Source organism: Quercus robur, chromosome 8, assembly GCF_932294415.1.
Source record: "Quercus robur chromosome 8, dhQueRobu3.1, whole genome shotgun sequence".
Lineage (NCBI taxonomy): Eukaryota > Viridiplantae > Streptophyta > Magnoliopsida > Fagales > Fagaceae > Quercus > Quercus robur.
The window spans coordinates 42,071,626-42,143,714 of record NC_065541.1 but is presented as its reverse complement, the minus strand read 5'-3'; the positions used below and the strand labels follow the sequence as shown (position 1 = coordinate 42,143,714).

The 72,089-nt window shown below is 37.4% G+C and overlaps 3 protein-coding genes and 1 non-coding gene across 7 annotated transcripts; 2 read left to right on the top strand and 2 right to left on the bottom strand.

The window, feature by feature from the left end:
• The first annotated feature begins 32,399 nt into the window (after window positions 1–32,399).
• Window positions 32,400–38,794, top strand: LOC126695554 (dihydroorotase, mitochondrial). 4 transcript variants are annotated; one of them, XM_050392361.1, is made up of 9 exons: window positions 32,400–32,570; window positions 32,949–33,030; window positions 33,754–33,899; window positions 34,092–34,273; window positions 35,552–35,688; window positions 36,115–36,280; window positions 36,396–36,512; window positions 37,025–37,185; window positions 38,411–38,794. In XM_050392361.1, exons 2-9 carry the CDS (start codon window positions 33,001–33,003, stop codon window positions 38,603–38,605), a joined length of 1,134 nt encoding a protein of 377 aa, XP_050248318.1. In that variant the 5' UTR covers window positions 32,400–32,570; window positions 32,949–33,000; the 3' UTR covers window positions 38,606–38,794. The 4 variants fall into 4 exon arrangements, with proteins under 4 accessions (XP_050248318.1, XP_050248316.1, XP_050248317.1 ...); XM_050392359.1 differs by having other exon boundaries at window positions 32,400–32,727; XM_050392360.1 differs by having other exon boundaries at window positions 32,400–32,747.
• Window positions 38,795–40,066: 1,272 nt separating this feature from the next.
• LOC126696304 (fatty acyl-CoA reductase 2, chloroplastic-like) lies at window positions 40,067–49,232 on the bottom strand. The gene is given in 9 exon segments (XM_050393067.1): window positions 40,067–40,526; window positions 41,523–41,920; window positions 42,165–42,252; window positions 42,606–42,767; window positions 42,952–43,162; window positions 43,265–43,365; window positions 43,473–43,672; window positions 44,278–44,381; window positions 48,791–49,232. Coding segments are annotated over 9 exon segments (1,845 nt in total). The 5' UTR covers window positions 49,206–49,232; the 3' UTR covers window positions 40,067–40,360.
• A 4,809-nt stretch (window positions 49,233–54,041) lies between these two features.
• On the bottom strand, window positions 54,042–54,150 carry LOC126698007 (small nucleolar RNA R71). The gene has a single exon (XR_007646369.1). It is a non-coding gene; the product is annotated as a small nucleolar RNA R71 (small nucleolar RNA).
• A 925-nt stretch (window positions 54,151–55,075) lies between these two features.
• On the top strand, window positions 55,076–58,927 carry LOC126696303 (uncharacterized). The gene is made up of 3 exons (XM_050393066.1): window positions 55,076–55,212; window positions 55,243–56,303; window positions 58,821–58,927. The coding sequence occupies exons 1-3, from the start codon at window positions 55,076–55,078 to the stop codon at window positions 58,925–58,927; spliced, it is 1,305 nt and encodes a 434-aa protein (XP_050249023.1).
• Window positions 58,928–72,089: the final 13,162 nt, after the last annotated feature.

Sequence of the window (72,089 nt, the reverse complement as noted above, 5' to 3'; positions counted from 1 at the left end):
CAATCCACTAGAAAATACAGTTGGGATACAAGGACAGCAATAGACCCTCCAAGCCTAATCTACCCAATGCACCTAAGCCCTCCAAGCTTCTTGCTCCAACGAGGTTGCGCCGAACCTTTTTCTTCTCTAGCTTTCCGGATTCCGCTACTACACCGTAGCATCAACCAATGAATATTGGCTCCTTCCTAACTGCTTCCCAGAACTCCAAACGTCTGTCTCACAGAGATGATAATGGTGAGAACCAGGTTTGGTATAATGGCCTCTCAAGGATTTGACAATGGAGAGGAAGAGAGTGAGGGATTTTGATGAGACTCTAAGGTAGAGATTGTGGGTGAAACAATCTGGTTTTTCTTTAGGGTTTCTCTCTCAAAATTCTCTCTGGAAGCTCTCTTTCAATCGTGGGTTAAAAGGGTATTTATACTGGAGAGGAGTGGAATGCGAAACGTCAGGTTTTTCCAAAACAGGGGTGGCTCGCGGCTTGACCTCGCGGCTTGACTAAGTCGCGAGTTCCAGTCGCGAGTTAACCGTATGGCCAGTTGTCCTGTTTTGTCCTGTAGTGCTCCAGCTAGCATGACTGTTCATCTTCCAGCATGCTTGGCACGTGTGCATCTTCTGGCGGGTTGAAGCCGCGAGACCAGTCGCGAGTCCCAGCCGCGACACTCTGTTTTCTTGCACACTCTTGAGCAATCTTCACACTATCTCACTCACTACCCTTACAACAAACCCACCTAAATACAGGGTTACTAAATGCTGAATTACAAGCAAATTTGGCACGGAATAAAGCCAATTAGATGGTTGAATAAATTCAACCTTACAAATATGATTAGAGAGCTTCAACAATCTTATAAGTGAATGTTTGAATTTATTTTATTTATTTATTTATTTATTTTTTGCATCAATTTATAAGCTCAATGTATTAAAGGTCATTGTACCTGTAGCATTACTCGTTTGAATTTTGGGATCATGATATACTCAATTGAATTTTAGGATCAATCATGTCATGGACCTAGCAAAGTTAATTTTACAATAGACTGAAGCGATTTCCTATGAGTGATGAAAAACAAATTGGTGGGTTTATGAAAAAATGGTGGGTAGAAAGCATCTACCACTCATAATCAACTACTTTTTATTCTTTTATTTTGGCATGGTGAGTGCTCTAGTGTGCTAGACTCTTCTTTTTCTTTTTTCTTTTTTAACAAAAAAGAGTATCTAAAACTTTTTGAATATCTGACTATTTTTAGGAGAAATTCCTTGGGGGTGGTCCCAAGATGCTAGCAAGAAGTTTTGAAATCAAGATCTAATAAATATCATAAGTAGGGATGGTAATGGGGCATGGCGGGGCGGGTCCAAAGGATGGGGTCTTCGCCCCCACCCGCATGATAAGGAAAATTTTCTTGTCTCATCCCCACCCCTTGGGGCCCTGTGAAGTCTCGCCCTACCCTATAAAACTCTATTTCTAGTTAATTTGTCCATAATAATTACAATTGTTTTTAATAAAACCTGTTTTGTCAGTAAAAATATATTTGAAATTACAAATAAATTTATCCCATCAAATCAGACTAATTTTTAGCAAAAATTGAATAATATTATTAAAGTGTTTAACAAGACAATATCACAACAAAAACAAAAATCTCATAATACAAAACCAATGATTCAATAGTATATAAAGACAAAAGAAAATGTTAAAGTTGGTACTTTATTTCCAACCTTGCTAGAGACAGAGAGAGAGAGAGAGAGAAGAAAAAGAAGAAGAAGAAGAAGAGGCTAAAAGCCTTATTGGGTAAAATAAAATAAACTAATAATATACTTGTTTAAATAGTAGAGTTTTAGGGTATGAAAAATTTACAATTTAATCTTTATTAATGTGAGGCGGGGCGAAGATGGGGCAAGTTGAGTCTAAGAAGTCTAAACTCATCCCCATCCCACCCCGTGGTGCGGGGCTAAAATCTCGCCACATTCTCATCCCACCACCTTTACGGGGTAGGAAAAACCTGCGTGGGGCTGAAGTAGGGAGGGACGGGTCAAGCAAAGCGGGGTAAAATTGACATCCTTAATCATGAGGTTTTAAGAACCACTAAGCTAACTCCTTGAGGTTCAGTGTACTAGACTTAACACAATAGGAACATGCATCTAAAATTGACTATTTGTTCACATCACTTGCATGGCATAATTAAAAATTATGTGTAAATATATTAATCTATATATTTTTTTTGGAAGAAAATTGAAACTATATTATTATTTATTGAGCTGTGCAAGCACAATATATAGTGCGTACATCTAATAATATTAGAATATTAAATTTTGAATATTAAATTTATTTTAAAAATTACTTGAAACTTTGTTGAGGTCTAAAAAATCACAGTAAAATAAGCCCAAGAAAGAATAAGCTAAGCCCAAGAAAGAGTGAGTTAAGCCCAGAAGAAAAAAGACCAAGTCCAAAGGGATTATACAAAAGGCCCTGAGGATCCCGAAGCCCAGAAAAGGGAAAGCAACCAAAGAAGAAAAAGAGAGAACATCATAGCAAAGTATAAGACGCAAGGATCCTCGGGCACCATCAATGAGCGCGAAGAAAAAAGAAGACCAGGACAGATCGATAGAAAGAAAAACAAGGAAAAAACAAAAGGACGCAAGCGACCCTTCATGGCACAGACAGAAAAGGCGTCGGGGAACCAAAACAAGGAAGAAGAATGTTAACAAAACGATTTCAAAAGAGCAGAACAGGATTCCGCCCAAATAGGAAAGAAACGGAGAAGTAAAAGACACCAGAAGTGAGGATGCCGAGAAGGGCATACCTCAGCACATCCCAAAGAGGATGGCCAACCAGAAACTTTCGAAGGAATCAGAACCAAGAGAAGGAAAGAATGAGAGAAAACGGAAAAAGGGACTTACCGAGATGATGAAGACAGAACATACTCTGTTTGCAAAAGACCAAAACAAGGGAACCAACGGTTCCCCAAGACGCCCAGAAAACTCCACTATAAAAGGAGAGGATGGGTTGTGAAGAAGGCAGCGAGAAAAAAGGGAAAGAAACACAATAGAAAGAAGAGATTCTCCAGAAAAATTATCAGAAAGTTTAGGCAGAAAGAAAATACCAAGGGAAAACAAATACTGCTTCCCGATATCCTGTAAAAGCAACTATGGCACATACTCGGATCCAACGAGAATCAAACTTCGCAAGTTTTGAAGGCTGAAATAGCCATTCAAGGCTGCAATTTTTGAGCTTGATTGGACCTTGTATCACGTCCTAGTAAGCTTACTGTGATCGAATAGATAATGCTTTAATGAAATATTGTTCCCAGGATCCCCACAGTACATCTTTTTTTTATTGCCTTGCTAATCCTGCTTAATCTTTCCTTCTGAACTTGCGTTGTTAATTATGGCACTCCTCGATATCCTTGCTTGTCATCCTTTTGTATGATGTCAGGAACATTCTCTGCATTCACTTGATTCTTAAACAGCCATTTAGCTGCGGTGAGTCAAGGCCCAGTCCACCAAATCCCCCTTTTCTTTTTCACGCAGGCTCGGGATCCTTGGGCCTGAGTATCCTGAAAAAAGACACTCTCACATTTTGGCGACTCCACTGGGGACTGGGCAAAGAAGAAGGAAGAAACAATCCCTTCACAGAGAATGCCTCCAAGACAAAGAAACAGCAAAGGAACCAATGTGCCACCTACGGCCTCTGAGCCTGTAGGAGAAAACGAGGAAGTCTCCAGGCAAGGAGGTGGGATACCCTTGGTGGAACAGGAGGTTGTGTCGGAACAAAGACACGCAAGACAGGAACCAGACCTAATGGCCAGGATGACAGCAATGTTAAAGGATTTGGAGCAAGAAGTTCGTCTTCTCAAAGAAGGCAGGACACAGGAAGTCAGAGACAACATTCCCCCTACCGGCCACCAAGATGGGACCCAGCCAGAAGGAGGGTCAGCAGTAGGAGGAAGAGCCAACCCTCAGTATTTGACACTGGCAGACGTCAATGCCCTCTTGGAGCAAGAAAGGGAAAAACTCTCAGGGATCCCCAAGCAATTCTCTCGGGATCCCCCGTTCCCTCTAGAACTCCTTGGCAAACCATATCCTAAGGGATACGAACCCCCAAAGTTCCATCCTTTCGATGGGAGGAATGGAAGTGTCGTGGAACATGTGAGCAGGTTTGTCCACACTATGGGCCCCTATGCAGGGGACAAAGAATTATGTCTAAGGGAATTTGCCAAATCTTTGGTAGATAGGGCATACACCTGGTACACTACGCTGAGACCCGGGTCCATCAAGATCTGGGATGAGATGATGGAAAAATTCTGCGCCAAATATTACCCTGGTGAAGACAAAATCACTTTCCAGAATCTGCAAATGGTGAGGCAGAGACCTGGAGAAGATCCTGTTCAATTCATTAAAAGATTCGAAGATGTGTCTTTAGACTGCTATGGAGACCACGAAGAAAAGGAGCTCGTGGAAACCTGCATAGCCAACATGCTTTTTGACTACAGGCTCAACCTTGAAAATTTATGTATCACACAGTTTGCTGATCTGCTGCAAAGAACCAGAAGGACGGCGCAAACCATGAGAACCAAAAGGCTGCCCGCATCCCAAGCTATGACAGCATCAACAGGAGAAAAAAGGAAAAGATCAGACGGGAAGGTGTTTGAAGAACCACCAGTGATCCCATGCACAGCTGAGGAGTTAAGCCATGTCCTAGACAAATGGATTGGAGATGGGGTTGTTAGGCCATTCACTGTGTCCAGGCCACCAACCGAAGAAGAAAGGAAGAATCCTTTATTTTGCAGAATCCATAACTATGTGAAGCACTCCACTAAGGACTGCTGGACCCTTCGCAGACTATTCCACAAAAAGTTGAGAGAAGGAACCCTAGAGCTCACCCAGAAGGAACCGGAAGTGCAGAGGAACCCCTTACCTAACCACAAAGGAAAAGGGGTGGTAGCAGTAGTAATACATGGGAACCCAGCAGAGACAGGAGAATCTGAAGGATCCTTCCACCCGAGTACAGTCAAGACCCTCCAAAAGAATCCTAAGTTCAGGTCACTATTCAATCAATTAGGATTCGGACCAGAAGCAAGAAGAGTGGCTACAGAGTCTCTCATGAGCATAGCAGCAGATTCAGGGGTGGAATGTTTTACAGCTGAGTCACATGCTAGTCGCGCTTTCCTGGAGACAACCAATGCAATAACTTTCACTGATGAGGACATGGAGATTGAGCACCCAGACCACCGTAGACCCCTTTATTTAATGGCCACCATAAACGGCGTTCAAGTCAGGAGAGCACTGGTGGATACAGGGGCATCACTCAACCTCATAGCCTTGAGTACCTTGGAAGCTGTTGGCTTAGCTGACAGAAGGATCCTGGGGACCCCCATGGAGATAACAGGATTTGGAGGATCGGTGGAAGCAACAGAAGGATATGTACAGCTAGCCTTAAGGGTAGGGCCAATAGTAGCTTTGACAAGGTTTCATGTGATTAATGCAGAAGTTTCTTATCACGTGCTGCTGGGACGCCCGTGGCTTCACAAACATCGCCTTATTCCATCCACGTTCCATCAATGCATTAAAGGGAGACTGAATGGGAGGCCCATAAGGATCCCTTCCAATCATAATCCTTTCAGCCAGGGAGAAGTGAACTTTGCAGAAACAATGTTTTATGATGAGTTGGAGCCAGATGATGAGAACCCCACCCCAGGGACCGCGGGGGCACCTATCCTAGAAGAAGAAGAAGGAGGAAGGGGCACCCGTGACCTGAGAAACCTTTTAGAAAGAAAAAGACAAAAGAGGGAGCCCAACTCTTCAGGATCCCGAGAATGTGTGGTGGTGCGGGAACCTGGGGGAAGGCTAATTTATCGTTTGTGAAGGTGCGCGGGGCCCGAATGCATTGTGCAGGAAGGTCCCGGACCACCAAGTTGCATGATGGCCCAAGAAGAAATCCCAGAAGAACCAGTTAAGGAGGCCCAGATTCAGCCCGAGGAAGAACTGAAGGAAGTAGACCTGGGAACAGAACCAGGATCCCGGAAACCTGTTTTCATTAGCAGTCAATTGGTGGCTCAAGAAAGAGAACAACTGGTAACCTTACTTCAAAAATACAGAGATGTGTTTGCATGGATTTATGATGAGATGCCTGGTCTAGACCCGGAGTTGGTAGTCCATTCTCTTAATGTGGAACCAGGGGTGAGGCCAGTAGTCCAACCAGCCAGGGTCTTCCACACTGAGGTAGAAGCTCAAATAGTCCAAGAAGTCAAGAAATTACTAACAGCTGGTTTTATCAAACCCATCCAACACCCAAAATGGCTTTCCAACATTGTACCTGTGAAGAAGAAGAATGGTCAAATCCGCTGCTGTGTAGACTTTCGCAACTTGAACAAGGCATGTCCTAAAGACGAGTTCCCCTTGCCCAATATCGATCTCCTTGTAAATTCAGCTGCAGGAAACTCAATGTTCTCGTTTATGGATGGGTACAGTGGATACAATCAAATTCGCATGGCAGCCAAAGATGCAGAGAAGACGGCATTCAGAACTCCGATTGGGAACTTTTACTACACTGTAATGCCCTTTGGCCTCAAAAATGCGGGGGCTACGTATCAACGGACCATGACAGCCATTTTCCATGACATGATGCATGAGGAGATGGAAGATTATGTAGACGATATTGTGGTCAAGTCAAAAACCAGAACATGACATTTCCAAGTACTTGAGCAGGTCTTTGAAAGATGCAGGAAATACAAGTTACGTATGAACCCCATGAAGTGCGCCTTTGGAGTGTCTGCTGGAAAGTTCCTTGGGTTCCTAGTACATCACAAAGGCATAAGCGTGGATCCAGCCAAGGCCACAGCTATTGCCACGATGAGAAGACCAACTACTGTTAGAGAACTCAAAAGCTTCCTGGGAAGAGTCTCATATATCAGGAGGTTTGTGCCTGGTTTAGCCTCAGCCACGGCGGGCTTATCAAAACTACTGAAAAAGGGAAACGAATTCACCTGGGGAACAGAGCAGCAGGAAGCTTTTCAAAGAATTCAGAGCATTATGAACCATCTGCCCACCCTCCAGGCACCAGTACGTGGGCGACCTCTGTTGCTATACTTAGCATCAAACTCTCAGGCAATAGGAGCTTTGCTGGCGCAAGAAGATGACCAAGGAAATGAGCAGCCCATATATTATGTAAGCAGAACACTCAAGGATACCGAGACCAGGTACCCCAGAATAGAGAAAGCCTGCCTAGTAATCGTTTATGCCTCCCAAAGGTTGAAGAGGTACTTCTCAGCTCACCAAATCCTCTTGGTAACCAAGTCCCACCCCATAAAAGCACTCCTGCACCAGCCCCTTCTCACGGGAAGGATGGCACAATGGCTAGTATTGCTCTCACAATATGATATAGGCACAAGAACTCCCAAGGCTGTAAAGAGCCAGGCCATAGCAGATTTGCTAGCTCAATTCCCAGGGAAGGAAGAAGGCACGCTGAGCGAAGAAATCTCTGGTGAGGTAGCAGTGATGGAGATCCCAGGGAAGAAATGGACTATGAGGTTTGACGGGTCAGCTACAGCAACTTCAAATGGGGTAGGAATTGTGCTAAGCTGTGAAAATGGGGATGTCATGCCCCTGTCTTTCAAGCTTGGTTTCTCATGCTCTAATAATGCAGCTAAGTATGAGGCATACTTGACTGGGTTGACTATAGCACTCAGCATAGGAGTGAAACACATGAGAGTGCTGGGAGATTCTAATCTTGTAGTCTCCCAAGTAAAAGGTGACTTTGCATTACGGGAACAAAGCTTAGCAGCCTACAGGACTTGGGCACAAAGACTGGAAATGGAGTTTCAAACCTTCAGCATAGAATACACTCAAAGAAGCGAAAACAGGTTCGCAGATGCTCTCGCCACCCTGGGATCCCAAATACCATTTGATGGGAGAGATACACTGATAAAAATAGGAAGGCAGGAACATTCTATTGTGAGGATCCTCCAAGGAATGTACCCAGGGGAACCCAAACAGAGGGACTGGAGGGACGAAGTCAAAGAAAGGATGAAAGAAGTAAATCCTAGGGGGAACATCAAAGAACTAATGGATTACACTCAGATAGAAGGAGAATTGTACAGAAGACTGCCAGGAGGAATACTGTCCAGATGTATCACCGAGAAGGAAGGAAAGTTGAAATTAGAAGAATTACACGCCCAAACATGTGGAGTTGCAAAAAAAGTCAGCCTATACAGGAGGATGCAACGCATGGGGTACTACTGGCCAGACATGGACAAGGAAGCAGCAGTCATACAGGGGAAATGTAAAGAATGTCGTTTGGCAATCGATAAAGAAGAAAGCTACGCTGTGTTTGTTACAGAAGATTGGTGGGTTCCTTTCATAGGATACCTGGCTCAGGGTATCCTGCCAACCGACAAGGAGCTGGCCCATAAGCTCAAGAAACTGGCGTGCAGGTATTTCTTGCAGAATGATATTTTGTTCAAAAAGGGATACCACGGGGATCCCCTCAGATGCCTGGGACCGAAGGAAGCTAGAGAAGTAGTCAGAGAGGTGCACTCTGGAGATTGCGGAAGTCACCCAGGGAAGAGAAGGCTGTACAAGCAGTTACTGTTGTTGGGGTATTACTGGCCGACGATGAAAAGAGACTCTGAGGAGCTGGTCAAAACATGTCATGCTTGCCAAGTCCTAGGGGATGCGATTCACACTCACTCAAATGTCCTACAGGATATGACAACACCATGGCCTTTTCATACTTGGGGGCTCGATCTCATAGGGCCCATAAATCCTCCATCCAATGGTTATATATGGATCCTGGCAGCCACGGAGTACTTTACAAAATGGGTAGAGGCCATCCTTTTGAAAAAAGCTACTGGAGCAGCTGTAGCAAATTTCATTCGAGACCACATCATTACAAGATTCGGGATCCCCAGAAGATTGATCAGCGACAATGGAACCCCATTCATAAATAAAGATGTGAAGGGATTAACTGAAGCATACCACATCAAGCAGGGAAGATCTACCCCATACTACCCACAAGGAAACGACCAAGCTGAAGCTACTAACAGGGTAATATTAAAAATCCTTAAGAAAATGAAGCATGAGTATGGAGGAAAATGGAGTGACCATCTGGCAGATGTGCTTTGGGCATGTAGGAGCTCTGTAAAGACAGCCACAGGATTCTCCCCATTCTCCCTGGTTTATGGAACAGAGGCCATCAGCCCTGTGGAGTTAATCATTCCTACACCAAGGGTAGTTCTTGAAGAAAATCAGGGAGAAAGTGAAGACGCAAGCAATGAAAAGAGATTAGTAGATCTGGAAGGAGTAGAAGAAGAAAGGGAACTGGCCAAGAAAAGGAGCCAAAGATACCAGCAAAGAATGACCAGAGCATATGCACAAGCAGTACGCCCAAGAGTGTTCACCAAAGGGCAATTAGTGCTAAGGATGGCGGAGCACGTGAGGAGAAACCTGCCAGGGCCTTCCAAGTTCACCCCAAAATGGGAAGGACCCTACATCATCAACACAGCTCATGAAAGTGGATATTATTACCTTGCCAAAGAAGATGGAACAGTCCTGACAGAACCCATAAATGGGAAGTGGCTGAAGCAATATTATACATGAGGACAAGGGGATCCCCAGTACCTCAGGGTCCTTTCACCAACTGCACTATCTGCTAAGTTTCCTTTTTATTTTGTCTTTTTATTTTCAGCCTTTATCAAGAATTCTGGTCTAAGATAATTTTGTTCAGGAACATGTGATAGATTGACACTTTGTGGTCAATGCTGCACCAAAAGACTTTTATTTGTTCCTAAAAAAAAAATGATAATGTTTTAATGGAATTCCTGTTTCTGCAACATTTAAGTTTTTTTTTTACTGCAAAGACCAAATATGGATAAATTCAAGGAAGGATACCTGAGTCAAAAAAAAAAAGGGAGAATGTGTAATACCCTTTTTACATATGGCCCAGGATCCACCTCACAAATAATTTCGGATATCCCACAAACAGTCCCAAGTGCATAGGTCTAGGATCACAGAATAAAAGAAAATATCTAGGATACCTAGCCTAGCACTTGGCAAAACGGGAACCTGTCAAAAGTTCATGAACTGGGACCGTATCTCAAAAAAAAATAATACACAGAGAGGATACTAGTGTACCCAGTTCAGTACTCGCACAATAAGTCACCAAGTACCTGGACCAGAACTTACAGTGAAGCCTGTGGAAACCATGGTCCAGGACTCAGGGAAGAAAAGAGTCACAAGAAAGTAAAAACAATATATATATCTAAGGAAAAAGGCAGATTCACATACTAAGAAATAAGTAGCAGTTTTGAAGCACAAAAAAGAAAGCAAAGAGCAGAGCAATGTTCAAAAAAAAAAACTTATACAACCCCAGATTGTTCATGTAAAAAAAAAGGGGCTAAGGAATGAGGCCGGCCAACAGAGAAGCATCTGGAGAAATAGCAGGAACAGCCAAAGAAGAAAGGATCCTCTGCCGCTTGACTTTCAAATCTTGTAGAACTTTGTGAGCATGAGCCAAAGCTTCCTCAGCAACAGCTATCTCAGTGTCTATACTCTTGAATGATTGCCTTTGAAACAGCATATGAGCCAGCAGACGCAAGTGATCCAGCAGGAAAGACAAATTAAACTTGGCCTCTAGAAGGTCCTGCACCACCCCTCTCCATTCCAGAAGCTTTTCTTCAGACAACGAATCAACAGAGGAATTCCTTAGAGAAATCAACACAGCACACAGCCACTCCATCAAAATGTTGCCTAGAAAAATGCCTCCCCTAAAGCCACTGGTAAAATCCCCGTGACTCTTGAGCAGGCTCTCTAGCAGTGGCAAGCCCTCCACAGGAACAGAGAAGCGCAGGAAGCTGCCATAAGAAGACCCAAAGACATGAAAGTGGCTGGCAGGAAGACTGTTGAATTCCAAAAGATCGAAGCGAGCCAGGAAAGAGGAAAGCTTCGAATCAAGATCTGTTGCAGCCACCTTCGAGGCATCCCCCATCACCGTGTCACCACTTGCAGAAACCTGAGGACTTGCAGCCTTTTGCTCTGGATGAAGGTTAGCAACTCCAACAGGTCTCACAATTCCTTCAGGGATAACAGGCTCAGAACCTGCAAAGCCTGTATCAGTATTCAAAAAAAAAAGGGAGAAAGAAGAAAAAGAAAAAGAAGAATAGATTTAGAAGAACAAACCGGTTCCAGTTTCTTGAGGCAGAACCTCTTCTTCCTGATCTCCTGACTTCCCCGAAGATTCTGGGAAGGAACATAAGGCAAGTTGAAGAAAAGGTGAGGGACCAATGGCAAATTGGCTAAAGGAAGGGATAGATGCAGGGGGCTTCGCCATATATATAAAAAAAAGGGGAAAACATGATGGAACAGCTTGCACTCACCTTCTGAGCTCTCTGATTCTAAAGAAGAGGCAACACTGGGAACGGGTTTCTCACTGGTTTGACCTAAAAGGAAAAGAAGGAACTCAAAAGAAACTGGGAAAGAGAGTGAAACATAACGTTATTTCAAAAGAAACAAGCTTTACCTGTTTGTTTGGATAAAGGAGTGTCTCCCAAAGCACCTTTATCTGACGAGGACTGAGGAAACACAGTCTTGATAGGACTAGGAGTGCGTTCAAGATGGGGACTCTGAGATGATGGGATCCTAGAAGCTTTGGGATCCTGAGAGTCCTGGGAACCTTGCATCGGCTGCCCAATTTCCTCAGCAGGGTCATCAGTAGGGGGCTCCTCCCCCATAACAGGAAAAATGACAGAAAGAGCTGTGATAGTTTCCTCCCCCAGAGCCTTGCCAATCACAGGAGGGGATACCTCCACCTAAAGAAAGGAGAAGCAAAAAAGGCAATACTAAGAAAAAAAAAAAAAAAAAAAAAAAAACAGCAGGAATGCTAGCAACACAGAAAGAACAGAAGAAGGGGGAACACACGTACCACGTCGTCTCCGGAAGATTGACTTTTACCCTTCTTATAATCAGACTTGCGCTTGGACTGCAAAGAAAATCACCACTCGTCAGCAAAGATAGAAAATGAATGCAACAAAAAAAAAAGAGAGAAGAAGGAAAGAAGTCTTGCCCTTCTCTCTCTCTCTACAGATTCTCTGGAAGTCTTTTGCTTACTACGAGTACGCCCAGAGGGTCCTAAAGGAGGCTGGGATACCAAACCAGAGGATCCTAAAGAACCATGGACTGAAGCAGTCACAGGAACCTGGGGAAAAGAAGACTCTACCTTGGTCTTCTTCCGGGTCCTTGAAACTAAAGGTTCCCTGACATCCTTGCCTTCGTGAGATGCCAAGTGTGCTTGAGATTTCCCCGTTTTCCTTCTTTTTGCTTCAGAGCCTATCTCCACACCCCCTGCACTTTTGCCAGCATCAGCAGCTTTCATCTTCTTCAACTTAACATCCTTACCTTTAGCAGTAGTAGCACTAATTGTCTCTGTTGCACCCTTTTTGATGGGTACCCCAGAGGAGGTACCAATGATAAGACTGTCACCCAGCCAGGCCTCAGGGAAATCCTGTCCATAAGTCACCCAACCTCCCCTGGAGGAATGCCACTCTGCAAACCCAGTCTTGCTGCTTGCAGCAGCAGAAACAATCCCAGCAGTAGGAAGGGATAAACGTCTATTAGCTGTCGGAGCAGAAACAATGCTAGAATTCGGGACTTCCCGAATTGTACCAGTGCCAACATAGTCAACAAAAGATTTTTGTACTCTTCTCCAATAACCGGTATAGCCACTGGAAGCAAAGACTCCTCTCTGGGAGTTGGGCACTACGAACTGGGGGCTCCTCCGCGACCAATAAGAAAAGGCCTGCAGCCTCAAGAAAGGATCCAAGGAAGGAAGGGATGGCACCACATCCTTAAAGACTGACGGAATGTCCTGATCAAAACCAAACTGTCGGAGCACCCGGTGTGCTGAGTAATGAGTATATTTTGGGCCACTTGAGGAAGGCACAGGAAGCCAGGAGGGGCTAATGCAGGCAAGATAAGCCAGGCTGCCCTCATCACCACGGCGCAAGTCAAAGGTGTTACCTGTTGAAGATAAAAAAGAAGATAACACAGAATCACATGCAAAGCCAGGACCAAACTCACGAGGGGATCTCCAATATAAGCTCCCTGCTTGGTCAAACAACTCCACAAGATTGAGGCCACCACCCTTCAAGCTAATCCAGCGAAAAATAATGGGAAAGGCATCAGTAGAATTGCCACAAAGACCCTTCACTATGTCGGGGGATCCTTGGAACTTGTCCTTCACAAACTTCAAATTTCTACACTTAGCCAAGGTAGCTGCAGAACGGTCCCACATAAAAATTTGAAGAATGGCACAATGAAGAGATGAAGTAATCACATAGCAAGAGTCACCCTCAACCTCGTCTCCATGAAGCTGGTCCAGTTGAGAATAAACATGACCCAAAAACAGAGGGGCCAAAGGATACTGGGTACCCCGAGCCAACTTGATTGCCAACGGAAAAAATGAAGACTTAACTCCGTACCCAGGGAACTCACTGAACAGAAATTTACTAAGCCAAAAAGCCAGGAAACCGGCCCACCTCACTTCCTTATCCTTTTCACGAGAGAGGGTCATCACCCATCTCCCCATCCTAGCCGGTTTACCACCAGGAGAGGCGGAGCGGCCACCAAAATGACCAAATAATTTCTCTTCTACCACGAGATCCTCACCAGAAAGATCAATATCAAAGGGATTTTCTTCACCAAACACCGGGAGGAGGAAGTTATTAACCACATCCTCCAAGGTGATTGTCAATTCACCAGTAGAAAAGAAAAAAGTATGAAGGGAAGGACACCAACGACGTACCAGATGCCTGAGCCCTTTGGCGTCTCTGAAACCCTCAAGGTTTCTGGAAATAGCCACTGCCTTTAGGATGCCGGCGCGCTCCAAACGACCCACGAACTCAGCGTCAGACAGTTCTTTGTCTACCCATATAGGCCAACCCTGAATCTTTCCCGGAACAAAATCAAAGAAAATAGGAACCGCCTCTCGGATTCCTTGTCTGATCTGGAGATCAAAAATCTCTCTAGGGTCAGGAACCTGAGCGGAACCAGAGAAACCCGCTTGGCCAGAAAATAGCCAAACGTGAGGGGATGGAGGAGCCTCACCATGAGATATATGGGGAAAAAATAAACTGAGAGAATACCAAGGATCCCGTAAAGGGAAGGCCGGACGTTCAGCAACCTCACGGGAATCGCTCGGAGCAGAACCAGAAGAACCTTCCCCCTCAGAAGGACTGGGGGTACGCTCTCTCCTCTTTCGAGAAGAAGAAGAAGCCATGAAAACAGCACACACTCTGAGAAGAAAAGAGATTGAAAGTGCGAAAAAGGGAAGACCAGAGTAACAGAGAAGAAGAAAAACTCAGGGAATGAGAAAAAGTTCAGAGAAGCAAAATGATAAGGTGAAACGGCTACAATAAAGGCGCAAGTAGCAGTTGGGAAAAACAGTTTATGAAAAGACGCGCCAGTTGCAAAAAATTTAATTTGAAGAGGGGGTTAATCAGCAGTTATTAATGAGAAGCAATGGGAAACGAGATAAGTGGGTAGAAGAGTTTTATCTCAAATACTCAACTGCCACGTCCCGTGTAAAGAGGAAGCTGCGAAAAGTAATAATTGCAAAAGAACACAACACGCAAAAAGGAGGCGACCAAAAGCAGCATAAGAGAGCTGGGATCCCACAAAAACCTAAGGAAACCTAAATCACTCACGCGTGGGCTTCAGGCAACCCACGAGCTCGGGGGGCTAAATGTTGAGGTCTAAAAAATCACAGTAAAATAAGCCCAAGAAAGAATAAGCTAAGCCCAAGAAAGAGTGAGTTAAGCCCAGAAGAAAAAAGACAAAGTCCAAAGGGATTATACAAAAGGCCCTAAGGATCCCGAAGCCCAGAAAAGGGAAAGCAACCAAAGAAGAAAAAGAGAGAACATCATAGCAAAGTATAAGACGCAAGGATCCTCGGGCACCATCAATGAGCGCGAAGAAAAAAGAAGACCAGGACAGATCGATAGAAAGAAAAACAAGGAAAAAACAAAAGGACGCAAGCGACCCTTCATGGCACAGACAGAAAAGGCGTCGGGGAACCAAAACAAGGAAGAAGAATGTTAACAAAACGATTTCAAAAGAGCAGAATAGGATTCCGCCCAAATAGGAAAGAAACGGAGAAGTAAAAGACACCAGAAGTGAGGATGCTGAGAAGGGCATACCTCAGCACATCCCAAAGAGGATGGCCAACCAGAAGCTTTCGAAGGAATCAGAACCAAGAGAAGGAAAGAATGAGAGAAAACGGAAAAAGGGACTTACCGAGATGATGAAGACAGAACATACTCTGTTTGCAAAAGACCAAAACAGGGGAACCAACGGTTCCCTAAGACGCCCAGAAAACTCCACTATAAAAGGAGAGGATGGGTTGTGAAGAAGGCAGCGAGAAAAAAGGGATAGAAACACAATAGAAAGAAGAGATTCTCCAGAAAAATTATCAGAAAGTTTAGGCCGAAAGAAAATACCAAGGGAAAACAAATACTGCTTCCCGATATCCTGTAAAAGCAACTATGGCACATACTCGGATCCAACGAGAATCAAACTTCGCAAGTTTTGAAGGCTGAAATAGCCATTCAAGGCTGCAATTTTTGAGCTTGATTGGACCTTGTATCACGTCCTAGTAAGCTTACTGTGATCGAATAGATAATGCTTTAATGAAATATTGTTCCCAGGATCCCCACAGTACATCTTTTTTTTATTGCCTTGCTAATCCTACTTAATCTTTCCTTCTGAACTTGCGTTGTTAATTATGGCACTCCTCGATATCCTTGCTTGTCATCCTTTTGTATGATGTCAGGAACATTTTCTGCATTCACTTGATTCTTAAACAGCCATTTAGCTGCGGTGAGTCAAGGCCCAGTCCACCAAATTCCCCTTTTCTTTTTCACGCAAGCTCGGGATCCTTGGGCCTGAGTATCCTGAAAAAAGACACTCTCACAAACTTTTACTAATATAATTTTAATTAAAATAAAGTTTTTAATCTTAGAATTTTGATAATGGAGTTTGTTTATGTAGAGTAAATTATTAGTAATGGAGTTTGATTTATGATAAACTATCTTAATAATTAATAAAAGTGAAGAAACTTGCCTCAAAATGAAGATAGCCATTTTATATAACTATGACTTTCAGAACTTAATTTTTATTATATAATATGATGTGATTGGGTTAGTGTAGTTTTATTTTGTATCTACCAATAAGTTAAATTTTTGAATTCAATTATTGAAAAAGGACTATAAAAAAATCAAAAATTTGAATTTAACTGAGCTTTCTAATTTTTTATTTAATGGATTTTTTTTAATTGATTGAAGTTAAAGATACTACAAATTCTACTACATGAATTCTTCTATAAGCACAATAAAATCTCACAATATTTTCATAATAAGGTAAGGTGTCAACCCATAAATCAAAATAAAATATGAAAAAAAAAAAAAAAAACTATGAGGAGATTTATCTCAATTCAAAATAAAGGTGTTGGTGGTGTTCTAGGAGATTTAGTTAGCTCAGTTAGTAAAATTTCTTATCGTCGAATAAGAGATTTGATATTCGAGAGCTATCATCACAGAGTAGATGACATAGATGGAAATTCTATTGTATGCATCAAACAAATGTGTTGTAAAAATATTATGAGATTTTGTTGTGTCCTTAAACTCTCTCTCTTACTACATGCATGGTCTTATAGTAAAATGTGTTACTAATTACAAAAAAGTTTCAAATAATCATTTATAATTTATAATTGAAGAGAACCAATCAATGGACAAAGCTTGGCTCCAACCATCAATAAAAAGATAACATTAATCCTTATAACATGTTGTGAGAGTGTCTTTTTCAGGATATTCAGGCTCAAGGATCCCGAGCCCGAATGAAAAAGAAAGAGGAGGATTTGGTGGACTGGGCCTTGACTCACCGCAGCTAAATGGCTGTTTCAGAATCAAGTGGATGCAGAGAATGTTCCTGACAACATACAAAAAGATGACAAACGAGGATATCGAGGAGTGCCAAAATTAACAACGTAAGTTCAGAAAGAAAGATTAAGCAGGATTAGCAAGACAATAAAAAAGAAGTACTGTGGGGATCCTGGGGACAATATTTCATTAAAGCATTATCTGTTTGATTACAGCAAGCTTACTAGGACGTGATACAAGGTCCAATCAAGCTCAAAAATTGCAGCCTTGAATGGCTATTTCAGCCCTCAAAACTTGCGAAGTTTGATTCTCGTTGGATCCGAGTATGTGCCATAGTTGCTTTTACAGGATATTGAGAAGTAGTATTTGTTTTCCCTTAATATCTTCTTTCTGCCTAAACTTTCTGATAATTTTTCCTAGAGAATCTCTTCTTTCTCCTGTGTTCCTTTCTTTTTTTCTCGCTGCCTTCTTCACAACCCATCCTCTCCTTTTATAGTGGAGTTTTCTGGGCGTCTTGGGGAACCGTTGGTTCCCCTGTTTTGGTCTTTTGCAAACAGAGTTCGTTCTGTCTTCATCATCTCGGTAAGTCCCCTTTTCCGTTTTCACTCATTCTTTCCTTCTCTTGGTTCTGGTTCCTTTGAAAGCTTCTGGTTGGCCATCCTCTTTGGGGCGTGCTGAGGTATGCCCTTCTCGGCATCCTCACTTCTGGTGTCTTTTACTTTTCCGTTTCTTTCCTATTTGGGCGGAATCCTGTTCTGCTCTTTTGAAATCGCTTTTGTTAACATTCTTCTTCCTTGTTTCGGTTCCCCGACGCCTTTTCTGTCTGTGCCATGAAGGGTCGCTTGCGTCCTTTTGTTTTTTTCTTGTTTTCTTTCTATCGATCTGTCCTGGTCTTCTTTTTTTCTTCGCGCTTATTGATGGTGCCCGAGGATCCTTGCGCCTTGTATTTTGCTGTGATGTTCTCTCTTTTTCTTCTTTGGTTGCTTTTCCTTTTCTGGGCTTCGGGATCCTCAGGGCCTTTTGTATAATCCCTTTGGACTTGGTCTTTTTTTTTTGGGCTTAACTTACTCGTTCTTGGGCTTAGCTTATTCTTTCTTGGGCTTATTTTGCTGTGATTTTTTTAGACCTCAACATTTAGCCCCCCGAGCTCGTGGGTTGCCTGAAGCCCACGCGTGAGTGATTTAGGTTTCCTTAGGTTTTTGTGGTATCCCCCTTTTTAACTTCTACTGGGTTTCCTTCCTATTTACTTGGGATCCCGGCTCTTTTCTGCTGCTTCTAGTCACCTCTCTTTTTTTTTTTTTTTTTTTGCGTGTTGTATTTCCTTATTCTTTCGCAGCTTCCTCTTTATACGAGACGTGGCAGTTGGGTATTTGAGGTGAAACTCCTCTACCCACTTTCCTCGTTTCCCGTTACTTCTCATTAATAACTGCTGTAATTCCTACTTCAAATTAAATTCTTTGGCAACTGGCGCGTCTTTTCATAAACTGTTTTCCCCAACTGCTATTTGCGCCTTTATTGTAGCCGTTTCATCTTATCACTTTGCTTCTCTGGGTTATTTCGCTCTCTGTGTTTCTCTTTCTTTTCTCTTCTTCTCCGTTACTCTGGTCTTCCCTTTTCGCACCTTCAATCTCTTTCCTTCTCACAGTGTGTGTTTCCATGGCTTCTTCTTCTTCTCGAAAAAGGAGAGAGCGTACTCCCAGTCCTTCTGAGGGTGAAGGTTCTTCTGGTTCTGCTCCGAGCGATTCTCATGAGGTTGTTGAGCGTCCAGCCTTCCCTCTACGGGATCCTTGGTATGCTCCCAGTTTATTTTTTCCTCATATTTCTCATGGTGAGGCTCCTCCATCCCCTCACGTTTGGCTATTTTCTGGCCAAGCGGGTTTCGCCGGTTCCGCCCAGGTTCTTGACCCTAGAGAGATTTTTGATCTCCAGATCAGACAAGGAATCCGAGAGGCGGTTCCTATTTTCTTCGATTTTGTGGCGGGGAAGATTCAGGGTTGGCCCATATGGGTAGACAAGGAACTGTCTGATGCTGAGTTTGTGGGTCGTTTGGAGCGCGCCGGCATCCTAAAGGCAGTGGCTATTTCCAGAAACCTTGAGGGTTTCAGAGACGCCAAAGGGCTCAGGCATCTGGTACGTCGTTGGTGTCCTTCCCTTCATACTTTTTTCTTTTCTACTGGTGAATTGACAATCACCTTGGAGGACGTGGTTAATAACTTCCTCCTCCCGGTGTTTGGTGAAGAGAATCCCTTTGATATTGATCTTTCTAGTGAGGATCTTGTGGTAGAAGAGAAATTATTTGGTCATTTTGGTGGTCGCTCCGCCTCTCCTGGTGGTAAGCCGGCTAGGATGGGGAGATGGGTGATGACCCTCTCTCGTGAAAAGGATAAAGAAGTGAGGTGGGCCGGTTTCCTGGCCTTCTGGCTTAGTAAATTTTTGTTTAGTGAGTTCCCTGGGTACGGAGTCAAGTCTTCACTTTTTCCGTTGGCAATCAAATTGGCTCGAGGTACCCAATATCCTTTGGCCCCTCTGTTTTTGGGTCACGTTTATTCTCAACTGGACCAGCTTCACGGAGATGAGGCTGAGGGTGACTCTTGCTATGTGATTACTTCATCCCTTCACTGTGCCATTCTTCAGATTTTCATGTGGGACCGTTCTGCAGCTACCTTGGCTAAGTGTAGAAATTTGAAGTTTGTGAAGGACAAGTTCCAAGGATCCCCCGACATAGTGAAGGGTCTTTGTGGCAATTCTACTGATGCCTTTCCCATTATTTTCCGTTGGATTAGCTTGAAAGGTGGTGGCCTCAACCTTGTGGAGTTGTTTGACCAAGCAGGGAGCTTATGTTGGAGATCCCCTCGTGAGTTTGGTCCTGGCTTTGCGTGTGATTCTGTGTTGTCTTCTTTTTTATCTTCAACAGGTAATACCTTCGACTTGCGCCGTGGCGATGAGGGCAGTCTGGCTTATCTTGCCTGCATTAGCCCCTCCTGGCTTCCCGTGCCTTCTTCAAGTGGCCCAAAGTACACTCATTATTCAGCACACCGGGTGCTTCGACAGTTTGGTTTTGATCAAGATATTCCGCCAGTTTTCAAGGATGTGGTGCCATCCCTTCCTTCCTTGGATCCTTTCTTGAGGCTGCAGGCCTTTTCTTATTGGTCGCGGAGGAGCCCCCAGTTCGTAGTGCCTAACTCCCAGAGAGGAGTCTTTGCTTCCAGTGGCTACACCGGTTATTGGAGAAGAGTACAAAAATCTTTTGTTGACTATGTTGGCACTGGTACAATTCGGGAAGTTCCAAACTCCAGCATTGTTTCTGCTCCGACAGCTAATAGACGTCTATCCCTTCCTACTGCTGGGATTGTTTCTGCTGCTGCAAGCAGCAAGACTGGGTTTGCAGAGTGGCATTCCTCCAGGGGAGGTTGGGTGACTTATGGACAGGATTTTCCTGAGGCCTGGCTGGGCGATAGCCTTATCATTGGTACCTCCTCTGGGGTGCCCATCAAAAAGGGTGCAACAGAGACAATTAGTGCTGCTACTGCTAAAGGTAAGGATGTTAAGTTGAAGAAAATGAAAGTTGCTGATGTTGGCGAAAGTGCAGGGGGTGTGGAGATAAGCTCTGAAGCAAAAAGAAGGAAAACGGGGAAATCTCAAGTGCACTTGGCATCTCACGAAGGCAAGGATGTCAAGGAACCTTTAGTTTCAAGGACCCGGAAGAAGACCAAGGTAGAGTCTTCTTTTCCCCAGGTTCCTGTGATTGCTTCAGTCCATGGTTCTTTAGGATCCCCTGGTTTGGTATCCCAGCCTCCTTTAGGACCCTCTGGGCGTACTCGTAGTAAGCAAAAGACTCCCAGAGAATCTGTAGAGAGAGAGAGAAGGGCAAGACTTCTTTCCTTCTTCTCTCTTTTTTTTTTGTTGCACTCTTTTTCTATTTGCTAACGAGTGGTGATTTCCTTTGCAGTCCAAGCGTAAGTCTGATTATAAGAAGGGTAAGAGCCAATCTTCTGGAGACGACGTGGTACGTGTGTTCCCCTTTTTTCTATTCTTTCCATTGTGTTGTTAGCATTCCTGTTGTTTTCTCTCTTTTTTTTCATATGGTATTGCCTTCTCTGCTTCTTCTTCTTTTAGGTGGAGGTATCCCCTCCTGTGACTGGCAAGGCTCTGGGGGTGGAAACCATCACAGCTCTTTCTATCATTTTTCCTGTTATGGGGGAGGAGCCCCCTATTGATGACCCTGCTGAGGAAACTGGGCAGCCGATGCAAGGTTCCCAGGATTCTCAGGATCCCAAAGCTTCTAGGATCCCATCATCTCAAAGTCCCCATCTCGAACGCACTCCCAGTCCTATCAAGACTGTGTTTCCTCAGTCCTTGTCAGATAAAGGTGCTTTGGGAGACACTCCTTTATCCAAACAAACAGGTAAACCTTGTTTCTTTTGAAATAACGTTATGTTTCACTCTCTTTCCCAGTTTCTCTTGAGTTCCTTCTTTTCCTTTTAGGTCAAACCAGTGAGAAACCCGCCCCCAGTGTTGCTTCTTCTTTAGAATCAGAGAGCTCAGAAGGTGAGTGCAAGCTGTTCCTTCGTGTTTTCCTTTTTCTTTTCCCCCTCCTTCTTTTCTTCTTTTTTATATATATATATATATGGCGAAGCCCCCTGCATCTATCCCTTCCTTTAGCCAATTTGCCATTGGTCCTTCACCTTTTCTTCAACTTGCCTTATGTTCCTTCCCAGAATCTTCGGGGAAGTCAGGAGATCAGGAAGAAGAGGCTCTGCCTCAAGAAGTTGGAACCGGTTTGTTCTTCTAAATCTGTTCTTCTTTTTCTTTTTTTTTGAATACTGATACAGGCTTTGCAGGTTCTGAGCCTGTTATCCCTGAAGGAATTGTAAGACCTGTTAGAGTTTCTGACCTTCATCCAGAGCAAAAGGCTGCAAGTCCTCAGGTTTCTGCAAGTGGTGACTCGGTGATGGGGGATGCCTCGAAGGTGGCTGCCTCAGATCTTGATTCAAGGCTTTCCTCTTTCCTGGCTCACTTCGATCTTTTGGAATTCAACAGTCTTCCTGCCAGCCACTTTCATGTTTTTGGGTCTTCTTACGGCAGCTTCCTGCGCTTCTCTGTTCCTGTGGAGGGTTTGCCGTTGCTAGAGAGTCTGCTCAAGAGTCACGGGGATTTTACCAGTGGCTTCAGGGGAGGCGTTTTTCTAGGCAATATTTTGATGGAGTTGCTGTGTGCTGTGTTGATTTCTCTGAGGAATTCCTCTGTTGATTCATTGTCTGAAGAAAAGCTTCTGGAATGGAGAGGGGTGGTGCAGGACCTTCTAGAAGCCAAGTTTAATTTATCTTTCCTGCTGGATCACTTGCGTCTACTGGCTCATGTGCTGTTTCAAAGGCAATCGTTCAAGAGTATAGACACTGAGATAGCTGTTGCTGAGGAAGCTTTGGCTCATGCTCACAAAGTTTTACAAGATTTGAAAGTCAAGCGGCAGAGGATCCTTTCTTCTTTGGCTGTTCCTGCTATTTCTCCAGATGCTTCTCTGTTGGCCGGCCTCATTCCTTAGCTTTTTTTTTTCATATAAACAATTTGGGGTGGTTGTATAAGTTTTTTTTTTTGAACATTGCTCTGCTCTTTGTTTTCTCTTTTGTGCTTCAAAACTGCTGCTTATTTCTTGGTATGCGAATCTGCCTTTTTCCTTGGATATATATGTTGTTTTTACTTACTTTTCTTTCCTAAGTCCTGGACCATGGTTTCCACAGGCTTTACTGTAAGTTCTGGTCCAGGTACTTGGTGACTTTATTGTGCGAGTACTGAATTGGGTACACTAGTATCCTTCTCTATGTATTATATTTTTTTAGATACAGTCCCAGTTCATGAACTTTTGACAGGTTCCCTTCTTGCCAAGTGCTAGGCTAGGTATCCTAGATATTTTCTTTTATTCTGTGATCCTAGACCTATGCACTTGGAACTGTTTGCGGGATATCTGAAAATATTTTGTGAGGTGGATCCTGGGCCATATGTAAAAGGGGTATTACATATTCTCCCCTTTTTTTTTTGACTCGGGTATCCTCCCTTAAATTTATCCACATTTGGTCTTTGCAATGAAAAAAAAAACTTAAACTTTGAAGAAAACAAGAATTTCGTTAAAACATAATCATTTTTTTTTTTGGAACAAAGCAAAAAGTCTTTTGGTGCAGCATTGACCACAAAGTGTCAATCTATCACATGTTCCTGAACAAAATTATCTTAGGCCAGAATTCTTGATGAAAGCTGAAAAATAAAAGACAAAATAAAAGGAACTTAGCAGATAGTGAAGTTGGTGAAAGGACTCCGAGGTACTGGGGATCCCCTTGTCCTCATGCATAATATTGCTTCAGCCATTTCCCGTTTATGGGTTCTGTCAGGACTGTCCCATCTTCTTTGGCAAGGTAATAATATCCACTTTCATGAGCTGTATTGATGATGTAGGGTCCTTCCCATTTTGGGGTGAACTTGGAAGGCCCTGGCAGGTTCCTTCTTACGTGCTCCGCCATCCTTAGCACTAGTTGCCCTTTGGTGAACACTCTTGGGCGTACTGCTTGTGCATATGCTCTGGTCATTCTTTGCTGGTATCTTTGACTCATTTTCTTGGCCAGTTCTCTTTCTTCTTCCACTCCTTCCAGATCTACTAATCTCTTTTCAGTGCTTGCGTCTTCACTTTCTCCCTGATTTTCCTCAAGAACTACCCTTGGTGTAGGAATGACTAACTCCACAGGGCTGATGGCCTCTGTTCCATAAACCAGGGAGAATGGGGAGAATCCTGTGGCTGTCTTTACAGAGCTCCTACATGCCCAAAGCACATCTGCCAGATGGTCACTCCATTTTCCTCCATACTCATGCTTCATTTTCTTAAGGATTTTTAATATTACCCTGTTAGTAGCTTCAGCTTGGCCGTTTCCTTGTGGGTAGTATGGGGTAGATCTTCTATGCTTGATGTGGTATGCTTCAGCTAATCCCTTCACATCTTTGTTTATGAATGGGGTTCCATTGTCGCTGATAAGTCTTCTGGGGATCCCGAACCTTGTGATGATGTGGTCTCGAATGAAATTTGCTACAGTTGCTCCAGTGGCTTTTTTCAAAGGGATGGCCTCTACCCATTTTGTAAAGTACTCCGTGGCTGCCAGGATCCATATATAACCATTGGATGGAGGGTTTATGGGCCCTATGAGATCGAGCCCCCAATTATGAAAAGGCCATGGTGTCGTCATATCCTGTAGGACATTTGGGTGAGTGTGAATCGCATCTCCTAGGACTTGGCAAGCATGACATGTTCTGACCAGCTCCTCGGAGTCTCTTTTCATCGTTGGCCAGTAATACCCCAACAACAGTAACTGCTTGTGCAGCCTTCTCTTTCCTGGGTGACTTCCGCAATCTCCAGAGTGCACCTCTCTGACTACTTCTCTGGCTTCCTTTGGTCCCAGGCACCTGAGGGGATCCTCGTGGTATCCTCTTTTGAACAAAATATCATTCTGCAAGAAATACCTGCACGCTAGTTTCTTGAGCTTATGGGCCAGCTCCTTGTCGGTTGGCAGGATACCCTGAGCCAGGTATTCTATGAAAGGAACCCGCCAATCTTCTGTAACAAACACAGCGTAGCTTTCTTCTTTATCGATTGCCAAATGACATTTTTTACATTTCCCCTGTATGACTGCTGCTTCCTTGTCCATGTCTGGCCAGTAGTACCCCATGCGTTGCATCCTCCTGTATAGGCTGACTTTTTCTGCAACTCCACATGTTGGGGCGTGTAATTCTTCTAATTTCAACTTTCCTTCCTTCTCGGTGATACATCTGGACAGTATTCCTCCTGGCAGCCTTCTGTACAATTCTCCTTCTATCTGAGTGTAATCCATTAGCTCTTTGATGTTCCCCCTAGGATTTACTTCTTTCATCCTTTCTTTGACTTCGTCCCTCCAGTCCCACTGTTTGGATTCCCCTGGGTACATTCCTTGGAGGATCCTCACAATAGAATATTCCTGCCTTCCTATTTTTATCAGTGTATCTCTCCCATCAAATGGTATTTGGGATCCCAGGGTGGCGAGAGCATCTGCGAACCTGTTTTTGCTTCTTTGAGTGTATTCTATGCTGAAGGTTTGAAACTCCATTTTCAGTCTTTGTGCCCAAGTTCTGTAGGCTGCTAAGCTTTGTTCCCGTAATGCAAAGTCACCTTTCACTTGGGAGACTACAAGATTAGAATCCCCCAGCACTCTCATGTGTTTTACTCCTATGCTGAGTGCTATAGCCAACCCAGTCAAGTATGCCTCATACTCAGCTGCATTATTAGAACATGAGAAACCAAGCTTAAAAGACAGGGGCATGACATCCCCATTTTCACAGCTTAGCACAATTCCTACCCCATTTGAAGTTGCTGTAGCCGATCCGTCGAACCTCATGGTCCACTTCTTTCCTGGGATCTCCATCACTGCTACCTCACCAGGGATTTCTTCGCTCAGTGGGCCTTCTTCCTTCCCTGGGAATTGAGCTAGCAAATCTGCTATGGCCTGGCTCTTTACAGCCTTGGGAGTTCTTGTGCCTATATCATATTGTGAGAGCAATACTAGCCATTGTGCCATCCTTCCCGTGAGGAGGGGTTGGTGCAGTAGTGCTTTTATGGGGTGTGACTTGGTTACCAAGAGGATTTGGTGAGCTGAGAAGTACCTCTTCAATCTTTGGGATGCATAAACGATTACTAGGCAGGCTTTCTCTATTCTGGGGTACCTGGTTTCGGTATCCTTGAGTGTTCTGCTTACATAGTATATGGGCTGCTCATTTCCTTGGTCATCTTCTTGTGCCAGCAAGGCTCCTATTGCTTGAGAGTTCGATGCTAAGTATAGCAACAGAGGTCGCCCACGTACTGGTGCCTGGAGGGTGGGCAGATGGTTCATAATGCTCTGAATTCTTTGAAAAGCTTCCTGCTGCTCTGTTCCCCAGGTGAATTCATTTCCCTTTTTCAGTAATTTTGATAAACCTGCCGTAGCTGAGGCTAAACCAGGCACAAACCTCCTGATATAGGAGACCCTTCCCAGGAAGCTTTTGAGTTCTCTAACAGTAGTTGGTCTTCTCATCGTGGCAATAGCTGTGGCCTTGGCTGGATCCACGCTTATGCCTTTGTGATGTACCAGGAACCCAAGGAACTTTCCAGCAGACACTCCAAAGGCGCACTTCATAGGGTTCATACGTAACTTGTATTTCCTGCATCTTTCAAAGACTTGCTCAAGTACTTGGAAATGTCCTGTTCTGGTTTTTGACTTGACCACAATATCATCTACATAATCCTCCATCTCCTCATGCATCATGTCATGGAAAATGGCTGTCATGGTCCGCTGATACGTAGCCCCCGCATTTTTGAGGCCGAAGGGCATTACAGTATAGTAAAAGTTTCCAATCGGAGTTCTGAATGCCGTCTTCTCTGCATCTTTGGCTGCCATGCGGATTTGGTTGTATCCGCTGTATCCATCCATAAACGAGAACATTGAGTTTCCTGCAGCTGAATCTACAAGGAGGTCGATATTGGGCAAGGGGAACTCATCTTTAGGACATGCCTTGTTCAAGTTGCGAAAATCTACACAGCAGCGGATTTGACCATTCTTCTTCTTCACAGGTACAATGTTGGACAGCCATTTTGGGTGTTGGATGGGTTTGATAAAACCAGCTGTTAGTAATTTCTTAACTTCTTGGACTATTTGAGCTTCTACCTCAGTGTGGAAGACCCTGGCTGGTTGGACTACTGGCCTCACCCCTGGTTCCACATTAAGAGAATGGACTACTAACTCCGGGTCTAGACCAGGCATCTCATCATAAGTCCATGCAAACACATCTCTGTATTTTTGAAGTAAGGCTACCAGTTGTTCTCTTTCTTGAGCCACCAATTGACTGCTAATGAAAACAGGTTTCCGGGATCCTGGTTCCGTTCCCAGGTCTACTTCCTTCAGTTCTTCCTCGGGCTGAATCTGGGCCTCCTTAACTGGTTCTTCTGGGATTTCTTCTTGGGCCATCATGCAGCTTGGTGGTCCGGGACCTTCCTGCACAATGCATTCGGGTCCCGCGCACCTTCACAAACGATAAATTAGCCTTCCCCCAGGTTCCCGCACCACCACACATTCTCGGGATCCTGAAGAGCTGGGCTCCCTCTTTTGTCTTTTTCTTTCTAAAAGGTTTCTCAGGTCACGGGTGCCCCTTCCTCCTTCTTCTTCTTCTAGGATAGGTGCCCCCGGGGTCCCTGGGGTGGGGTTCTCATCATCTGGCTCCAACTCATCATAAAACATCGTTTCTGCAAAGTTTACTTCTCCCTGGCTGAAAGGATTATGATTGGCAGGGATCCTTATGGGCCTCCCATTCAGTCTCCTTTTAATGCATTGATGGAACGTGGATGGAATAAGGCGATGTTTGTGAAGCCACGGGCGTCCCAGCAGCACGTGATAAGAAACTTCTGCATTAATCACATGAAACCTTGTCAAAGCTACTATTGGCCCTACCCTTAAGGCTAGCTGTACGTATCCTTCTGTTGCTTCCACCGATCCTCCAAATCCTGTTATCTCTATGGGGGTCCCCAGGATCCTTCTATCAGCTAAGCCAACAGCTTCCAAGGTACTCAAGGCTATGAGGTTGAGTGATGCCCCTGTATCCACCAGTGCTCTCCTGACTTGAACGCCGTTTATGGTGGCCATTAAATAAAGGGGTCTACGGTGGTCTGGGTGCTCAATCTCCATGTCCTTATCAGTGAAAGTTATTGCATTGGTTGTCTCCAGGAAAGCTCGACTAGCATGTGACTCAGCTGTAAAACATTCCATCCCTGAATCTGCTGCTATACTCATGAGAGACTCTGTGGCCACTCTTCTTGCTTCTGGTCCGAATCCTAATTGATTGAATAGTGACCTGAACTTAGGATTCTTTTGGAGGGTCTTGACTGTACTCGGGTGGAAGGATCCTTCAGATTCTCCTGCCTCTGCTGGGTTCCCATGTATTACTACTGCTACCACCCCTTTTCCTTTGTGGTTAGGTAAGGGGTTCCTCTGCACTTCCGGTTCCTTCTGGGTGAGCTCCAGGGTTCCTTCTCTCAACTTTTTGTGGAATAATCTGCGAAGGGTCCAGCAGTCCTTAGTGGAGTGCTTCACATAGTTATGGATTCTGCAAAATAAAGGATTCTTTCTTTCTTCTTCGGTTGGTGGCCTAGACACAGTGAATGGCCTAACAACCCCATCTCCAATCCATTTGTCTAGGACATGGCTTAACTCCTCAGCTGTGCATGGGATCACTGGTGGTTCTTCAAACACCTTTCCGTCTGGTCTTTTCCTTTTTTCTCCTGTTGATGCTGTCATAGCTTGGGATGCGGGCAGCCTTTTGGTTCTCATGGTTTGTGCCGTCCTTCTGGTTCTTTGCAGCAGATCAGCAAACTGTGTGATACATAAATTTTCAAGATTGAGCCTGTAGTCAAAAAGCATGTTGGCTATGCAGGTTTCCACGAGCTCCTTTTCTTCGTGATCTCCATAGCAATCTAGGGACACATCTTCGAATCTTTTAATGAATTGAACAGGATCTTCTCCAGGTCTCTGCCTCACCATTTGCAGATTCTGGAAAGTGATTTTGTCTTCACCAGGGTAATATTTGGCGCAGAATTTTTCCATCATTTCATCCCAGGTCTTGATGGACCCGGGTCTCAGCGTGGTGTACCAAGTGTATGCCCTATCCACTAAGGATTTGGCAAATTCCCTCAGACACAATTCTTTGTCTCCTGCATAGGGGCCCATAGTGTGGACAAACCTGCTCACATGTTCCACGGCACTTCCATTCCTCCCATCGAAAGGATGGAACTTTGGGGGTTCGTATCCCTTAGGATATGGTTTGCCAAGGAGTTCTGGAGGGAACGGGGGATCCTGAGAGAATTGCTTGGGGATCCCTGAGAGTTTTTCCCTTTCTTGCTCCAAGAGGGCATTGACGTCTGCCAGTGTCAAATACTGAGAGTTGGCTCTTCCTCCTACTGCTGACCCTCCTTCTGGCTGGGTCCCATCTTGGTGGCCAGTAGGGGGAATGTTGTCTCTGACTTCCTGTGTCCTGCCTTCTTTGAGAAGACGAACTTCTTGCTCCAAATCCTTTAACATTGCTGTCATCCTGGCCATTAGGTCTGGTTCCTGTCTTGCGTGTCTTTGTTCCGACACAACCTCCTGTTCCACCAAGGGTATCCCACCTCCTTGCCTGGAGACTTCCTCGTTTTCTCCTACAGGCTCAGAGGCCGTAGGTGGCACATTGGTTCCTTTGCTGTTTCTTTGTCTTGGAGGCATTCTCTGTGAAGGGATTGTTTCTTCCTTCTTCTTTGCCCAGTCCCCAGTGGAGTCGCCAAAATGTGAGAGTGTCTTTTTCAGGATATTCAGGCTCAAGGATCCCGAGCCCGAATGAAAAAGAAAGAGGAGGATTTGGTGGACTGGGCCTTGACTCACCGCAGCTAAATGGCTGTTTCAGAATCAAGTGGATGCAGAGAATGTTCCTGACAACATACAAAAAGATGACAAACGAGGATATCGAGGAGTGCCAAAATTAACAACATAAGTTCAGAAAGAAAGATTAAGCAGGATTAGCAAGACAATAAAAAAGAAGTACTGTGGGGATCCTGGGGACAATATTTCATTAAAGCATTATCTGTTTGATTACAGCAAGCTTACTAGGACGTGATACAAGGTCCAATCAAGCTCAAAAATTGCAGCCTTGAATGGCTATTTCAGCCCTCAAAACTTGCGAAGTTTGATTCTCGTTGGATCCGAGTATGTGCCATAGTTGCTTTTACAGGATATTGAGAAGTAGTATTTGTTTTCCCTTAATATCTTCTTTCTGCCTAAACTTTCTGATAATTTTTCCTAGAGAATCTCTTCTTTCTCCTGTGTTCCTTTCTTTTTTTCTCGCTGCCTTCTTCACAACCCATCCTCTCCTTTTATAGTGGAGTTTTCTAGGCGTCTTGGGGAACCGTTGGTTCCCCTGTTTTGGTCTTTTGCAAACAGAGTTCGTTCTGTCTTCATCATCTCGGTAAGTCCCCTTTTCCGTTTTCACTCATTCTTTCCTTCTCTTGGTTCTGGTTCCTTTGAAAGCTTCTGGTTGGCCATCCTCTTTGGGGCATGCTGAGGTATGCCCTTCTCGGCATCCTCACTTCTGGTGTCTTTTACTTTTCCGTTTCTTTCCTATTTGGGCGGAATCCTGTTCTGCTCTTTTGAAATCGCTTTTGTTAACATTCTTCTTCCTTGTTTCGGTTCCCCGACGCCTTTTCTGTCTGTGCCATGAAGGGTCGCTTGCGTCCTTTTGTTTTTTTCTTGTTTTCTTTCTATCGATCTGTCCTGGTCTTCTTTTTTTCTTCGCGCTTATTGATGGTGCCCGAGGATCCTTGCGCCTTGTATTTTGCTGTGATGTTCTCTCTTTTTCTTCTTTGGTTGCTTTTCCTTTTCTGGGCTTCGGGATCCTCAGGGCCTTTTGTATAATCCCTTTGGACTTGGTCTTTTTTTTTTGGGCTTAACTTACTCGTTCTTGGGCTTAGCTTATTCTTTCTTGGGCTTATTTTGCTGTGATTTTTTTAGACCTCAACACATGTAACACACATGGCTCGCTTAACCCCAATTAGCAAGGTGAATTGTGTCAATTACACATGACGAGACATATTTCATATTCTTATTAGTGGTTCCTAAGCTTTCAAACATGTTTGAAACTAAACTTTTTTTTTCTAATCATGTTTTTTTTTGTACTAAAATTTTGGAGCATCTCAACTACAATCTTGTAATTTAAAAGACAAAGTTTAGTTATAAAATTGGTTATAGCCTAAAACTACAACCTTACTAAATATTTTTATTGGAGGTAAATTTTAACAAATTCATTATTGGATTATATTTTCTTCTTATATCCTTTATGCTTGCAAAATTTCTAGAAAATTAAAAATTAGTAACTATGTCGTAAATAAATTGTTTAAGTATGAGTTTGGATAGCAAATGCGGCTGACGTTTGTGTTTTTCCCTAGGTCTCGTGCACTGTTCACGGGACCCACTAATTTTTTAATAAAGCAAATGTAACTTTAAAACTGGATCCCACGAGCATTATTCATAATTTAAAAATTATTTTGCTACAGTATTTTCAACAATAAGTTTTCAGTTTTTAACAATAAGCGGTATCCAAACAGACCATGAATTGCAAGTTTTTATAGTTTAAAATTATACATAAAATATAAGCTTATAGATAGGGGTGTGCAAAAAACCCACCGACCCGCAAAACCCGACCCAACCCAATTCACCGGGTTGGGTCAGTTTTTAAGGCTTGGTGGGTTGGGTTGGGTTACAAAAAAAAAAATTTATAGCGGGTCGGGTTGGGTTTGGATCATAAAATTACAAACCCGCCAAACCTGACCCGACCCACCATATTTAAAATATATTTTATATTTAATATATATTTTTTAAAAATCAATTGTTGGGCACTTATATATATATATTTAAATATATATTATATATTTAATAATTTAAAAAAAAAACCAGCTGTAGAGCAACATTTCCTCAATTCCTCCTACTAATACAAATTAAATATATATAAAAAAATATATTATATAATTAATAAATTTTTTTAAATAACCAATTCTTTCTATCCTATATAAAAACCAATTAGTTCACACAAATCCTAATAAATTACTATTATTGTTTAGTTATTAGTGTTGAGCCTTTAAGGAGTTACATTGATACTAATCTTTAGGTTTTTTTAATATATTAATATTAATATTTTTTTCTCCTTAATTTAATAATAATAATAATAATAATAATTTGTCAAACCCATGGATTCAACCCGACCCATGTGGGTTGGGTTGGACTTATGTGATGGGTTGGGTTGAGTTGAATTTTTTTGACCCACCATAGTGGGTTGGGTCAAAAAATCTCTTCAACTCGACCCAACCCGACCTATGCACACCTCTACTTATAGATCATATTAGTAAATAATATCCAATTAATATGAAATTTGACATGTGTATTAAAGGCGTAAAAAACATACAATTCAATGGTTAAATTTTCAAAATATGTAGTAATATTTATTTTATTGAGTAAGGTTGTAGCCTCAGGCTACAACCAATTTTTGTAACTAAATTTTGTCCTGATTTAAATCCATACAATTTAAGTTTGATTATGGGTGTGTTTGGATACTGCTTATTTTACTAAAATTGAAAAATTATTAGTGAAAAGTACTGTAAATAAATGTAAAAGTTAATTAAAATAGTATAGAGAGATCTATGAATAGTAGCAAAAATAAGCTAAATAGTGAAATAATTTTAATTTTTCATTTCAATCTAAACGCATACTTAAAAGTTTAAATTTCAAATTAAAACTATTTTTAGAGAATTTCAATCAATGGCATCATAACAGCTCTTTATCATTGAGGCAAATACACCGATTAGTTTTTCACTTAGCGGGAATTGAAACCATTTTTTTTTTTTTTAATCTTTTTAAGTTGGTCTGAACCCAAAATTAAACTGAACTTCTCTCTCTCTCTCTCTCTAAAAACAAACTGAACTTTTCTCTTTTGCTACTCTGTTAACCTTGACTGTCTCATTGTCTCTTTCCTATATCGCCTTCACCGCCTTCAACCTTCCTTACCCTCCGCAGTTCATCTAGGCCAGGCAGCTCCTCCACTCCGGTGACCCTCCCCATCATTTGTAAAATTATATTCAAATAGTCTGAAGAGAATACACATGCTTGTCAACTGTAATCTCTTCAGATTGTTGCACCCACACGCACACCACCTGTTTGAAGTATTGTCACTTAGAAAATCCGTCCTCAAAATCAATAACTAGGTTGCATTTCAAGAACTTGGGTTTGTTTGGTTACGCATTCACTTCTTGTTTTCCAAAAAAATTACCAGCTTTATCTATGTTTTTTAATGAATGAATTTGGAAAATTTTTAAATACAACTTTGGACAGAATTCAAGAAAGCAAATTTCATAAACAAATTAAAGTCTGGTAAGGAGTTAGAGCTTTTGTTAAACTGATCTTAAAATTCTTCTTCCTTGAGCAGAAGAATTTTCCATATTCAAGAGAGGCTTTAAGGTTGTCTGGTGGCATATAAAATGATAAAGAGTTTGGTCCTTCCTTGCAAAGTATGTATCTTCTTCTTTGTGTATTTTATCTTTTCTGGTAGAGTTTGTATAATCCTCATTATAGACTTTGCTTGATACCGGTTACACAATAACTAAAATTGTCGTTTTGAAATCTGTCTAACTAGTTCAATGAAATTTGAGAGTTGAGACTGTTGGTAATCTTTTATTGTCAATCTGTTTTGACCGTGTACTTATGCAGTGTATTATAATACCCACATCGAGAATAAGACAAAAGGAGCATGAACTTTACAGCTTATTCTGTTCTTTTTGGATTTTTATGTTTAGTGCTCAATCCATGTGGTGTACATGTTACACTCTTTTTTCTTAATTGCTTATAATCAGAATGGGTGCATCTTATTATGCCCCTCTTTAGCTCATCACCATCCTTTCTGACTTGAAAAAACTTTATAATTAGTGCGTGTCTTCATTTCTTATTCACCTGCTCTGTTGTAGAACTGAAACATACACAAAAGCTGCTGCCTAATACACCAGAAATCACGTGAAAGATAAAAAGTGAGAGGGAAGAGGGGAGAAACTGTGGTTTGGATTTATTAAAAAACATTGTGCTTTTTTGTTGTAGGTCATATTAATTCACATATAATCACTATTCAGGATGAGTACAGCTTATTATGCCCATGTTTAGCTCACCACTATTCTTTCTGACTTGACAAAACTTTATTCTTAGAGTGTGTCTTCATTTCTTATATGTTTGTTGTAATATAGGCTTTGAAATTCCCCTTGGAGAAGTTTGAAGGGCATAAGCAATTAAGGTGCAAAGGACCTAAGATGGAGCTCTCTCTAACACAACCTGATGATTGGCATCTTCATCTCCGTGATGGCGACCTTCTTGAAGGGGTTGTCTCTCACAGGTCAATACTTCATTGGCTATTCTTTTGAGGTTGACTTGCAAATTATTGTCTTTTGTGTCTGTGTGCGTGTGGATACGTCTCCTGAGTAACACTAGGGTCTGAATACACTTAATCATATTTTACTGAAAATTTAGAGTAACTTAATTCTCAATGATTATGATGTATTCTCTCTGGTAATTGTTACACCTATAGTGCAAGTCATTTTGGAAGGGCAATAGTGATGCCGAATCTGAAGCCCCCTGTCACCACCACAGCTGCTGCTGTGGCTTATCGAGAATCGATCTTGAAGGTTCTGCCTGTCAATAGCAACTTCACTCCACTTATGACACTTTATTTGACGGATAAAACAAACCCAGAAGAGATCAAGCGTGCTAGTGAGTCTTGCATTTTTAATCAAATTACACTTGGAGAATATGCTTGCAGCCTTACAATCATCATTATTGTTTTACTCGCAATTCGAACTTTTTCAAATACATATGAGACTATAATTGCTGCTTTACTTTTCTGTTCACGAATCCTCTTTGTTGCAAATTCTGATGGGAAATTGCCTCTGCTGTTACTTGTTGTTTGATATACTTGAAGCAATGTAAACATTAAAGATTATAAGAGAGAACGCTACCTGTTGGAAAAATACAATTAATTTAATAAATTTGTTTTGTGCTCAACATGTTTCTGTTGCATGAGATTTAAGTTGATTATTAACATGTATTTGATCATTATGGGGCTAGGGCTTCATTGTTTTTGACTTTTATTTGATCATAGTCAATTTCCTTTGGGCCAAATGGCACACCCGCAACCACTAATATGCGGTGGCGGGCAAGTATGGGGCTTTGCTACCCCTCAAGTTTTTACCTAGAAAATAAAAAGGTATTTGATTGTAGCATTCCTTCAAATCCTACACAGATATATGAACATCTAATTATTAAGAGAATACTGCCTGTAAGATTAGTATTTCATGATGGCTCTGTGATGTAGAATGTATTTGAAAGAGAATAGTAAATAAAAAGGCAGAATAGGAAAACCCAAGGCTTCACCACCCAAGGGGCTTGGAATCACCACCAAGCTGAAGAAGGGGAGAATAGCAAATAGAATTGAGGGAAAAGAAAAGAACAAGACAAATCCTAGGCTTCACCACTGAGTATTTTTGTGGAGATTGGAGACTTGAAACTTTGTTGGCAAAAACATGTTGCTTAAGATTGGTGCTTGTTAATAGCTTTTACTTCGTAAGAGCAGTTTTTAATATCTTTTTATTGTTGTATGAAGATTTAATTGTAGCTGTTAATTTAGTAAGATGTATGTAGGCTGCTTCCTCTTGGCTCTTTCTTTAATTTTGTTGTTGTTGTTGTTGTTTTTGAACTAATTTCCCCCCTCCACCACTTCTTTCATTCAATCCTAAGTTCACGACGATGCTGTTGTTTTTTTGAACTAATTTTCCCCCTCCACCACTTCTTTCATCACTTCTTTCATTCAATCCTAAGTTCACGACGATGCTGTTGTTGTTGTTTTTTTGAACTAATTTTCCCGCTCCACCACTTCTTTCATTCAATCCTAAGTTCACGACGATGCTGTTGTTGTTTTTTTGAACTAATTTTCCCCCTCCACCTCTTCTTTCATTCAATCCTAAGTTCACGACGATGCTGATTCATTGACAGGAAGAAGTAATGTTGTTTTTGCTGTGAAGTTGTACCCTGCTGGTGCTACGACAAATTCTCAAGATGGGGTTACAGATCTTTTTGGCAAATGTCTACCCGTGCTTGAGGAGATGGCTGAACAAAACATGCCTTTGTTGGTAATTTCACCATATTAACTTGTTCTTATCTATACTTTTTAAGTGTTAGGCTGTTAGCCATGTCATTACTTTTCTACGTCCCTTTTTTGGTTGTTCACATTCGAAGTTGATAATACTTAATACAGGACAAAAGCACTCTTATATGATTTCCAAAATTGTAACAGGCATCATCACATTTCACTGGCATAAAATTGAATTCATTGTAAGTTTTGAGCTTCTTCCAATGATGAATGAGTAAGCTTCTTAGAGCATTACATAAACTAAGCAAAATCTTAATGGATTTTGAGTAGAACATTGCAAAAAAAATTTCCTTGTGATGCTTACCCATCTGTAGTAGGCTTATTTTTCCCCAATAAAACATCTGTAGGAGACATTGATTAGCATATAAACCTTCATTTTTGAATGTGAGTGCTTCTTTATTCACAGGTTCATGGGGAGGTTACGGATACCAACGTTGACATATTTGATCGTGAGAAGGTATTTATTGAGACTGTTTTAAAACCTTTAGTCCAGAGGCTTCCTCAGCTGAAGGTAGTGATGGAACATATCACTACCATGGATGCTGTTAGGTTTGTGCAGTCCTGCAAAGAAGGTATCCTTATTCACTTTTGTTAGAAGTTTTGCCTTCTGCCATTCTTTTCCCTTTATTTTCTTTTCCTTTTGTCCCATTTCAAGATGTATGCATTTTATCTTGCTTTAAATTTTAGGATCTGTAGCCGCAACTGTTACTCCACAGCATCTTCTTCTCAACAGAAATTCCCTCTTTCAAGGAGGATTGCAGCCACATAATTACTGCCTTCCAGTACTCAAAAGAGAGATCCACAGTATGTTGCATTTAACATTTCCCACAAAGCTGCAATTGATTATCACCGTCTCCATATGCACTATCAAACTTCTACGTCTAATTTGTTATGCACTTCCAAAATAATGAACAAGTTATGGCCCTGTAAATTATGCTCAGTGTCATTGCAAATGGCAGTCACATTGGTCCTGATGTCTACATACCTTATGGTGCTGACTTTGTTGTAAATATAAGATGAAAATTAAATGTGTTTCAATGTCCAAAATGATGTCTGACATGAGAGTTGACTATGTGATATTTTTTTGGTTGTATTTGTTTAGTTTTACTGGCTAGAAGCGAGTTTGAAGGGCTCTTTTTTAGAAAGGTTCCCTATGCTAAAAAAACATAAAAAATCTCCTTGGTGATTGATTTCTAAGTTATTGGTTTCTAAGTTATAATTTCTTATAACCCATGTTATTTAGGAACTTAGCAATTCATAATGGTAAAAGGAAATTCTCCTTATGACTATGTTACCTTCATTTGTTTCTAATCTAGGAGATGCTATTGTTGCCGCTGTGACTAGTGGAAGCAAAAGATTTTTCCTTGGAACTGATAGTGCTCCTCATGAGAGACGAAGGAAAGAATGTTCTTGTGGATGTGCTGGTATATACAATGCTCCAGTTGCCTTATCACTGTATGCAAAGGTCTTTGAAGATGTAAGATTTTTTTTTTTTTTAATTTTAAATTTTATTATTTGTTATATTTATTATTAATTCCTAGTTTGTTTATTCTTCCTATTTTTCATTTTTGTATATATTTTATATTTTATATTTTATATAAAGAAACCTGAACTTAATGCACCCTCATTCTCTTTTCCCGATTTCCTGACTAGGCACTACCTTGACCATTGACATTGATGCTTTAAGGATGTTTGAACCTCCAGCCTCTCTGAATGGTCTTTTAGTACCTACCCTATATATTCTGATTAACTGGCCAGGTTGGCTTTTGGAAGAGGATAGTTGATGGGTTTACCATCTTTGGAGTCTAAAAAGTTGTCTAACAGGAAAAGACATATACCAGGACATGCTAAACTAACTACTAAAATTTTGAGCCTAAAACTTATTATGACTATAGGGAAATTTAATATGGTGTGCATGCAATAAAATTCTATGTTTGAAATAACATGGAAGGTTATGTCAGAATGAATTCTAACCCAACAAAAGGGGATGTGTTACGAAAAAAAAAACTGCTTTTTGCTAATTTTAAGTGATGTGTAGTTGATGTGGTTTTATGAGTTTGGATTGAATTGGAGAAATCAGTTCAGGCTTCCTGCATTTTTATTGAGCTCCTGTATGGCTCAACTCATTCAGGTCTAGTGAGCTTTTAGGTTATGATAGGATCATCCCAAATTCTAGCTCAAAGTGCACACGGTACAAATCTAAGGTGACAACATACAATTTACAAATTACTATAAGATTTCCTGTGTGTGTGGACACTGCAAGTATAATTCATTGATTAAAGTTAAGGAACTAAGAGAAATATGATTTTTCAAATTGCCCTTTTGGAGACAGGAATGCGGGTCTTTCAAGAGAAAAAGAATTTGTTACTTAGATTTTCCAGAACTTGGTTTTTAATCCTCTGAAAAGTGAAGTAGGTTCATTCATTGACATTATTCAGCATCTTATTGTTGGATCCACACTGACTTGTTCTTGTTTTCCTGTTTCAAACTTTGATGTGTCCAATTTTCGGAGTGCATATGCTGTCTTTGGGATATTAGTGTGTAAATTACTGTATTATGATGAACTTTGTATGAGATTGATCAAATACTTGAGATAATTTTATTATCCTACATTCTAAGCAATTCTTAAAGATGGTGATAATGACTGCAAGAAATTATTAACATCATGCTAGCTTAATTTACTAGTCATTTGCATATTTCAGGCAGGTGCGCTTGACAAGCTAGAGGCGTTTACAAGCTTCAATGGACCAGACTTCTACGGGCTTCCAAGAAACACATCAAAAATTAAAATGACCAGGACTCCATGGAAGGTACCAGAGTCTTTCTCCTTTTCTTTTGGAGATATCATTCCAATGTTTGCGGGCGAAACACTTGAGTGGCAGCCATCCTTCATGTAATTTAAATTTTATTGATTTTGGTATTTTGTTGTCTCTTATTTATCTTTTTTAAATAGACTGGTGTAATGGAATTATGACTTCATGAAACTTTTTCTGGTTAAAATTAGAAGTGGACCAAATTTGGTCCTCTTTGAAGTTATAATGTACTAAAAAGTTAATTTTTAAAAAGAAAGAAACGCTTTGAGTCTACGTTTAGTTATATTTAACTTATTCAATTTTAACACACAAAAGCTTGTGTCCAACAGAATTAAAATGATTATATTTTCTAGGGTTGTTTAAAGATTTAATTAAAGTTCTCATTTAGTCTGCTCATTTCCTAGAAAGTTCAGTATGTGAACTTTACATGTTTGCATCTACTTCTGATGCTCTCTTGATGCAACTATCCTCTCTCCAAACCTCATTTGGTTAAGGATTTTACTCTAGGATTTTAAAGATAATTGACATTTTAGATTTTATTAGTGACTACTTAAACTTACCAAGTTAGTAATATCTAGCAACCTGTATTGTTCAGTGTATATGCCAGTGGTATTTTTCTTATTCACAAAGCTACTGATAATTAATTTGGACATAGCACTGGATCTGTGCGGCATCTCCTTAGAGCAAATAAGTCATCGGTGCAGACAGTAAAAGGTAACTGGAGATAGGGTTTTTTCTGAGATGTGCGAAAATATGACATTGTGTAGTACAGCACATAATGTTTTCGCTAAGAGTGTTCATGACCTATGTTGTTTTTTTTTTTTAATCATTCAACCATGAAATTAATATGCACTAAAAATTAAAATAAAGGAAGGTGCTTTACATTAGGTATCTTAATTAAATTGAATGCTTGAAAAAGATAACAATTTTGGGGCTTGAAAAGGATAACATTATTTCTATTTCATGGGTAATACTACGGTGCCCTTTTTTTTTTTTTTTTTTGGGGGGGGGGGGGGGGGTATTTATAGTACCCACAAGTAAGCAATTTGCTATATCAGGTTACTAAATTATCATTTTTGATGATTCCATTACATTAGATAATACTAACATCACATATGACTGTACTTTTGTTACATTGGCCAGTACTAACATTATTTAACCGTAGTCTTCCTTGTTTTTGGAGATTGTGTGTACTACGTGTGCAAGTGTGAAAATAATTTTCTTTTTTCTTTCATTTTTCTTCTTTTCCTTTCTCTCTCTCTCCCCCTCCTCCCCCCCCCCCCCCATAAGGAATTTAAGGGAAGGGAAAGAGTGATCTCATTGTGTAGCCCATAAAACAGATGGGCCTTTAGTGAATGGGGAAAAAGAAGAAGAAAAGTAGTTAGTCTGATTTAGCTCAACTTTTGACTGATAATATATGAAGAATATCATGTGTTTTATTTATGCTATAATATGGAGTTTATCTCTTGCAAGTGTTGATTATTTGAAGAAACTAGAGTTGGACCATGTATGAGTACCAGTTAATTCAGTTGGTAAAGACTGGCATGGTGTTGACATGGTACAAAACATTAGATTTCAACAGTAAAAGTGACTGCAATTGCAAGCATCTTTACACCCCCAAGTACTCTTCCATCCAAAGACGAGGAATTATTCACCATTATACATTGGGACAGATGGGATGCGTTACATAGTCCTCTATGGATATTATTGAAGTACTATAAGCATAAATGCAACGATATGATAGCCTCCCCTCTTTTTTCTTTTTCCTTCCCAAGTCTTAGATACGGTTCTTTCTTATTTATTGATTACAGCAAGGGGACACCACTAACAAAAGCATAGTTATAAGGATGCAAGTCTTTCCTTCATGACATGCCTTCTTAAACCTGGAATGTGAACGTCCACGATGTAATGCTCCCAATTTATGCCCCGTACATCAAATCCAAAGTCCCTCATTTCTTCTAAGGACATGTCTTCCATCAATTTCTGGGTATTACGATTGTCAAACCTGGCAGCAGATCATAGCTCAACAAATTAGTAAGTAACAGAGGAGCTGCAAAAATGTCAAGGCTTAATTAAAAACATTAGCCAATTAAGCAGAAAGAGAATTTTGAGCAAACACAAAGGTGATGTACGGTTCATCATGTTATGGATTGAAAAACCACGTTGGACTTGTTAAGAGTACTACAAGCTTTAATTAATTTTACCCTGATTCAAGATAAATATTTAACAATCAATTCTACATTTGATTTGCCCTCTCCTTTCTCACCCCTCACTCTTTTCTTTCCTCCATCCGCTTCTCTCCCTCACTCAAACGAGCTGGAGCACCCTACCTACTGTGCTTGAGAGACCACCTTCAAAGCCGTTTCTAGAGCTTCTGTCCATGGCAATATGGTAGCAACTCATCTCCCAGAACCAACCTCCAGCTCGACAATATTTCCTATATATGTTGTCATTAACATTGTTCTTGCTACCAGTGTTACTAGCAGTGGCATTAGGACTAGTATTGTCATTTGCCAATGAGGTCAATTGCTTTGGGAGCACCTCGTCGTTGATCAGAAAAAATCAACTATGGCTGAGAATCAAAATTAAGCTGCGGTGAACATGGACAACAAAACTAAAGATGCGGGCTTCTTTTAGAATCTCTGAGGAGAATTCTGATCATGGGTCTTGGTAACAAAATTTGTGCTTAATATTATAATGAGTTTTCTGGGTTTGTTTCTAGGTTTGATATCAGTGGCAAAGAGAATGAGATGAGTTGAGAGAAAGAATGAAAATTTAATATTTCAATAAAATAGAGTATGAAATAGAGAACAATCGAGGTGTGATGAAAAATGGGTAGTTAAAATATAAAAAGTAAATTCTTATTCTAAAATATAGAGAAAAGTTTGCACAAACTTATCCGAATGCTTTGAAAGAGAGAGTGAGAGACAATTGTGTTGTGTCATGAGAGAGAGAGAGAGAGAGAGAGAGAGAGAGAGGATTTCAAAGTCAGATATACTACCGTCCCCCATAGAATGCATATGGCCAATATAACTGAGCCATGTGAAGAATAAGCTCCGCTTTCTTCTTGGATTTCATTTCCAGCTGACCTCGCAGCTTAGTGTCTAAAACGGTTGCATCCGTTAGTGCACTTCTTTGAGCTAATTCATCAGAAATGTAAGAGGAAAAACTGTCCATTGAGCTAAAATACTTAAATTCAGTGATGTGGATGTTCTTTCCTTTTGAGTCCATCAACGGAGAACTAGTGAAGTGGTCGTAACAAAACTTGACTAAATCCTTAAACGTAATCGGGTTTACAGTAGATGACCCAACATGGTAGACATTTAACCCTGGTTTCGCAGCAATCCCATGTTTTGCTATGGCTGCCATGGACGCGTTGACAACCATGTCAATAGGAACCTACAAGCATTCAACTCTTGGTGAAATAGAAATTAAAATGTTAAAAACATTTCAAATTTTTCTATATGTCATTTACAACTTAATATTGCAGTAAATTTGATTGGAAAATATCAATAATATAATATATTTGATAACACATCAATTTGTAAAAGTTATATGATGAATTTTGTAGTATCCATAACATCATTCAAATAAAAAGTATATCATATGTCAATTGAAATTTGTGAGGAAGTAAAAAAATAGCTATGCACCATTTCTATAATTGTTTTTAGTCTCCAATAAATCCTGTGAGCTGGCCTTTATCATAAGATATGATCACCGAATTTAGCATTCTGATTTGTTCGCATATAAGAAAAGATAATAAGTATATTTACATTAAAATTTTAAATTATCAATTTTATCTGATGTCAATTTATATAAATTTCTTTAAATAAAACAAAAACATGATATAATTGTTGATTTATATGATGTCTTATCATTTCCTTTTCTTTTCATTTTAATTTTTAAAATGTATCTATAGCCTTCATTGTACTTAATTTTTAAAAATCTACACAACTCTAGGAAATGTATCTATAGCATTCACATTCCATCTCCGCTGCTTCCATTTCATTCTCTGCTCTCTTTTCTCCCACAAAACTTAAACACATTGTATATATGTTGTGACTTGTGAAGCTTCAAAGGGCACCTGTTTCCTTGTATCCATCCAAGGCAAGGCTCTTTATAGGTACTCTCAACGATAGTAGGGCGAATGATGACTACTGGAATATTTCCTCTCTGGCTATTTACTAGCATCTCACCCATGGCCTTAGTGAACACGTAAGTGTCTTGCCATCCGAAGGTTTTTGCCCTGTTAAAGTGATACAAGTTATTAGGATTAACCTAGCCAAAACCTAAAGTTTCAACATATGCATGTTAACATATCCAACCTTACAGGAAAAGTAGAAAACTAATCTTTACTTCTGATGAAAGGTTTGAGTCGAATAATTTTCTACTTTCAATTTGCATTTCTAATTTAAAGAACATTTTGATACCTTTGAAGACCCAATTCTTTCATCTTTTGAGCAACATCATTTTCATGCGCAGATAATTTCAAATCTGAAGCCAACTGTATTTTAGCAATAATATCCAGTACTGGGATAGATACTGGTGGGGTTTTTGAGGTGGCACTTCTCTCTGCTATTGTCTGTCCCATGTGGAAAGGTTTTTCCATAATTAATCCTTGTCTCTCCCCATTGACATATGCTGTGTAACAAAAGTAAAACTTAAAAAAATAAAAATAAAAATTAAATTGTTTTGATAATGTATATATTTAGCTTTAATTAGAGTTCCAGTTTATTTGCATACCGGTTGATATATGCAAGAAAAGGTCAAGTTTCTTGCACCTCTTTGCAAAACCTAAGAGCCGAGAAGGTCCTCTTGTGTTTGTGTTGAGAGCAACATCATACCTATATGATAACTATATTTAAGATTCAATTTTACGAGAACACCCAGAATACAAAGGCTAAAACCACGTTATTTTATATATGTATGTTCAAGTGAAATGGAGAAAAACCTTTCATCAAAAGTTGTATTGGCGGCTGAATTTATGATCACATCAACTTTTTTTGCGATCTCATTAGCTGTACAGGGATCCATCCCTAGATTGGATTCACAAACATTCCCAACTACTGGGACCAGCTTCCTTATCATGAAATCCTCAAAGGATTCCCCATGCATTTGTTCCAAGCACTTGAAAAGTTCTGAGTCTAAAATCTAATCATGATAATTGAATCTCTGAGACTATGAACAAAGATCTAAAATGTTATTTTTTTAGACAAATTTCATTTTAAACCATATAGTTTAGGAGTAGTTCAAATTAAATTCTATAGTTTTAAAATTACGTACCGAATTAAACCCTTAGAGGTAACAAATTAAACTCTAAAATCAAATAGGTGTAACACCATTAACGGTAGGGGATAAAAGTGAGATATAGAGGATGAGAGAGAGAGAGAGAGAGAGAGAGAGAGATACAGTGATAATGAAGGATTTTTTTATTTTTTATTTTTGAGAGGAGATCATGAAGATTAGTGATAAACTACAAGAAACCCTGAGATGATCTATGGAAGCAGCTAGGAAACAATATTGTCTTCTTTTTTCTTTTCTTTTTTCTCTCTAATGTTTAGTTAACAATTACACCAATTTTGACTCTAGGTTAATTTGTTATTGAAAGTTCAGGATTTAATTTGGCACTTTTAAAATTATAGATTTAAATTTGGACTACTGCTAAATTAGAGGGTTTAAAATGAAGATCATTTTTTCTTAAAAAAAAAATTCAGAAAATGTACACATACAAAAAGTAACTTATTTAGGTTACATACTTCAATTTTGAGTCTGTCAATTGCAGCTTTCTTATCCTTTGCCTTAATCAAGAGAAAGATTTTCCCCACGTCAGGCACTGTGCGTAATATCTTCTCAATAAAAGCTGCACCATTGAATATATATTCACAAATCATGTTAGATAAATTAAGAAGATCTATTAATCGTTGGCCACAATTTCTGAGTTCAACAATCTAGGTATCCAGACTTATCTGTGGGAGTTAATCAGAAATTTTCTCGAGGGGCTTTAGAATAAAATGATTGAGGCACAAATAGTCTGCATGCAACCGTTATGCCAATCTTATTTAGAATGGATGGCTAATGCATTGAATAGGGTTCTATGATTGGCCAATGACCACTGGATGCTGAAGATATCTTTGGGGTGATCTCGTAGTTCCTATAAGGTGTAAATAATTGGGGACTCCATTAATATTCCATTCAAAAAAGAGAAAGTTCAAAACAATTGAAATTTTTTTGGAGATTGGGATGCAATTACTAGTTCATGATTTGGCATTAAAAAAAATGAAAAATTCACTCTTGATTCTATGAGAAGTTTCATGAAAGCCTTTCATTTGCTTCTTTGAAAGTTTCATTTAATTATCAATAAATTTTATATAAATGAGAGGATTATAAACATTTTGTGAGATGATCCCACTAAAGTGCATATTCACATGGATATCATCCACACATAATGTTTTGATTTATGATTTCAATTATTTTGTATTTCAGCAGTAGTAAGTATATTTTTCCACAAAGCTAAGGTCTAAAATATGGAAGAAATAAGTGTTTTGTAAGGAGAAATTGATCCAATTCAAAGTTGTAAATGCTTATACCAATCTATCATATGTAGAACAAAAATTCTAACTCATTGTGATTAAACTTCCTATTAATCTAGAAGTTCTTTTCATATGCATGGTGACAAAGACAAAACTTGAAATTAATAATGGGCAAAGAAAGATTGAGAACACGGTGAACACCCTTCTACCATATTGGTTCAAATAGAATAGCTATATATACAGCATGGTAAAACAAACCCCTTCTGAGGAACATATCAAAAGAGAATTGGATTTGGATCAGTTTTCATTATTCAAATCAATGAATTAAATTAAATAGTTATATGAGTAAAAGAATATAATGAATTATATATTCCCTGTAAAATTCTTAAGTCTTATCTTCTATGTAAATGAATTATACGTTACATATTAATTGGATGAATCAGCGATTACCAAAATTTTCTAATCAATTTGTCTCCGAATCAATTCGTGCAAGAGGGTCAAAATACTTTGAGTTCTTGCATCTTTTGTAAACATGATCAGTACAATATGTATCATACATTATAATAAGTCAAATGTCCATAATAATAAATATAATATGACTTGATAAATATTATAACCAATAAAATTGATCACTTTATGTTTGTTGGGGACAGAAATTAAGAGCTTTTAGTTTTTTAAATGCTAAAAATGATACCTCTAAGTTTGTTAGAGTAAAAAAAAGATCACTTAACTTCATGGATTAAGAACTCTCATGAGCTAAAGTTTAGGGAACAATAATACATTTTGATCAGGAAAAATATTTCCTTTTAATTAAAACTATCATAAAAAACAAATTAATTTACTAAAATTATTATTAACTGCATTCAATATAAAAAAAGGCTGGCCTAATTTGAACGGGATTTTTTTATGATAGAGAACGGGATATGACTAATAGCTAATAGTCTAACACTTTTGCCTATTATATATTACTTGTTGCAAAATGATAAATTTTTTTGGGTGATCTCATTATATATATATATATATATATATATATATATATATATAATATGTGAGAATTTACATATAACTTTAAGTAAACTATATATATTACACTTCATTAGATGCGTAAAATCATAGATTACTACTCTATGATGATAGTTGCTAATTAATTTTATCTTTTTTTTTTAATGATCTCATTTATAACGCTTCTTACTATTATATATTATTAACCTATGATTTACATAACAAAGACATTAAATGAGAGATAATATCATTTACTAGATTTTCAAAGAGTAACGGTGTATGAAAATTATATATATATATATATATATATATATATATAAAAGGTTAAATGAAATGTCAAAAAAGGATTTTAAGTTTTCTAACTTTATTTCTTATGCAATTTCTATTATTATTGGAGAACATCATTTTTTTAGTTATGATTGGAAATATGATTTCCATGATTAAAGTTTGGTTAGTTTAAAGTTTAAATTTAGTACTATGATTAAAAAAAAAAAAATTAGTACTATGATTGTATTTAATTGTTGATTATTGATTTATTTTATTTTATTATTTTTTTTTTGTAATGGTTTATTTTACTACACTATAAAGTTTTTATATTCTTCATATGGAAATCTCTATTTTACTTTTTACTTCTCCTTATAGTCTCTTTGTTTTCCAATTAGTGTCTGCTAATGATATTTAATTTTTTTTCCTTTCTCTACTCTTTATTATTTTGTATTGTTTTTTCTTCTTTACCATCTCTCTCTCTCTCTCCATTAGCAACCTATCGTTTTCCAAAATTTAATGATGATTCTATGACATTAAATATGCATTATTAGTTTCTTTATGTTATATTTGGTTTAATATCCTCATTAATTTTTATTTTTATTTTTTAAATTAAGTGTTTCTAAATTGACATTTGTTTTGTATTCTATTTTTCCTTTAATGTATTGGGTGTGGGAATGAGTGTTTCTCTAGCATTACTCCACTTTATGAGGACAATTTTATTTATTGAATTTAAGTAAAATATTATATGTTTAATTTTTTAATATAAAAAAGGAGAAAAATTAAATATAAATAATTTAATGATATAGAGGATGTAGCTAAATTTAAATGTTGAATAAAATAATATGAGAAGAAAAAAATAAAAATAAAAGATTAACAATAAACACCAAATTATCAAAAGCATGCTATGTAATATAATAATAATAATTTTTATATACTATCTTTAATTCTCTCTAATGCAATATGATAACATTCAATAATCCAAGTGAAAAAAAAAAAAAAAAAAAAAACCAACAAAAAACAAAAAACACTAAACTAAATTGCACAAACCTAAAATAAAGTTATAAAGAACAAAGAAACTTATCAACTTAAAACAGATATGCAAGAAAAATTAAAAACTCCACCAAAATATTGAGAGAGAAATAACCTTTTTTTTTTTTTGGGGAAAATTGTGCATAAAATGGAAGAGTGAATGGTAAATTTTTGCTAAGAGGATGATAATAAGAAGAGACAAAATAAAAGAAGATAAAGGGAAAGAGGAAGAGTGATATTAAGGTAGAGGGTTTGAGGAGATGAAAACGTAAAGGAAAAGAGAAAGGCTGGAGAAAGTGTTAAACATTAAATTTTTAATTTTTTTAAATAAAAAAGATGAGAAAATATAAATAATTTAATGATCGGGAGGAACTTATCTTATTTCAATGTTGAATAAAATGCAATGTAATAGAATAATATTATTTTTTATATACTAAAACACAAAAATAAATCTCATTAACCCAAATTAGAGTTCTAAAAAACACAAAAATTTATCAACCTAAAGTAGAGATGCAAGAAAATAAAAAAGCCACCAAAAAATTGAGAGAGAGAGAGAGATAACCTTTCCGTGAGGGAAAACTATGCAAAGAGTGGAATAGATGATGACAAATTTATAGTAAGAGGGTGTAAATAATAAGAGACAAAATAAAGGAAGATAAAGAGAAAAATGAATAGTGATATTAAAGTAGAGGATAGTGGGGAGATAAAAAGGTAAGGGAATGAGAAAAGTTAGAGAAAGTGTAAATATTAAAAAAAAAAAGTGAATGTTAAAAAAATTATAGGCAAATTGGAAAAAAAAAAAAGATAATGATGTGGATGCTGATGTGGCTTAACTGGAGCATAGCAATAATAAATACTACTCTTCAGCTTTTAGATATATATATATATATATATATATTATAGTCAATATCCTATATGTAATGCACATTAAAATTTAACAATATATGATTTTTTTTTCTTATTTAAATGTGAAAATTTATACTTATGGTGATTATTAATAGGAATTTTATTCGGATTGTATTTATATATATATATATATATATATATAGAATTACCTCTTCTACAATATAAAGAACATATGATATGGTAGCATTTTTTGATAGAGGGATTGAATATATACATATACATATATACACACATATATATATATATATGTACACATATATATATATATAGAGAGAGAGAGAGGCACCCACATACTAGAATTGATGTGTAAAATTATGAGGTATCCAAAGTTGACATAGCACAATATTAAAAGGTCAACTAAGAATTAATATAACTATTCAACTAAGAATCATATACATATATATATTTCAGTTTAAGAAAAATATAACTATTTGAAAACATCACTTTTCTAAATTTTGTTTTTGTTCTAAAAATATAACCAAAATCAGCCCTATGTTTTTAAGGTACATTAAGACAACGCACAAGAAACCAATACCTTTGGCTAGAAATCCAGTAGCACCTGTGATAAGATAGTTCTTGCCTCGAAGATAACTAACAATGCCAATGCCATCGCATGGCTTCGTGAGAGGCATGTTAGTGGTGCTAGATATGGTTCTTTTGTGGCTCTTAACCACCATATCCATATCCGTGGATATTATTTCTTTAGAATGAATAGAAGAGAGACTTGTATAGTCTCCAACATTTTCTTTTTTTAAGCAACAGACAACGTTAAAAGTTCTTCCAGAAGTTGTGGTACTATTGTAGCGATACCAGTAATGGTGGTTGTTTGTGCTAATGTGGAGAAGGACAGGGGTTGAGCTAAGATTAACTGCATGACTACGGGTAAGAGAATTGGATTTATACGGCATAAATGCTGTGTACATGGAAGTGGAACTTTGGAAAAAAATCATTACTGATTTAAAACAATATTAGGAGCTGAAAAGTATTACAGTGCAAGAAGAAAGAAATAAAGGAAAAACAGAAAAGAACGAGAGAGAGAGAGATTTGATGAAAAAAAGTTTGTTCTCATTGATTAACTGAATCAGATACAAGCACCAATATATATAAAGGTAACCAGATCCGTAAAGAGTGGAATTAATCTAACTAACTCTCAATCAATTGCTCCCAAACTCTGACACGTGTACATCAACAGTAACAGACTACTCCCTTCCTCAACTACACTATGCTACTTGTAGTTTACCTCCTATTTTACCTATACTATAGGTCTTTTACCAGCAGCCTTATCACCAATTGTGTCAGCAACTTTACCATCAGCAGCATGTACTGTGTCAGCAACTTTACCATCAGTAACATGTGCCTAATGTGCCCTCATATCCCTCCTCAAACTGAGGGGAGGGACTCCCATTAGTTTGTGAGCAAGATCTAGAAAATGTGGAGAAGAGAGGGCTTTGGTAAAAATATCAGCTAGCTGATTAAGAGTGGAGATGAAATGAACCTTCAATTCCTTACTTAGAACCTTTTCCCGAATATAATGATAGTCAACTTCAATATGATTGGTCCTAGCATGAAAGATGGGATTGGAAGCCAAAGCCAAGGCAGACACATTATCAAACCAAAGCATAGGAGGCAAGGACAAGAAAATTCTCAAATATTTAAGAATCATTCTAAGCTAACTCAACTCAGCAGCAGTGGTAGCTAAGGCCCTATACTCAGCTTCAGTAGATGATCTGGCCACAGTAAGCTGCTTCTTAGCAGACCAAGTAACAGGAGAATGACCCAAAAAGACCACCATACCAGTAATAGACTTCCTATCAAGGGGATCACCTGCCCAGTCAGCATCACAGTAAGCTGAAAGGGCCAAGGAACCTGCCTGAAAATTAATACTATGATGCAATGTACCCTTGAGATATCTAAGAATCCTCTTGGCTGCCACTAGGTGATGTTGGGTAGGCTGGCTCATAAATTGGCACACTTGCTGGACAGAAAAGGCCAAATCAGGCTTGGTGAAGGTCAAATATTGCAGCCCACCAACCATGCTTCTAAAAACTGTAGGATCAGGGAGCAAAGGGCTAGTTTGAGAGCTAACATGAGTTGTGGGAGAGCAGGGAGTGAGGCAAGGCTTACAATCAAGCATATTGAACTTGGTTAGTAAATCCAAGGCATACTTGGACTGATGCACAAACAAGCCTGAAGAGGTATACTCAATCTGAAGACCAAGGAAATAAGTAAGAGGACCAAGATCTTTTACATCAAACACAGCAACAAGTCTAGAGACCAAATGATCAATGAAAGGAACACTTACTAGTAATAATAATGTCATCCACATAAAGGAGAAGATAAACCACAAATGAACCTTGATGCAGAATAAACAAATTAGAATCTGCAGAAGAAGCTTGGAAACCAATATGATATAGCTGAGAGGTAAAACTATCAAACCTGGCCCTAGGTGCCTGTTTAAGACCATAAATGGCCTTATGCAGTTTACAAACAAGCTTAGGATGGTTAGGATCCACATAACCAGGGGGTTGAGACATAAACACCTCCTCTTGAAGCACACCATGCAAAAAAGCATTAGACACATCCAATTGCTTCAATGACCAATTAAACTGAATAGCCAATGCCAAAATAATCCTGACTGTGGTAGGCTTAACAACAAGACTAAAGGTCTCCTCATAGTCCAAACCATACTACTGCAAAAACCCCTTAGCAACAAGCCTTGCCTTATATCTAGTAATTGAACCATCACTGCCCCTCTTAATTTTATACACCCATTTACAATGAACCACATTCTTACCAAAAGGAAGAGGGACTAAAGACCAAGTTTTCTGCTTCAAAAGAGAATTGTACTCTGAATCCATAGCCTCAATCCAGTGGGGAAACCTAGAAGCAATAGCAAAGGTAGGTGGTTCTTCTTGAAGATAGTTTCTCACAACTGCTTAAGCTTTGGGCTTGAAAATACCATGTTTGGATCTAGTAAGCATGGGATGAGTGTTTGGAAGTGAAGAGGAAGTAGATGGAGGAAGTGGAGATGACAATTGATCAGAAATCTCAGCATGAGAGAGGGAAGCAGTTGGACCCGAGGAAGTAATAGAACTTGAAGAAGGTAAGGGAACATCAGTGGAAGTGATAGAGACATCAAAGGACTGATGAGACACAGGAAAAGAGGAAAGGACAGAAGGCAATGCATCAGAAACACTAGAAAAAGAGGAAGGAGAAGAACTGGACAAAATCTTAGAAATCCAAAGGTCCAAAGGAAGATGAACAGAAGAGGATGAGCAAGAAGAATCAAAATGACCAGTAGGAATAGTAGGGAAGTTAGACTCATTAAAGATAACATGGGGAGTAATATAGACCTTATGACTATGGGGATCAAAACAAATATACCCTTTGGATAAAGGAGGGTATCCTAAGAAGATGCATTGTGTGGACTTAGGCTGAAGTTTGTGATCAGTATAGGGCTTGAGAAGAGGAAAACAAGCACAACCAAAAGTTTTCAAAGAAGATAAAAGGAGGAATAGAATGAAATAACAGTTCCCAAGGACTCTTAAAAGCCAACATTAAAAAGGGAAGCCTATTAATCAGATAAGTGGCAGTATTAAAGGCATAACACCAATAAGAAGAAGGAAGATTTGACTGATAAAGCATGGAAAGACCACTTTCAACAATGTGCTTATGCTTTCTCTCAGCAACACCATTTTGTTGAGGAGTATAAGGGCATGACTGATGTACATGAAATATATACAATAAAGTACTCACATATCTACATATTTAGCCTTACTTTTATGTTATTTTGTGACTGATTATATAATATCTTTGTGTTGTAGGTAACAAGGGCTTTACATGCAAAGTAGGGCTAGGCCAATTGAATCAAGCCAACTTACATTCAGCCAGGCATGAATTCAAGAAAAGACCAACCCAATTAAATTTATGTCCAATTGGAGTAAGGAATCAAAGGAAATTTGCGCCAAATCCAAGTCCAATTAGGATTAGGATTCCAGACTGCACATCAGTTAGTATTTTTGTCATAACTTTTGGCTCAGATGTCCAATCAAGATGATTCAAGTTGGGCTGGAACGATAACTTAAAGGGCTACAACTTTGTTTTTCACCAAAAGTCCAAATTCTGACGTTAAATGGGCCAAAATAATCGGTTAAGTGAAACCTAAAAATCTGGGATTTTCTCCAAACGGAAATTCAACTTGTAATAGGATTCCTTAACCTATTTAAAGGCCCTTTAGGGAAAAATTCAGAGAGGCTAGTGCTAGGGCTGAGGGGACTGAACATATAGAGGCTGCGGCTAGGATTGGTGCGTAGGAGCAGAACGTGTTCTTTTTGTCAATGGCTTTTCTCTAGCACTGTGACTATTTCTTTCTCTATTTTATTTGTTTAGTTTAATGGTTAGTATTTTATTTTTATGTTTTATTTCAATTACTATGAGTAGCTAAATTTATAATTAAGGTTGAGGATGAAACCTTGTTAAGGATTATCAGTAATATTTATGTGATTTGATTTTTCCCACAATAATTATTCTTTAATGATTTAAATTGTTCTTGCTTTATATCAATTGACTAAGATGAGATTCTAGATATGAGTTCAATCATGTTTTTCTCATGATTTAGGATTTGTCTTAATTAATTGAATGCTTGGTTTATTAATTCTTGATTATAAAATTAGATATCTCTTGTGATTTGTCTGTCAATGGATACAATTTATGATTTGATTTTTAGAATTGAATATATCTTGTGATTTGTTTGACTACGGATACAATTGATGATTTGGTTTTATACTTAAGAAGCGAAGAAGAACATGCTTTAGATTTTTAAACATAAGTTTTAATGATGATATTTTCCATGATAGCAAGATTGATTTCTAGATTATCATGTAGTGAGTTGCGAAAAATTAATGATCATAAATATATACTGATATGACTTACAAGGTGGATTCCAAAACCTTAATTCCTTTCCCTTGATTGTTTACATCTTTTTATTGCTTTATATCTTTTACTTAGTTTAACTATTTGCTTAATTTTATTATTTGTTTAGTATATTTAATTGCAAAAAAAAACCAGTTTTTATTAAACTAGATTAGGATTAGTTTGGTTAAGGTTTAATCAATTTTCCTACGTTCATTCAAGTCCCTGTGGGTTCGACCTCGTTCTTGTCTAACTATACTTCGGTACGGTTCATACACTTGCGAGTACTTTAAAATTTCACAACAAGTTTTTGGCGCCATTGCCGGGGACTTGGTTAGGAAAATAAATTAGGTCTTAATTGAATTTTTCCTTCTACTAGTTGTAGTTATTTTTTTTTAAATAGAAAAAAAAAATTTAATTTCTTTGTGCTTGGTGTATGAGAACTTGGATACGTGATAAAGAAAATCGTCTTGTTAGTTTTGATTATTCATCCACAATGGGAGAAATTGGAGATGATTCAAAAACTCTTAGGGAGTTGTTCTCACCCATGACCACCAACCCTCCATCTTGCATAGTATTGCCTGCAACCACTGCTGCACATTTTGAGTTGAAGCCACAGATAATCCACCTTCTTCCTACTTTTCATGGATTGGATAGAGAAGATCCTTATATGCATGTGAAGGATTTTCTTGAGATTTGTGCTACTTGTAAGTTTCAGAATTTCACTGATGACTCTGTTCGCTTGCGTTTATTCCCTTTTTCCTTGAAGGATAAGGCAAAAGCATGGCTTAATTCTTTGTCACCTGGATCTATCACTTCATGGGAATTGTTGGTCACAAAATTCCTCTCTAAATTTTTCCCAATGGCCAAGACCAATGCTTTGAGGAGAGAAATTGTAGATTTTTATCAGGATGAACAAGAGAAATTTTATGAGAGTTGGGAGAGATTTAAGGACTTGATCTTAAAGTGTCCCCATCATGGTTTTGAAACATGGAGACTAGTACAATATTTTTATAATGGTTTGACTCAGACAAATCGTAACATGATTGAGTCCATGAATGGTGGTGGATTTTTGAGTCTTGTAGATGATGAGGCATACAAATTTCTTGAGAATTTTTCTGAAAGTTCATAACAATGGGATTTTTCCAATCGTAAAGAGAGATGTGCCCCTGAAATTAAGAAAGGAGGATTGTATGAAGTCAGTGAAGATTTAGACATAAAAGCTAGGTTGGACAATCTCACTCGTAAGGTTGAAGCTTTAGCTTTAGGTAGAGGGATGAATTCTGTCAATCAAGTTCAAAGTGAAACATGCTCTATTTGTGCTAGTCCTATGCATACAACACAAATGTGTCCTTCTGCAGCTGGGTACCCTGATTTTTATGCTGAGCAAGCAAATGCACTGAATAATTATGGAAAACCATTTGCTAGTCCATTTTCAGAGACATACAATCTAAATTGGAGGAACCATCCTAATTTCTCATGGAGGCAAAATCAGCCTCCCACAAATGTAGGTGGACAACAAGTGCATCAACAAAGTCAATTTCGTCCACCTACTCAAGCATATCCTCCCATTCCTCAATCAACACCTCAGTTTGTAGCACCACCAAGACAACAACCATCTTTGGAGGAGTCTCTCAAAACTTTCATGCAGTCAACTAGCCAAGCCATTTAAGAGATGAAAAGTTCCACCCATTTGAATACTCAAGCTATTTCAAAGTTGGAAAATCAAGTTGGCCAGTTAGCAACCCAAGTTGGAGAAAGGGAAAAAGGAAAGTTTCCTAGTCAACCTATACCTAACCCAAAAGGATAGTATGCCATCAATGGTTCTTCTAGTTCTACTCATGGACAAGAACATGTTCAGTCTATTACTACCCTTAGGTCTGGTAAGCAAGTTGATAATCAAGTGAAAATGCCAGAAGTGGAGGATGATGAAAATATTGTGTTAAAGGAAAAAGGAACTTATAGTTCACATGATGGTCATAGAGAAAAGAAGGACAACCCACCCGCCACTCCAATTCAGGATCTTAATTCCCCCCTTGATAAGAGGTTTGTTCCTAAAGCTCCATTTCCTTAAAGGTTAATCAGTCCTCAGAAAAGTGCACAATTTGGAGACATTTTAGAGGTTTTTAAGCAAGTGCAAATAAACATTCCATTTCTTGATGCAATTCAGCAAGTTCCTGCTTATGCCAAATTTCTAAAAGATCTTGTGACAATAAAGAGAAAGACAAATGTCCCTAAAAAGGCATTTTTGACAGAGCAAGTTAGTTCAATCATTCAGAATAAATATCTAGTGAAATGTAAAAACCCTGGATCTCCTACAATTTCATGTAGGATTGGGGATCATCTCATTGAGCGAGCTTTGCTAGATTTGGGGGCAAGTGTGAACCTAATGCCATATTCAGTATACTTACAGCTAGGTTTGGGGGAGTTGAAACCCACAACTATGACACTTCAATTAGCTGATAGGTCTGTGAAAATCCCTAGAGGTATTGTTGAGGATGTGCTGATTAAGGTGGATGCGTTCTATTTTCCTGTTGATTTTGTTGTGTTAGACACTGAGCCTGCTCTAAATGCTAGTACACAAATCCATGTCATTTTGGGTCGCCCTTTCTTAGCCACATCCAATGCTTTGATCAATTGTCGAAGTGGTGTGATGAAGATTTCTTTTGGGAATATGACTGTTGAGCTTAATATTTTTGACATAAGTAAGCAAGTACTAGACAATGAGGATATATGTGAGGTTAACATGATTGGGAGCCTAGTCCATGATACTTTCCTACAATCAAGTTGTGAGGATCCCCCAAACACTTGCTTAACCCGTTTTGATTGCAATTTGGATACTGAAAAATCAATTGAGGAGGTCAATGCATTGTTGGATTCTGTTTCTCTCTTAAGTATTGATAGCTGGCAGCCAAAAGTGGTCCGTTTCCCACTTTCTTCATCCCCATTCCCATCTATTGTAGAACCACTAAAGTTGGATGACTTTTGGGAACACCAATTGATAAGTATACTTCAAGAGCATAAGGAAGCTATAGGTTGGAGAATTGCTGATATTAAGGGTATTAGTGCTTCTGTGGTTATGCAAAGAATTCAATTGGAAGACACTACAAAAGCTTCTCAACCTGTTTTTGACCCAGGTAAGTTACAATATCATTGGACTAGTCCATTCATAATATGCATTATTTATCTCCATGGTGTTGTTGAGGTTTGGATGGTCCTGTTTATCAGGATTGATCTCCAGTTGTGTTAAATCTTTTTACAAAAAAAAAAAAAAAATTCTTGTATTTTCTGATTTTAGATTAATCTTTGTGTTTATTTTCTTGTTTCATTTTATTTTCTTTTGTTCTAGCAGATATTTGACAGAAATTAAAATTTATAACAATCAGCTTGATTAAAGTACGTCTCCTCCTTCTCCTTACCTTACTTTTCCTACTTGAGTTTCTCATGTTGCATATGCATATTTTGCTCTCTTTTCATTCAAGACATATATTTGAGAGTATCATTTTTAACATTGAGGACAATGTTTGGTTTAGGTTTGGGGGGGATTTATATAGATTTCTATCTTTTGGTTTTGTTTTGCTTAGATGTGTTAAAAAAAAAAAAAAAAAAAAAAAAAAAAAAAAAAAAAAAAAAAAAAAAACTTTTGCCTAGCTTGAGGTTTATGTTTTGAGTTCATTATACTACTCTTGCTTAAAGAATTTCATTGCTTTCATGCTCAATTCATTGCACATGCACATAGCCACTCAGACACAACTTGTTGTTGAAGGATAAAAATGATTAGAAAATCTTGATGATAACAATGTGGAGACTGTAACCCTTGTGAGTTTTGAGCCAATCATTATTTTTGGAGGGTTATTTATTGTTTCTAATCTTAAAGTTCATTTGGAAGTGCGTAACATATTTCCCTTGTTGTAGTCTCATTGTTCTTTCTTTTGGCCAAGAAAAAAAAATGATTTTATGCCACACTTGAATCTTTTGAAGTCATTGATGTTGAATGAACTATACTAGTCTTTGAGAGATGAGATTAGGCCATTTTTGTCTACTTTTAGCCATATATGTATTTTTCTTTTTTGATGCATTATCGCTAGTCACCCCGTTGAGCCTTTTAATTAGCCTTTCTTTCTTAAATCCCTTATCCATAGTGTTTCAAGATGGAATTTGATCAGTTTGTTTCAATGTGGTGGTTTGTGTGAGAATTCAAAGAAGAAAAAGAAAATTCAAAAAAAATTCAAAAAAAAAACAGAAAAGTGTCAAAAAGAAGAAAATAAACAAGGTTCTCATCAAATTTTTAGAAGTGAAATATAAGGAAGGAGTACTGCTTTGAAGAAGAAGAGTTAAAAAAAAAAAAAAAAAAATTTGTTGAATGGAAATTCCAAAAAGAGTTGACATTCTGACAAATCTTGAAAACACTTCTTATTATTTACCTTCACCCATTTTTATTTCATTCCCTTTTCTTTTACCTAACTTTACGTCCTAATAAAGTCCTTATTTGATCTTGAAGATTGTGTAGTTCAGATACTGATATGATTGAGAAGAAAAAGGTGTGGTATGAATATTTTTGGCATCCTTTCATGAGACTACTTATTCTTTCTTGATTAAGCGTTTTTCATGTGTTTTATATGTGAGGTATTTGATTTTGCTTACATTACTCTGCTCACATATATTGTTGAGAGTGTAGACCCTATTTCAGAGTGATTTCATTTGTTGAGTGATAACACCGGAAAGATTTGAGTTGAAGTATACTTTCAAATAGAGATTCGAGTCAAGTTTATTCTAAAACTAAGAGTATGTTTGGGTTGGCTACCACTTTTCACTCACATTGAGTTTTGACGGCATGAGAAATTTCTTTAGCATTTATAGTGTTTTTGAACTTGAACTAATCCTCTTTGCAAAAGGCAATTGAAAAAAAAAATTGATTTTCTTTGTTTTATTTATTTATTTATTTGTTTGTTTGTTTGTTTTTTTTAGTATTCATTCTCAGAATTTTGTGGGTGTATTCCCTGCAAACCCTCACGAGACTACAACTCGTCCACTAGTGTAAGCTAGGGGTTTAAAGGCTTGTTGCATACACTAAATGCAATCGAAAATTCTAGCGACAGTGGATTAGTTAGGATTTCCTTTTTCTTTGTTTTTAACTTCTTTGTTTTGTTTTACTCTTTATCTGAGCAAAAATGACAACTGATGTTGGATGCCATGATCCAAACAAAATGACTTAAATTGATTACTCACATATTCACCCCCACCATCTGTCCTAAGGATTTTGATTTTAGACTCAAACTGATTCTCAACAAAAACTTTAAAGTGCAAGAAAACAGTAAACACTTTAGATTTATGTTTAAGAAGAAACAACCAAGTGAATCTAGTATAGTCATCAACAAAAATGACATAATATTTATAACCAAGAATAGAAGTAACAAGAGCAGGGCCCCAAACATCACCGTGAACAAGTTGTAAAGGAGAAGAACTAGACATGACATGCTGTGGAAAGGAAAGTTTGTGCATTTTAGCACTTATACAAGATTTACATTGAGAACAAATGTCATCATGTACAGAAATTTTAACACTATTATTGAAGGAAGACAAGGCAGAATGAAGAAGCTTGGAACAAGGATGACCAAGTTTTTGATGCCACAACATTGCTTCATTGGAAACAGGAGTAGTAACAGAAGACTTGAAAGCAAGAGATGAAGCAATAGCAGAATCAGTAGATAGTTGTGAAGGAAATGGAATAGGATACACACCATCTTTACTCAGGCCTTGATAAAGAACCTTCCCCGTAGCCAAATCCACAATTAAGAATTGATTGGCATCAAAATAACAAAAGGCATTGTTTTGTAAACAAAGTTTATGGACAGATAAAAGATTGGAAGCTAAATCTGGGACCCTAAGGATATTTATCTAAACGAAAACAATGAGAAGGGGTTTGAAGCTTACCATTACCAACATGAGTCACAGGTAATTCTTGCCCATTGCCAACAGTAACAGTTTCATGACCAGTAGTAGCTTGAGAAGTCAATGAAAGCTGAGAGAGATCAGGTGTAACATGATTAGAACACCCTGTATCAGTAAGCCAACTCGAAGCATTTGCGGAAGCAGAATTGGCAGTTGCTGCCATAGAACTAGCTGCCATAGAGGCTAGTTTGGCTGGAGCATGTCTACCTTGATAGGCAAAATTCATGCGATGATAGCAATCCAATGCAGTATGACCATTCTTGCCACAAATCTGACAAGTAGGTCTTGAAGATTGAGATTGACCTTGAGACTGAAATGAAGGAAAACCAAAACCATTCTTATGCTGAGATTGTGGTTGAAATCCAAGAAACTGAAGAATACCATTTGCATGACAAGAGGAATGACTAGAGGATTGACCATGATTAAACCCAAAATTAGGACCAAAATTATTAAATCCTCTGCCATGACCCCTCTGATTGCCATTTCTACCTCTACCTCAATTATGATTTTGATTAAAACCACTCTGAAGAATCATAGCCATAGTTGTATCTCTAGCTGTATCCCTAATCTCAGATTTCTTCTTAAGAGCTCTTTCTTTAGCATTCAACAAAGTATTCAATTCTTCAATAGTAACCATATCATTACGAGTCCTAATTGCATAACAGAATGCACTATATTCATGTGGTAATGCTTCTAAAACTAAGTGTATGAGTTCTTCTTCATCAACAAACACAGCAACAGCACTCAATCTATCCCTAGCTTGTTTAATTCTTTGAAAGAAATTATCCATGCTTTCAGGACCTTTCTTAATACTCAGCAATTCATTCCTTAAACTTAAAACATGAGAACGAGATACAGAAGCAAACCTCTTTTCAAGCACATTCCAGACTCCCTTCGTAGATTTCTGACCCACGGTGATGGCAAGGATTGATGCTGATAAAGTAGAATTGATGAAAGTAAAAAGGGCTTACTCTCTGCTTCTCCAATTGACAAATTCTGGATTTGACTCTCTAGTGAAATTTCCAGAACTATCTTTCAAGAAAGGATCTGGAGCTACGTATGATTCTTCAAGAAAACCAATCATCGCATAAGCTTCAAGAATCACAACTATTTGATGCTTCCACACAATATAATTGGTGAAATCTAGCTTCATTGTCATCATGATCGACATATTTGATAACAATAGCAACGATGGATTCACCAGAGGAATTGTGGTTGTAGTGGTAGAATGAGTTGTTGAAGAACTAGAGCTTGGAGCAGAAGCCATTAATGGTGGCTCTGATACCATGAAAAGTATTATAGTGCAAGAAGAAAGAAATAAAGGAAAAACAGAAAAGAACGAGAGAGAGAGAGAGAGAGAGATTTGATGAAAAAAAAGTCTGTTCTCATTGATTAACTGAATCAGATACAAGCACCAATATATATAAAGGTAACCAGATCCGTAAAGAGTGGAATCAACCTAACTAACTCTCAATCAATTGCTCCCAAACTCTGACACGTGTACATCAACAGTAACAGACTACTCCCTTCTTCAACTACACTCTGCTACCTGTAGTTTACCTCCTATTTTACCTATACAATAGGTCTTTTACCAGCAACCTTATCACCAATTGTGTCAGCAACTTTACCATCAGCAGCATGTACTGTGTCAGCAACTTTACCATCAATAACATGTGCCTGATGTGCCTTCACAAGAGCTTCCTATACAAAGCATTGTGAAGCAGCTGAGAGCCTCTTTACTATATAGTAATGGCGTAGGACCACGCGTAACATCTTCATACGTAAGCAATAAACATGAAAATTGATTTTCAATGGGATAAATTAGTTAAAAGCCCTTTAACTAAAATCTCTTTTGCTAAGGGACTTTTAACTAAATTGGCACTTTCTCATACCTAAAGTGCTTGGGGTCTAAGGGAGAAAATGATTAAATTTTTGCGGGGTTAGTTGTAATTATTTCTCCAAAAAAAAAAAAAAAACTCTTTCAAAATCAGTTTGGAAATATTGTCTTCTCCCTTAATTGGCATGGTCTTGTGTTTCTTAATTGAATTTTCGGACGTTACAGTTTGGTTTTGATTTTGAGATTTTTGTTTTTGGCGTTGAACTTTAGGGTGTGTTTGTTTGGAGGTGAAACAGAGTGGATGTAAAACTTTGGAGAGAAAATAGGAAGGAAAACATTTTTGGAGTGTGTTTGGTTGGGTGGGGAGGAAGGAAAATAAATTGTGGGGCCTAGGTGTTTTCTCCTTAGGCCCACCAAAAAGTTCTCCCCAAAATGGAGAAAAAACTGAGTGGGAATGAATTTTTTTCTGAATTGACAAAAATGCCCATATGTATGTGCACATGAGCTTCTTCAAGTTGCCTTTATTTCATTTTTTTTCTCCTCCCTAGCAGTAACATTGCCTTGTTGCCCTTTTTCTTTTTCTTTTTTCTTTTTTTTTTCTTTCTCTCTCTCTCTCTCTCTCTCTCTCTCTCTCTCTCTCTCTCTCTCTCTCCTGAGCAGTAACATTGCCCTTTTTTTTTTTCCTTTTGATTTTCTAGGATCTGGGCGTGATACTTGTTTTTTATTTTTAAACTAGAAGTGATTTTTTTTTGGGACATGATTTTTATTTTTTTAATAAATTTGGGTGATTGCTCTTTTTTGTGGTTATTTGTCACTTTTTTTTGTTTTAATTGGGCAAGTGATGCAAGTGTGTGAACCGATTAATTAGCCATCACTGTAAACAACATTGTAGAATGTAGCAGAGCCGCCCCCTAACTCCAAGTCTTGGCTCCATCACTGACAACAAGAAGAAGAAAATTTCACCTTAAAAATAGAGAGATTTAGCTATATCTGTAGACTATATGTATTTGTGTTTAGTGTCATCAAGGGTGGCAGCACACACACACTTCAGGGGACTCAAATGAACCCCCTGACTTGATATATATATATATATATATATATATATATAATATTTCTTTACTAATTTATTAATTTACTCTTAAAAATATTTTTGCACACCCTGATCACATATTAGCTTCTCCCACAATCAAACAACTTAATGTATTATTTATGTATGAATAAGTGTGGTTGTGTGAGTTAATACTTATTCAATGCAAGTGGATTCGTGGAGTTGAGTTTTATCATTTAGTTTAAAATATTTTTATAAAAAATGACAAATATATAACCACAATAGCTTAAAACAAAAATATTATACAAACTTAACAAAATAAAATAGTCATACTTACATTGACAATATATAATGACAACTAATAATAAACTATCATGAGATGATTTCAAAATATGAACACTCTTAGAAGGAAATTGTAAAACTTCATTTATTTGTGTGTGTGTGTGTGTGTGTGTGTGTGTTTTTTTTTTTTTTGATAACTCAACGTACTTAAATTCTTTTTTTAAATTAAATTTTGTTTAATATAAGTTTCTTAATGACCCCTTAGAAAAAATTTCTAGAGCTAGTATCATATATCTATATATATTTAAAAGTTGAAGTGTAGCATTTATTGTTGCTATGCTCCTATTAAGCCACCTCATCCTTCATGTCATTGCCACATCATTATTTTTTTTCATATTTATTTTCTACCTTTAATTTTTTTGACAATGTTAAAAATATAAATACATTGGGTTTAGAAATTCATCTTAAGCAGTTTTAATTTTATATATTCATCTACTTTAATTTTAATGTTATAACAAAGTATTGTCTATTCATATTCCTCTTAGACGGTTTTAACTTTACATATAATTTTGCCTATTTATCTTCCTTTATTTTGGCTCTTCTTATTCTCATTATCTCACTATAAATTTGTCACACTCTCCCCATTTTATGCATATTTTTTCCACACAAAAAGGTTATTTATCTCTCTCTCTCAATATTTTTTATATTTTTGTTCAAATTTTTATGAGGTTTGTACCCTCCTTATTCTATTATTAACTAATTTATATGTGTTCCTTGATGCAAGTTTTTATTTTTATTTTTTATTTTTTTTATCATTTGATTTACAACACTAAATACTTTTAATGTTGTTGACTTGATTTGGGGAAAAATCATATTATAATATGTTCATATTTTGTGTTGTTGTCATGTTTTAGTTTATTTGGAAAACAACAGGATGATCTAGACAATATGATGAAGAATAATTAGTGCAATTGAAAAAGATGATATTTGTGCAATTTCCTTTCATTGTTTGTAAATATTTTGCTTAACATTTTAGCAACAAACTGTTATGTCTTTATTGTAAGGACTTGATTTGTAACGACCCAAAATGATATTGGGTTCGCACGTAAACGGGCCCAAACAATATAATTTGTAGAGCGTGGGTATTAAGAACTAGATTAACTTTTGTAGAATGAAAAGTTTCACCCTCACGTATATTGAAGGCTCAGAGCTGGCACAACGATTGGTTTTTCTCTTCTTGTAATCGATACAGTTCTTTTGCTTTTCACGTTCTTTTTTCTTCAGTCTTTGCTTCTTTTTTTTTTTTTTTTTTTTTTTTTTTTTTTTTTTTTTTTTTTTTTTATCTTCCGATCCCCCTTCCTGCATGTTCTTCTTTCAGTTTATATACCACCCTCTGTGTTCCATCCTCACCACACATGTGTAGGTTGGGTTCGTGGGATTTCTTTCTGTCCCATCTAGCGCCTCCTGGAACTTCCTATGGGCAGCTGTAAGGTTGCCTCCTTACTGTTCAGGTATCACCTCCACATTAATGCGGCCAGAGAGTTGGTTAAGAGGCAATTAATGCCGAGGCAGCTGTAGTTATAGATATTTGTTTGCCTTTTCTTTCTTACCCTTGGTCCGTTATCCCATCCTCAGTGGTGACATAATTCCGAGGTCCGGTTGTAACAGGACCGTGTCCTGATCGTTCTTGGACGCATACTGCCGAGGAGGATGGCATCCTCGGACGAACACGGAACTCTACTTTCGTGATATTAACCACCACCCCCCTCTCGGCAATTACCCCTATGACCTGACTTGGGCCTCCTCGGACGGATATGCATCCTCAGATGGGCCACAGGCCCAATGATCCTGACCTTAATGGGCCTGTTGATTGACTGGCCCCCACATTTATTATATGATGTTCTTAGATGCTTGAGTAATTGTTTTAAGAGTTTATGAATATTTTATATTGCTTATCTTCCATATTAGTGTATTCTTTGAGATTTTTAAGAAAAAAAAAATTAGTTTTGTGTTTAAAATTATCTATTTATCTATTAATTTTTCACATGTTGGATTAGATGTTAGATTAAATTATGATAGTATTAACACAATACTTCTTCTTTTTCCAAAAAATTTTCTCTATTTTTTTTCTCATTTGTACTTTTCATTTTTTTTATTAAGAAAAAAGAGTTACAATCATTCTGCATAAAGCTATAACCAACACTTTTGCTTGGGAATAGTGACATATTTCTATTGCATTACTTCAAAACCTTATTAAAAATTTGAATTTGATTATGCATTTGATATTTGGCTTGATCACATCACATTCGATATGTTTTACATATTTAGGAAAAGGAGTTTGACATTGATGTGATTTTTATTTTTTCCTTTCTTTTTTATCTGAATTGTAGTTTTACTGAATTTTATTAATTTTTTGGGTACGTTTCTCGGTATTTTGAGTGTAAGGTAGAAAAAATTGGGTTTGAAAAAGTTTGTTTAGAACTAAAAAACTAATATCCAAATTTTATATTCTTTTTAATGATACACAAAATGTTATAAATAATTTTTATTAAAAAATTAACATTTTTGCTACATTTTGAATTCTTAAGAAAAATTGTATTGTTTTCATTTTGGTGCGATAAAAATTATATATATTATATTTGTGATTGTTCCTATAAAAAATGTAAATATGATTATGAAATATGTTACTATTTAATAAATTAGTCCAAATTACAAAAAAAATTTAATAAAACCACCTTAAAAATATTATCACGCACAACACATAAATTTGTGACTAATTTAATTATTAACTGGTGCAAACTTGAAAAGAGGAAGATTGCAGTCGTTAGAGGACCAATATAAAATTTACTCACTCTCTTTATGAATGGATCCCTTATAGATATGTAGTGTATTCTATTAGCAAAGCGCCGCATTAGAGCCGTCCCCAAAAAATATTCACTCTATCTTCCCTTTAGCTCTCTTTTCAGCCATCTTTTCTCTGCAGCATTTCCATCACTCCAAAGTCACCGCCCAATAAATGACATACTGACATGCGGACTTAATTTTGAGACTTTTGTGTGAGGCAAGTTCATTATGAGCAACTCTATCACATGTGGGCTAGACGTCATAAGGATGTGTGCACCCATTATTATTACAGTTAGCATGTTATGGTCTTCTCTATGATTGATAAAGTCATTAATAATTTATTCAGAAAAAAAAAAAAAATCATTGATAATGGCTGACTAGGCTTAACACCAATATCTAACTACATTACCCAATAATGGCATAGGAGAGAAGACATGTATTTCTCATTTGTACTTTTCATTTTTTTTTTATTAAGAAAAAAGAGTTACCAGGGGCGTAGCCAGGAATGAATACTTGGGGGGCCGGGTTGTAACAGAAATATACTAAATATAATTCTTAAGTTTATTGGATACAAAATTATTAACTTTCATATATCATCATATACTTGAACATGTTGGGAATTCAACCGAAATTCCAAACATGTGAGAAACAAAAAAATAGAGAAAAGAAAACGCCAAAAGAAAAACAATCACACGCACAAGATAGTATTTACGTGGTTCGGTAATTTGCCTACGTCCACAGAGTTGCAGGGATTTCACTATTATAAAAGAAAATTACAATGTGCGGTTACAGTGTTTCTTAAAGAATGTATCAATTGTTTTTCGTTTGTTCATAATTCTTTTGGCTTTAAGAATATGACTCAAAAATTAACCTAAAAAAAATTAAAAAAAAAAAATTTTAATTAGAAATTTTTACTTAATTATATGAATGTTATTCATACTCAAGAAAAAAACAAAATTTCCACTATAATTTAAACAGTCAACCCATTTTTAATACAACTTTAATTAATAATAATCCCTCAAACAAAAAAAAAATTTAATTAATTTGTCTTTTATAATATATTGGTTAATTTAATTATATAGCTTTAATTAATGTTGTTTAGCGTAACAATAAACTATATTGTTTTAATTTATTTGTCATTAATTATACAATTAACTAATTATAGTATAATAGTGATACTGTAACTAATTAACTATCTATTGTATCCATTAGCTAATGGACCGCAACTAAAATAATATTAATCAATAAAAGTTGGATGGTGAAGTCCTTTAAAAAAAAAAAAAAAAAAAAAACCGATATTATTTATATTATATGATTTTCAAAATTTTTTTAAATTGTTTTTTTCCAAGTTTCAATTCCAAAATTGAAACTTCCAAAATTGAAACTTGGGTAATATGTGAACACACAACACACAAACACACCCACCAACAAGCCCAACCCAACACACAAACACACCCACTGACCCACCAAAAACAAAAACACTTATAACACACAACACAAACATGGTTGTGGTTGTACAACAGGACCCCAAAAAAAAAAAAAAATATATATATATATATATATATATATATTGTTATTAGTGCAGGCATGTGAGCGTGTAAGATGCAAGGAGCACAGGACAGCCAAATTTAAAAAGAAAAAAACAGGAAAAAAAAAAAGTTAAAGTCAGCCAATCAGATTCTCACACACTCACAGTTCCACATAAAAAAAAAAAAAAAAAAAGATGCTGAGTTTCATACTTTCATTTATAAGTTCATTCCATTCTTTATAACTTATAAGTTTATTCAGTCATACTCATTCAGTGAGATAAAGAGAGAGAGAGTTAGAGAGAAAAACCTTGAGGGAGGCCGGACTGTCGGAGGCGGAGGAAGCAACGAGGCTGACGAGCACCGCTCATGGCTCACCGGCGTAGAGGCAGATGCGCAGACGGCAGAGCGATGAGCCGAATGCCAATGACCAATCTACCGTCTACAATGTCGATGTCGATCTGCGATGAGGGGCGACCGTTGCGACGACGAGCTCGCTGCGGTGACGACGACGGCGACGTGACCGTCCGTGGGTTACTGGGTTTGGTTTTGGTTTTGGTTTGTGTATTGGGGATTTTTTTTTTTGATAAACACCTCTGTGCTCTGTCCTCTGTCCTCTGTGTTAGTGTGTTTGGTTTGCTAAGTTCTGATTTTGGTTTGCTTTTGTATTGGGTAATGGGGTTTGATCTCTGCCAGCGACGACGCGACGTGATGGGATTTTTGCAGGCGCCAGCGACATGATGGGTTCGATTTCTCATTCTCTGTATATATATATATATATATATATATATATATATATATATTTTGATTGAGAATCCGTGGGCTTGCCGTGAGCGAGCTACCTGTAATGGGCTCGTCGTGGGCTACTGGACTTGGTTTTGTTATATATATATATATATATATATATATTTTTTTTTTTTTTTTTTTTCAGATTTTAGTTCAAATTTTTTTTGGGTTTTTTTTTTTTTGGCTTGAAAGTAGAACAGATTACAGAATTTTTTTTTTTTTTTTTTAATTTGATGGTGTTACTAATTTTTGATTGAAGGCTGGGAGAATTTGTGAGAAATGGGTGGGGGGGCCGGCTGTGTAATGTTGGGGGGGCCTAATTATTTTTTCTTCATAGTCTAATGGGAAAAAAAAAAAAAATTTGCAGGGGCCACGGCCCCCCCAAGCCACTATGTGGCTTCGCCCCTGAGAGTTACAATCATTCTATATAAAGTTATAACCAACATTTTTGCTTGGAAATAGTGACATTTCTATTGCGTTACTTGAAAACCTTATTAAAAATTTGAATTTGATTATGCATTTGATATTTGGCTTGATCACATCACATTCGATATGTTTTACATATTCAGGAAAAGGAGTTTGTCATTGATGTGATTTTTATTTTTTCCTTTCTTTTTTATCTAAATTGTAGTTTTATTGAATTTTATTAATTTTTTTGTTACGTTTCTCGGTATTTTGATTGTAAGGTAGAAAAAATTGGGTTTGAAAAAGTTTGTTTAGAACTAAAAAAATAATATCCAAATTTTATATTCTTTTTAATGATACACAAAATGTTATAAATAATTTTTATTAAAAAATTAATATTTTTGCTACATTTTGAATTCCTAAGAAAAATTGTATTGTTTTTATTTTAGTGCGACAAAAATTGTATATATTACATTTGTGATTGTCCCTATAATAAATGTAAATATGATTATGAAATATGTTACTATTTAATAAATTAGTCCAAATTACAAAAAATAAATTTAATAAAACTATCTTAAAAATAATATCACGCACAATACACAAATTTGTGACTAATTTAATTATTAACTGGTGCAAACTTGAAAAGAGAAAGATTGCAGTAGTTAAGAGGACCAATATAAAATTTACTCACTCTCTTTATGAATGGATCCCTTATAGATATGTAGTGTATTCTATTAGCAAAGCGCCGCATTAGAGTCGTCCCCAAAAAATATTCACTCTATCTTCTTCCCCGAGTGTTGATGCCTTTGTCCGGAGACCTTCTTGCACCAGCTCTTTAAAGACAAAACACTGTCTTATTGTATGTCCCACGACCTGTGGTACCGGCAGTAATTGGAATCATCAACTTTATCGAGCCGGGCTATATGTATGGAGTGGAGGGGGGAAACCTCTTCCCTTTAGCTCTCTTTTCAGCCATCTTTTCTCTGCAGCATTTCCATCACTCCAAAGTCACCGCCCAATAAATGACATATTGACATGCGGACTTAATTTTGAGACTTTTGTGTGAGGCAAGTTCATTAAATGAGCAACTCTATCACATGTGGGCTAGACGTCATAAGGATGTGTGCACCCATTATTATTACAGTTAGCATGTTACGGTCTTCTTTATGATTGATAAAGTGATTAATAATTTATTCAGAAAAAAAAAAAAATCATTGATAACGGCTGACTAGGCTTAACTCCAATTTCTAACTACCTTACCCAATAATGGCATAGGAGATGAGACATGTATTTCTTCAAACAATATTAAATTACCCAATATTTGTTTGTATATTTTAATAAATTTATTGTTAGTTACATTATTTTCATATATTTTATATATTTATAAAATTTTAAAATGATAAAAAATTAATAATTATATTATTAATCAATTGTTTAAATTCAATTTTTGTAGTTTAAAATAATGCCTAAAATATGATTTTATGGATCGAATGATAAATGACATTTGATTGACATGAAATTCGACATACATGTTAAGAACATATAAAACAAGAAATTCAATGGTAGGATTTTCTAAATAAGTAAGTATAAATATTCTAATATTAAAATTTCAATTTGTAACATGCAAACTTCTTTTAAAAAAAACAAATATACAAGTGTTACTAATTAAAATGCTCTTGAATAATCTCTTTCTTAGGGTCCTCTCTGTCTTTGGTTTGAAGTTTTAAGATAATTGAAGGTTGAAGTTTTAAGATTTATAATTTGAGTCCAAATTTTCTAAGGATGACTGTAAAACCTATGTTTTACACAATCTAATAAGAGATTACTGTATTAACTTTTTACTTAAAACTCAATACATTCTACCACACCTAATAACATTTCAATAAACTCACAATTGAGTTGGATTTTTTAGATGGGTATTAGAATTAATTAAGTGTGGTTGTGTGTATTAATTCTTTAATATGTGATATAATGATGGGGCATGTTAGGATTGGAGGGTGTCAAACTTGGTTCACATCACATCCTTATAGAATTTAATCTCTTGTAATTTTTATATATTTATTTTAATTTAAATAAAAAATTTAAATGCATGTGGTTAATTGGTAGTGGTTATCCATTTGAGTTTTAAATGAAGTTTTAAGATTTGGCTTGATCTCCTCTTGGGAAATTAGTTGTTTTCTTTTCTGGTTTTTGTTTGAATTTTAAATTGGGTATTGGGCCATTCACACACAGGTTTTAAATTTTGTATGAGTTTCATCTATACTATATATAAGAGGATTCTTCTCTTTGAACTAGATTTTAGTGTGGTTCAAAAATACCTTCATTACTGAAGGTAACTTCTCACACACACACATATATTTTAAATTTTGTATGAGTTTCATCTATACTATATATAAGAGGATTCTTCTCTTTGAACTAGATTTTAATGTGGTTCAAAAATACCTTCATTACTGAAGGTAACTTCTCTTAGAATAGGATCATAAATATCAAATAATAAATTTTATTTTTAATTCAAAAAGAGAACTCCTAAAATTTGGGATTTTTTTTCCTTCATGTTCATCGTTTTATTCCCTAAAATTTAGCATTTTTTTATTATTAATTTTTATCCAAATAAAAGTAAAAAACCTCAATTCAAAAAAAAAAAAAAAAAAAAAAAAAAAAAAAAAAAAAAAACCTAAGAGAACTCCTAAAATTTAGTCTTCTTTCCTCTCAATTTCATCTTCTGTTTATCTCTAAAGTTTATCCTTTATATTTGTTTGAAAAAAAAATATATATTTCCGAATTATAATAAATGCAAATTATTAATTTAAAATATAAAAAATATAAGAGACTCTAAGCATTGGGGATCTCACATGCATGGAAGCTAGTAGTGTTAATAAGAAGTTGTTAAAAGTCTATCTCTTCACTCTAAAAATAAAAAAATAAAAAAAAAATGTTAAAAGAATAAAATTAATTGAGAAAATCTCCATTATGATAAATAAATCAATTTTGAAAAGTTTTTAGAACAGGTTACAATTTCAAAGAACTAATGTTATTAATTCTGTTTTGGACCTCGTTTCGGTTTGTCTAGTAGAATAGAATGTTTCGGTACCAGTCTAATTCAACATACCATTTTAGGATGTTTTGAGTTCTAAATATATATATATATATATATATATATATATGGGTTGGGTTTAAGTTATACCTAGTATAACTCTAAGCAATGTTACTCCACTCAATAACTTGTTATAGAATTCATATTTTGGAAATCTCACCATTGAATTATATGTTTTATATATTTTTAACATTCTTGCCAATTTTCATTTCAATGGGATGTTATTTACTATTCGATTCATAAATTCATACTTTATATATTATTATTAAACTACAAAAATTTGAATTTAAACAATTGATTGATAACATGACTATTAATCTTTGATCACCATGAAAATTTGCAAGCATGGAGAATATACGAAAATAATGTAATCCAACGGTGGATTTATCAAAATTCACATCTAATTAAAAATATTGAGTGGTATAACATTACTTAAAGTTACACCAGGTGTAATTTGAACCCAATCTTATGAGTTCAAGTTACACCTCATGTAACTCTATAAGAGTTACACATTTTTATAGCCATTGATTTTCAAAATATCTAATAGCTAAAAAGAAAACATCCTTATACATATTGTTATTAAATACTTACCTAATTAATAACATTCTTATTATCTCTATCCTTATTAATTACACTCACAAATCTACTAACTTTTAGTGGGAGAGAGAAAACAAACAACAAATATGGCTAACTTGAACCCAACCCTATAGGTGTAGGTTACACCTAATGTTTTTTTTTTTTTTTTTAGCCATTGATTTTTCAAAATATCTAATAGCCAAAAAGAAAACATCCTTATACATATTATTATTATTAAATACTTACCTAATTAATAACATTCTTATTATCTCTCTCCTTATTAATTACACTCACAAATCTACTAACTTTTAGTGGGAGAGAGAAAACAAACAGTAAATATGGCAAGAACGTGTGTACTACTCTAGTCTACGAGAAAATATATCATGTTTTGGTAATACCAACTTAGCATCTGTTTTGGTATTTCCTACTCAATAAATGAGTGACACTTGTTTCAAAAAACCACATCAAATTACTCCAATAAATTAATCACAATCTTCTATATTATCAGGAAGATAAATTAATCATTTATTGGAGTAGTCTGATATGGTTTTTTGAAACATGTGTCACTCATTT

Excerpts from the sequence above, each read along its gene's own strand:
- LOC126695554 (XM_050392361.1), top strand. The coding sequence starts at position 33,001 with ATGATAAAGAGTTTGGTCCTTCCTTGCAAA. Across the intron at positions 33,031-33,753 it reads GTTTGGTCCTTCCTTGCAAA|GCTTTGAAATTCCCCTTGGA; the intron begins GTATGTATCTTC and ends GTTGTAATATAG. Across the intron at positions 37,186-38,410 it reads ATGCAAAGGTCTTTGAAGAT|GCAGGTGCGCTTGACAAGCT; the intron begins GTAAGATTTTTT and ends TGCATATTTCAG.
- LOC126696303 (XM_050393066.1), top strand. The coding sequence starts at position 55,076 with ATGCCAGAAGTGGAGGATGATGAAAATATTGTGTTAAAGGAAAAAGGA. Across the intron at positions 55,213-55,242 it reads AATTCCCCCCTTGATAAGAG|GTTAATCAGTCCTCAGAAAA; the intron begins GTTTGTTCCTAA and ends ATTTCCTTAAAG. Across the intron at positions 56,304-58,820 it reads TCAACCTGTTTTTGACCCAG|GAGTAGTAACAGAAGACTTG; the intron begins GTAAGTTACAAT and ends CATTGGAAACAG.